This window comes from Glycine soja, chromosome 9, assembly GCF_004193775.1.
Source record: "Glycine soja cultivar W05 chromosome 9, ASM419377v2, whole genome shotgun sequence".
NCBI classification, from domain to species: domain Eukaryota; kingdom Viridiplantae; phylum Streptophyta; class Magnoliopsida; order Fabales; family Fabaceae; genus Glycine; species Glycine soja.
The window spans coordinates 28,245,444-28,317,532 of record NC_041010.1 but is presented as its reverse complement, the minus strand read 5'-3'; the positions used below and the strand labels follow the sequence as shown (position 1 = coordinate 28,317,532).

General features: G+C 35.8%; 3 protein-coding genes and 3 long non-coding RNA genes across 6 annotated transcripts; 3 read left to right on the top strand and 3 right to left on the bottom strand.

The window, feature by feature from the left end:
• Nucleotides 1-38,519: 38,519 nt before the first annotated feature.
• Nucleotides 38,520-42,029, top strand: LOC114368915 (probable peroxygenase 5). Its single transcript, XM_028326207.1, has 6 exons — nt 38,520-38,667; nt 38,931-39,050; nt 39,904-39,989; nt 41,149-41,243; nt 41,391-41,516; nt 41,629-42,029. The coding sequence occupies exons 1-6, from the start codon at nt 38,628-38,630 to the stop codon at nt 41,774-41,776; spliced, it is 615 nt and encodes a 204-aa protein (XP_028182008.1). The 5' UTR covers nt 38,520-38,627; the 3' UTR covers nt 41,777-42,029.
• A 2,244-nt stretch (nt 42,030-44,273) lies between these two features.
• Nucleotides 44,274-46,196, top strand: LOC114368311. Its single transcript, XM_028325622.1, has 4 exons — nt 44,274-44,401; nt 45,159-45,498; nt 45,616-46,083; nt 46,152-46,196. Exons 1-4 carry the CDS (start codon nt 44,274-44,276, stop codon nt 46,194-46,196), a joined length of 981 nt encoding a protein of 326 aa, XP_028181423.1.
• On the top strand, nt 46,184-47,290 carry LOC114425832 (protein MAINTENANCE OF MERISTEMS-like). The gene is made up of 3 exons (XM_028392794.1): nt 46,184-46,273; nt 46,355-46,936; nt 47,017-47,290. Exons 1-3 carry the CDS (start codon nt 46,202-46,204, stop codon nt 47,209-47,211), a joined length of 849 nt encoding a protein of 282 aa, XP_028248595.1. The 5' UTR covers nt 46,184-46,201; the 3' UTR covers nt 47,212-47,290.
• Nucleotides 47,291-47,807: 517 nt separating this feature from the next.
• Nucleotides 47,808-50,603, bottom strand: LOC114367546. Its single transcript, XR_003657235.1, has 4 exons — nt 49,431-50,603; nt 48,361-49,330; nt 48,095-48,286; nt 47,808-48,002 (listed from the first exon to the last, which is right to left on the bottom strand). It is a non-coding gene; the product is annotated as an uncharacterized LOC114367546 (long non-coding RNA).
• A 4,328-nt stretch (nt 50,604-54,931) lies between these two features.
• On the bottom strand, nt 54,932-55,753 carry LOC114367411. Its single transcript, XR_003657185.1, has 2 exons — nt 55,296-55,753; nt 54,932-55,060 (listed from the first exon to the last, which is right to left on the bottom strand). It is a non-coding gene; the product is annotated as an uncharacterized LOC114367411 (long non-coding RNA).
• A 358-nt stretch (nt 55,754-56,111) lies between these two features.
• On the bottom strand, nt 56,112-56,738 carry LOC114425528. The gene is made up of 2 exons (XR_003669238.1): nt 56,685-56,738; nt 56,112-56,539 (listed from the first exon to the last, which is right to left on the bottom strand). It is a non-coding gene; the product is annotated as an uncharacterized LOC114425528 (long non-coding RNA).
• Between the last annotated feature and the right edge of the window lie 15,351 nt (nt 56,739-72,089).

Here is a 72,089-nt window from a genome sequence, read left to right as displayed (position 1 = left end):
GCCCATCCATAACATTAAAAAATGTCCTTCATGTTCCTAAGTTGTCCACCAATCTGATTTCTATACAAAAACTCACAAAAGATCTCTCATGTAATGTTGTTTTTTATAGCAATTCTTGTATATTACAGGACAAGAACTCAGGGAGAATGATTGGATATGCTAAAGAATGGAATGGCCTGTACTACATAAAGGATCCTAACATGCCTACCAGGAGCCACTCTCTCATCTCTGAATCCACCATTACTAGCAAAGAGAAAATTCGACTATACCATTTCCAGATGGGACATCCTTTATTTCAAGTTGCAAAAGTGATATTTCCTTCCTTGTTTAAGAATTTAAATGTGGGGAGTCTGCATTGTGAGGTGTGTGAGCTTGCTAAACACAAGCTTGTATCTTTTCCCATTAGTAATAAGATGAGTTCTTTTCCTTTTTCTCTTGTTCATACTGATGTATGGGGTCCTGCTAATGTCCTTAATATCTCATGTGCTAAATGGTTTTTAACCTTCATAGATGATTGTACTCGGGCAACTTAGGTTTTCTTATTAAAATAGAAATCTGAAGTCAGCTTTGTTTTTATTCAGTTTGTGTCAATGATTAAAAACCAATTTGGAGTCAATATTAAGAGAATTAGGTCTGACAATGCCAGGGACTACTTTAATCTTGTGCTAAAATCTTTTTGTCAAAAGGAAGGAATAATCCATGAGTCTTTATGTGTTAACACACCCCAACAAAATGGGATTGCAGCAAGGAAAAATGGGCACTTATTAAACCAAACTAGAGCCTTGCTTTTTCAAAATCATATCCCTAAAAAATTTTGGGGGGAAGCCCTCCTTACTGCCACCTACCTAATCAATATATTATCCTCAAAAATCTTAGAATCAAAAAGTCTCATGCAAGTCCTATCCTCATTGTACCCACACTTGGACCCTACAAATAAACTCCAACCTAGAATATTAAGGTGTGTATCCTTTGTACATGTTCATAGTAATGAAAGGGGAAAACTAGATCCTAGGGCTGTCAAGTGTGTATTCTTGGGGTACTCAACCACACAAAAGGGATACAAATGCTTTCACCCTCCATCAAGAAGATTCTATGTGTCAACGGATGTCACCTTCAACAAACAAGAAAGCTACTTCAAGCAACCTCATCTTCAGGGGGAGAATGTAATAGAGGAAGATGAGCCTCTAATGTTTCCAAATATGACATTTGGACATGAAATTGGGACAACTAGCGCTACTGTACCTGAAATTGAAAGAAGTCTAGATTCAATAGAACAATCCCCAGATTCAACAGCAGGACCTATACCTCAACCTAAAACTAATGGTGGTAAATTTGGGAAAAATCTTGTATATTCAAGGAGAGAAAAGCCCATTCCAGATTCTATCCATGTCCAAGAATCTGATCCACCATCATTACATGAGGTAGCATCTTCTAATCCTATAAATAATTCTAATGAGTTTGTTGCTGAAATTTAAAAAGTACAGGTGAACCAAAACCTTGACCTTCCCATTGCCCTTAGAAAAGGAACTAGAACATGCACCCAACAACCACTTTACTCTCTATCAAGTTTCCTATCCTTTAAAAAATTCTCTCCTACCCATAAAACCTTTCTCACAAACCTAAACACTACACCCATACCTTCCTCTGCATTTGAAGCATTATATGACAGGAAATAGAAACAAGCCATGGATGTGGAAATGGAGGCACTAAACAAGAACAAGACCTGGGAACTTGCCACTTTTCCAACTGGAAAAAAACCAGTTGGGTGCAAATGGGTATACTTCATAAAGTATCGAGCTGATGGAACCATTGAACGTTACAAGGCAAGGTTAGTGGCCAAAGGATTCACTTAGACATATGGAGTGGATTACTTGGAAATATTTGCCCCAGTTGCTAAGATGAACACAGTCAGAGTAATATTGTCATTAGCAGCAAACTATGATTGGGACCTGCAGCAGTTTGATATGAAGAATGCATTCCTACATGGAGATCTTGAAGAAAAAATATACATGGAGTAACCCCCTGGTTATGATGGACAGGTTGCTACTGGAATTGTTTGCAAACTAAAAAAGGCTCTATATGGGCTGAAACAATCCCCAAGAGCATGGTTTGGAAGAATGACCAAAGTTATGACAAGTTTGGACTATAAACAGAGCCAAGGTGATCACACTATATTTATCAAACATTTAGTTTTAGGGGAAGTAACAATATTAATGGTGTATGTAGATGATATTATAGTAACTAGGGATAACAAAAGGGAGCAGCAAGAGTTAAGTCAATGCCTTGCCACAGAATTTGAGATTAAGACATTAGGGAGACTTAAATATTTTTTGGGAATTGAAGTGGCCCATTCTAAGAAAGGAATCTTCATATCTCAACAAAAATACATCACTGACTTGCTTAAAGAAACAGGTAAAATAGCTTGCAGACCAGCAAGTACTCCAGTTGATCCAATTGATCCAAACATAAAGTTAGGAAGTGCAAAGGAGGATATTGCCGTGGACAAGGAAATGTATCACAGACTTGTGGGCAAACTTATTTACTTATCCCATACTAGGCAAAACATTTCTTTTGTTGTAAGCTTAGTTAGCCAATTTATGCACCAACCAAAGGAAGCACATTTACAAGTTGCCCTTAGAATTGTTCAATATTTAAAAGGGACTCCAGGAAAAGGGATTTTGTTCAAGCGAAACAAGAGTGTAAGTCTTGAAGCATATACGGATGCAGATTATGCTGGGTCGTTTGTGGATAGGAGATCAATTGCTGGATACTGCACTTTCCTTGGTGGAAACTTGGTGACTTGGAAGAGCAAAAACAAAATGTAGATCAAGTGCTGAAGCAGAATTTCGAGCAATGGGCCAAGGAATATGTGAACTTCTATGGCTGAAGATTATATTGGAAGACTTAAAGATAAGGTGGGATGAACCTATGAGGTTATATGTTAGTCAATGAATACGACTAACTTTTGTGTATAAAACTTGTGTAAATTGTATCAAACTCCTCCGATTTATGGTTATTTTGTAGTGTTGTAATTACTTTTTGTTAAAGATAGGTAATAAATACATAGTACTTCCATTTTGTGTGTTTAATAATCATTTTCTCTCAATTTCAGATTAATTAGGCAAGTTTTTGAAGTGTTGATTTTTACCCTCTCACTAAGTCAATCTGCTGGCTTAACGAGCCATTCGCTGAGCGCAACATTCCTCAGCTGAGCGCGAGGAAGAATCTGGAAGAAGGATGAGTTGTGCATGTTCGCTGAGCGAAGGGTTATCCTACTAAGCGCACCACTTCATTCCATTCGCTAAGCGAGAAAAGCATGCGCTAAGCCGAAATTCACTAATGCGCGCTAAGCGGTTCAGAGTTGCGCTAAGCGCGCAAGCACGAACAAAGTCACCTATTTAAGCCTGAAATCAGATTTTGGAGTGGAGTTTGGCCTTTTCTTGAAGCTTTTGCATGTCTAGGGTTTTCTAGCGAGAGAAAGGTCTAAGTTCCAGAGAGTTTGAGAAATTTTTCTATATGAAGATCTGCAGAGACCGAAGCTTGAAGAGAAAGTCGTCCTAAGAGCTTGAGATGAGTTTGTGAGTGATTGTGAGGTCCTAGAGGTGGAGGAGACATCCCCCCGACTTGTATTTCTTCAATCCTTCATCTTTCTCTTCTCTTTGTTGTAAAGAAAGCTTCCCAGTTATGGAAAGTAAATCCTCTGTTGGTTCTTCCTTTTAGGTACTTGATATAAATAATGTATATCTATTTAATGATGTTTTGTGTGTTCACTGTGCTATCAGAACTTCACTCTACCATGCTTTTACCTTGATCACGTAGATGCATGTGCTTTTAGGGTCATTCAATAGTGGAAACTGGTCTGATTCTTAGAACTTGATAGGACAGGGCTAGTTTGTTGTATTTTCACGAGGGATCGGGGTACGGTAACCTAGTTATTGTATGGTTGTCTTAATGCGGTCCTGGCCGAGTTTAGTCCAACAAGAGGAATCTGCGGACGATGCTTGATCAGGATTAGGCTAGACTATCATGAGGAATCGGGGTGTAGCTTTTCAGGAGACACCATAAAACACATGAGCGTTGTTAAGTATAAATATCCTTTTAACATCAGGCACCTATTAGGAAAACCAATGTGTTGTCTACTTGTCTTTACGCATCACTACTCACGTGGTTTTACTTTTTTCATAGTTAGTTACACACCTGTTCATAGCAAACACATCACTTTTTATACTAGACACTTATTCACTGAAATAGCTTTATCAAGTAACACAAGTTCCCCAAGAGTTCGATACTCGGTTCTTACCGTTTTATACTACTTGCGCGATCCGTGCACTTTCCGCGACTGAACATTATATTGTGACGATAAATCTGCAATTAGTATAGCCCACAATCTAGTGCAACATGATAGAACCAAATATATTGAGGTGGATAGACATTTTATCAAAGAAAAGCTAGACAATGGCTTGATTTGCACTCCATATGTATCCACTTAAAATCAACTTGCAGATATACTCACCAAGGGGTTGAACTGTATCAACTTTGAAAGAATTATATCCAAGATGGGAATGGAGAGCATTTATTCACCAGCTTGAGGGGGAGAGTCAAAATCGTGTTACTTAGTGTGTATTTTAGGAAAGTTTATATTTTATCCCTGGTTGTATTTTTATTCTCTATCACAATTGTATATGGCTATTAATAATAAGATTATGTATTTAAAATAAATTCCATAATTATAGGGATTGGTCTCCCTAGAATTAGTTTCCATATTTCCTAAAATAGCCAGCAGACTCATGTACATATAGGTCCAATGACCTCATAATTCTGATGAGAGAATAAATTATTATTCCTTCTAAATTTAAGACCAACCCAAGAAGGAAGGCCTAAAAGGAACAGCATCAGACCTGGATATCTAAAGGATTTTGTATAGGGAATGTAGGGAGCACTAGTGTTAGTGTGATGTAGGAAAATGCCAAAGTTTGTTATAATTGTTAGTAGTGGAATTGTATAGGCTATTAGCAAATGGAATCATTTTTGTTATGATACAACCTGATAAACTCTATAAATACATCAATATATGAATAACATCACACAGAGTGAAATTTGATACAAACTATTTAGTGTAGTGAGGAGGTACCTGGGCCTCAAACACAAGGAATCGCACTTATCCCTTCCTCTATCTCTATCATTTGGTCCGACTTGCCATGGCCGACCATACCACCCGCAAAACCACTACAGACAGACTCAAGGAGGCCATTTCTCAGCTCACCGTCCATCACGACTTTTTCGTCTCTCAACACTCTAACCTTGCTTCCAAGGTTGATCTCCTACTCGATCGCCTTAACCACCTTACGACCCTCCTTCCCACCTCCCCAAACACCAGTACCCCATAAAGGCCACCTGTCAAGCTTGAGGTGCCATGTTTCGATGGTCGAGACCCCATGGGATGGATCTTAAAGATCTCTCAGTTTTTTTATTATCAGGGGACTCCAGACGAGGAACACATTATAGTGGCTTTGTTCTACATGGATGGACCAGCTTTGAGTTGGTTCCAGTGGATGTCCTACAACGGGTTCATCACCTCTTGGCCAGACCTCCTTCAAGCACTGGAGTCATGCTTTGCTCCAACCTTTTATGATGACCCAAAGGGTGCGCTCTTCAAGTTGTCTCAATGTGGCTCTGTCATTGATTACTTGAAAAAGTTTGAACGTCTCGCTAATCGTATAGTTGGCTTGCCTCCACCCTTCCTTCCCAACTGCTTCGTTTCTGGCTTATTGCAGGAAATCTGCCGGGAAGTTCAAGCCCTCCAGCCAATCTCCCTTCCCCAGGCCATAGCTTTAGCCAAACTCCAGGAAGATAAAATCCTGGACCGCCACCATCCCTCTTGCCCCACCCCCTGATTCTCCACCTTCAAACCCACTAGACCTAGCCACTGAACCCCCAAACTCTCCACTGCTCACCCACATCAGCCTCAACGCCTTGTGGGGTTATTAGCTCCAAAAACCTTTCGAGTGTACGACTTCATCAATCACACTCGAATCACTGTCTTTATCGATAATGGCAGCACACATAGCTTCGTCTAACCATGTGTTGCAAAGTTCCTCAACCTTCCCTTGACCGAGATACAACCTCTCTGCGTGATGGTCGAAAATGGATCAATGCTCCAATGTCACCATTGCTGCTCTGAGGTTGCTCTCGTACTCCAGGACAACCCCTTCTCCGTCACCCTCCATGTTTTATTGTTTTACCAATTAGTAGAGCTGATGTCGTTTTTGGCATGGACTAGCTAAAGCACCTTCGGCCTGTAATTACTGACTACACCACCATCTCCATGCAGTTTGAACATATGGTCCATTCCATTACCATTCATGCTAATGTTGCTAATGGCCCATTACCTTCATCCCCTAAACAACTTCGGTGTATGATCCAAACCAACTCCACCTCCACCTTATTCCATCTTTCAGTGCACTCTGACCCGCAACCCGAACCTCCTGAAATGCCCCACCCCATACCTGCTATCCAAGCCATCATTTCTCGATTTACCTCCATCTTCCTCAAACCAACCACCCTTCCCCCTCCACGCCAGATCACCCACCACATCAACCTCCTTCCTTCAACTAAACCCCTCAATGTCTTCCCCCATCGATACCCCTATTTCCAAAAGTCAGAAATTGAGAAGCAAGTATCGAACCTCCTTGACTCCGGCCTCATCCGCGTTAGCCAAAGCCCTTTGTCCTCACCAGTGCTACTAGTAAAAAAGAAAGATGGCTATTGGCGGATGTGCGTGGATTATCGTGCTTTAAACGCCGTGATTGTTCGTCATTGTTTTCCCATGCCAACGATCGATGAATTGTTGGATGACCTTGGTGTCATACCCTAATTTCGTCCGGGGACCTTTGCTTGATGACATGCAACTTTTGTTTGGTCCTTGTGAGGTGCTTGGCACCCATCATTAGGCAATTTGTGAAATTCCGGGACATGTCGGAAAACAAAAGAAAATATTGATGCACAATCCGTAAGGTTCCGTGACACACCGGAAATCAAATGGAAGCATCATTGCACAATTAGTGAGGTTCCGTAATATTCCGTAAGTCAAAAAGAGGATGATTATGTAATCCACAAGGTTCCGTAACATTACGGAAAGAAAACAAGTATCATTACGAAATTCGTAAGTTTCCGTAACTTTACGAAAAAAGAATCACCAAAAAAAGGCAGGGGTGTACTTAGTAAAAATGGGGGTGCAAATAGCAACCAGGCCCACTTGGGCCCTCCAGAAGATTCCTCCAGAAGGCTGTTGCTTCTGGAGGAAGCAACCCTGCTTGCCTGGGCGAGCTGGGTGGCAAGCTTCTCCCCCAATTTTCTATAAATAGGGGGAGAAGTGAAGTGAAAAAGGGTTCAGCCCCTTAGGCACTTCTCTCTCTTTCGAATTTGCTTGGAAAAATTGTTTTCGTGAAGAAAATCCAAGCCGAGGCGCTTCCGAAACATTTCCGTAACGTTTCCGTGAGGAATTTCGCGAAGGTTTCGACCGTTCTTCGTTCGTTCTTCATTCGTTCTTCATCGTTCTTCGATCTTCAACGGGTAAGTACCTCGAACCAAGCTTTTCGATTCATTCTATGTACCCGTGGTGGTCCACATTGTGTTTCGTGTATTTTTATTCTCGTTTCATTTACTTTTTATACCCCCTTTTGACGTGCTTAAGCCATTTTATTTAAGTCATTTCTCGCTTAACCTAAAAATAAAATAAATTTCCACCGATCGTTTGAATTGTATTATCCGTTAACATCGGTTAAAAGGAATTCCGACCGTTCGGTCGTGCCATAACCACATTGGAAATCAAAAAAGAGGTAAAATAATAATATAATAATCAAAAAAACGTCTTTTAGTAAAATAAAGCGGAAAATCAATCGGACGTTTTCTCTTTGGGATTTCTCATTCTTAATTGAATTGACTAATAACTAAAGTGAAACTAAGGCTAAAATCAACTCGCCTAGTCAAGCTCGTCCATAAAAATAGGTTTTTGAAGTTTATCATTTCAATTTCTTACTAAGTAAAATGGATCATTTTCAAGGTCCAACGCCTTAAAATGATCACCTTTTAAGTAAAAAAGAATCACTTGATAAAAAAAGAACTACGTAGGTCTGATTTCCTCATCGCAATTGAGGAATACGTAGGAGCAAAGGGAAACACCCTTGTCGACCACAAAAAGAGAAAAAATATAAAAAAGGGTATAAAGGATATAAGGACATAAAAGGGAACATAAAAATCAAAGTCATGTTTGCACATTCGATTAAAGGCTGCCGTCCCTTGTGATGGACGTGTGGGGTGCTAATACCTTCCCCGTGCGTAAATACAACTCCCGAACCTTTCACTTAAAAGTTCGTAGATCACGTCTTTTCCGGTTTTTCCGACGTTTTCCTCAAATAAACGTTGGTGGCGACTCCGCGCGTATTCCTTTCGTGGAACACGCATCCCGCGAGTCACGCGTCGCCCTCCCGCCGAAGGGTAGGTTGCGACACTTGGTCACACCTCCTAGTTCACCAAGCTCGACATACGGCAGGGATTCCACCAGATATTAATGGTTGATGAGGACATTGCCAAAACTGCTTTTCGAACGCACCATGGCCATTATGAATATTGTGTGATGTCGTTCAGCTTATGCAACGCGCCCTCAACATTCTAGGCCACAATGGATGAGATATTCAGCCCGTACTTGAGGAAATTCACGACCGTCTTCTTTGATGATATCCTTATCTACAGTGATTCCCTCTTGACCCATATTGTTGGATCAAGTGACCTCGGGATAATTAAGAAGGGGGGTTGAATTAATTATGAACGTGTCTTGACTAATTAAAAATTTATCCTTCATAATGTTACTAGATTCAATTAGGCTTTACTACTAAGTTATGAGAAAGTAAAGAACAGAAACAATAACTTAGACACAAGTAAAGCGGAAATAAAAAGTACACAACGAAAAAGTAAAGAGTGTAAGGAAGAAGAAAACAAACACGAGATTTATACTGGTTCAGCCACAACCCGTGCCTACGTCCAGTCCCCAAGCAACCACCGGTTCTTAAGATTTCCTTTAACCTTGTAAAATCCTTTACAAGCAAAGATCCACAAGGGATATACCCTCCCTTGTTCTCTTTGAGCAACCAAGTAGATGTACGCTCCATTTGAACTGAGCCACAAGAGATGTACCCTCTCTTGTTCTCACTATTACAACCCAAGTAGATGTACGCTCTACCTGTACCACAAAGGATGTACGCTCTAATGTGTTAAGACAAAGAATTCTTAGGCGGTTAGTCCCTTGAATCTTTGTAAGGAGAAACAAAAGATATCTCAAGCAGTTAGTCCTTTGAAATCTTTTGTTCAGAGGGAAGAGGAAGAATCAAAAGAATTCTCAGGCAGTTAGTCCTTTGAATCTTTCAGCAAGAGGAAGAAGGAAGAATCAAAAGAATTCTCAGGCGGTTAGTCCTTTGAATATTTTGGCTAGAGGGAGAAGGAAGAAAAGATAGCACACTTTTGTTTTCTGCAGAATTTCCACTTGCAGAAAAACAAAGTTTTGAAACCGAAGTTTAGAAAGCTTTTTGGCAAGAGTTTTTGCAAAGAAAGACAATGGGCAATGGTTAAAAAAGATTTGAAAGAGATATGTGTTTTGGATGCTTGTAAAATGCGTGCCAAGGTCTTGCTTTTATAGACTCTTCATGTCTGGTCAAAAAACCATTGGAAGAGTTATGACTTTTGAGAAAATTATGTGAAGAGTTATAACTCTTAACTTTTTCTTCAAAACTATTCACTGGTAATCGATTACCAAAATGGTGTAATCGATTACACAATGTATTTTATGAAAAGTTGTGACTCTTCACAATTGGATTTGAATTCCAACGTTCAGATTCACTTGTAATCGATTACTAATATAGTGTAATCATTACACTATTTGAAAATCATTTTGGAACGCTACGAATCATTTGAAAACATTTTGAAAACCAACCTGGTCACTGGTAATCGATTACTGCTTACTGGTAATCGATTACTAGAGAGTAATCACTCTGGTAACTTAGAAAATTTGAGAAAATTCTTTTGTAAAACAAAACTGTGCTATTTGGTTTTTTTGAAAAATTCTTTTAATACTTATCCTATATGAAGTCTTGACTTGTTGCTTCTTGATTTCTTCTCTTGAATCTTGGATTGGATTCTTGATGCTTAATCTTGAAGTCTTGAATCAATCTTGAATCCATCACTTGGGCTTTTGGCATCATTAAAATTGCTTGGTTCATCATCATGAAGCTTGCTTCTACACATATCACCCACCTCGAAGTGGTGCTTCAAACGTTGTTGAATGCTAAACTTTTCCTCAAATGTTCCAAGTGCTTATTCGCCCAACGCCAACTCGAGTATCTGGGCCACATCATCTCTGGCAATGGTATTGAACTAGAACCGTCTAAGATCGCTGCCATGGTACAATGGCCAACACCATCCTGTCAAAAGGATCTACGGGCATTCTTGGGACTTCCTGGATTTTTTCGTCGCTTTATTAAGGGGTATGCACAAATTGCTTCTCCTCTCACTTATCTACTATGCCGCGATAATTTCCTTTGGTCCTCACAAGCATAACTTACTTTGACAACTTAAAGCAAGCAATGACGAAGGCGCCAGTGTTCACAGCCCTTGATTTCTTTTTTCCTTTCATTATGGAAACTAATGCATCTGGGTCCGCCATGGGCGTCGTCCTCATGCAGCAAAATTGTCCAATTGCTTTTTTCAGCCAACAATTAAACCCAAAGCTATAGAGAGCTTCCACCTATGTTCGCGAACTTCACGCTATGACTTTGGCAATCTGCAAGTGGCGTCAATACTTGCTCGACCACCAGTTCACCATCCTCACTGACCACCATAGCTTAAAGGACTTGATGACACAAGTCATACAGACCCCAGAACAACAATACTACTTGGCAAAGCTCATTGGTTATGATTATCATATCTAGTATAAGAGTGGCAAATCAAACGTGGTAGCAGATGCCCTCTCAAGAATTGATATCACCCCTGAGGCCCAATTGTTCATCCTCTCCCTTCCTCAGCTCGACTTCCTCGACCAACTTCGAGCAACACTGCAACAAAGCCCAACTTTTAAGAATAAGGTCCAAGCGGTCACTTCTACTACTTTTCCAGATTTCAAATTTCATAATGGATTGTTATTCTATAAAGGGAGCATATGGCTTAACAGTGACAACCCTTTCATTCAATCCATTACGCATGAGTTTCATAGTACACCTCTCGGCGGCCATTTCGGGGTCACAAAAATAGCTCATCATATTAAAGCCAATTTCACTTGGGATACTTTGCTTTCCGATGTCAAGCTGTTTGTTAAACACTGCCACACATGCCAATAAATCAAGCATGTGACTCGACGACCTGCAGGGCTCTTACAGCCATTGCTCATCCCTTCTGCCATTTGGAAAGATTTATCACTGGATTTCGTTACCCATCTACCACAATCCCACAATTATAGAGCAATTATGGTGGTGGTCAACCATTTTTTCTAAGGGTGCACACTTTGGTGCTTTGACCTAGCAATTCACAGCTTATAAGGTGGCTAACCTATTCTTGGATATTGTTTGCAAGCTTCATGGGTTTTCTTGAAGCTTAGTCTCTGACAGAGACCCCGTATTCATTAGCAATTTTTGGAGAGAATTATTTCGGATTAGCGACACCTCATTGAGGATGAGTACCGCTTACCAGCTCCAATTCGACTGCCAGACAAAGGTCATGAACCGCATCCTCGAATAGTACCTATGATCGTTCGTCCATGCCCGTCCTTCTGATTGGTACAAATTCCTAGCATTGGCAGAATGGTCGTACAATACCTTCATCCATTCAAGCATAGGAGTCACTCCTAATGAAGTTATCTACAGTAAGAAACCCCCTTCTATCTTTCAGTATGTTTCGAGGTTATCACCGAACGTGGCTGTAGATTCCCTTTTGGTCACCAGGCAGGCCATCTCCGAGGCTCTCCAACGGCGACTTGCGAAAGCTCAAGTCACTATGAAAAATTGTGCATGAGGATTTCCAGGAGGGACAGTGGGTTTATGTCAAGCTCCACCCCTTTTCCAAACGACAATCTCGGGAACAGCCCACCATAAACTCACCAAGCGCTATTTCGAACCTTTTGAAATACTAGAACGCATTGGCAACGTGGCATATCGCCTTCGCCTGCCAGCTAATTCCTGCATCCATCCAGTATTTTATTGTTCTTTGTTACGCCCCCACTATGGTCCCCTTGTTCTCGACACCAATCCATTACCTCCACATGCGGTTCACAACTACCCCATTCTCAAACCACTCGTAGTGCTTAATTCTAAGTTCGACTCTTCCACTTCCCCACCCACACGAATGGTACTTATCCAATGGCAAGGTTTTCCCCCTGAGGAAGCCACTTGGGAAAAGTGGTTCACGGTGTCTAATGTGTTGCACCTTGAGGACAAGGTGCATTTGTCAGGAGAAGGTATTGATAGCAATCAGGGTCGCAACCCTTCACCTCCTGGGGAACTAGAAGCTGAATTCCACCAAGAGGAGATACCAGCCCAAGAAGGTAGGCCCAAAAGGAACAACATCAGACCTGGATATCTGAAGGATTTCGTGTAGGGAATGCAGGGAGCACTAGTGTTAGTGTGATGTAGGAAAACGCCAAAGTTTGTTATAATTGTTAGTAGTGGGATTGTATAGGCTGTTAGCAAATGGAATCATTTTTGTTATGATATGGCCTGATAAACTCTATAAATACATCAATATATGAATAACAGCACACAGTGAAAATTGATACAAACTATTTAGTGTAGTGAGGAGGTACCTTGACCTCAAACACAAGGAATCGTGTTTATCCCTTCCTCTATCTCTATCATATTTGTACTAAATTATAATTATAATTGGATTCATACTCTCTAATTATTATTGGGTTTAACATTGTTATGAATCTGTTATCAAAGGTTCCGCTTCTTTCCATGAATTTTCTTCTTCTTTTTTTCTCTTCAATAGAGAAGCTATATATTGGGCTCAATGTTGACATAGTTCAAGATAGGATCCACTTCTTGCCTATAAGAATCAGTTCAACTTAGCCTTTCAGACTTAGGAAATGTTTCTGCTTGATAAAATTTAAGTGTGCTCTGCAAGCTACATTTTCCAGTAATTGAATTTAGTATCGTTTGTGTTTGTTGAAATATGTGCATTTAACTGTTCACGAGTGAAAGATTTGTGTGTATACTTATCTTTTTAACAGTATCTCATCTTTTTGACAATCACTACCTATGGTATAAGAAATATCTCATCTTTTAAATTAGAAGTTGTAAACATATATTGGCTATGTGTAAATATTTATGTTTTGTGTATGTTAAAATTTATTTGTTGTCTCCCTAGATTGAAAATTGAGGAGTGATTGCAATATTTTAAGTTTAGTCAGTTTCACTTGTACAACGAAAAAACTATTTTTCCCAATTCGGGTTCTTCTTCAATTTTTCCATTTGATGTGGGAATTTGAGCTCGTTTCCAACTGAAATTAGTAGCTATTAGTTCTCTAGTTTTAGATAATGTTAGTTCTCTAGTAGCTCTTAATTATTGTTGCATGTTTGTATGCAAAATTTAACTCTGCATTTTTACATATAGGTTATATGAGAACAACTGTCTTCCTCTGTTTGCATTGGGATAGTTTTATGAGAAAAATAAACAATAGAATCAGCTAACCCGACCCCAAGAAAAATAATTAAATATATTAAACCAAGTGTTGGCATAGCCGACACAAAGTAAAAGAATATTAAATTTTTCAAGGTAGCGCCGGATTTTGACTGTGATGGTTACAGTGTCAGCCAAGCCCACTCTAGTAGCGTCCACCATAAACAAACCGACGCTAGATAAATTAGCTTGGGGGGTTTTAGTGGCCACGTCACATCTGACATAGAATCGACTCTAAGGCATGAGTTAGAGCATTGGCTTTTGCCTTATGCTAAATGACTATTTTCTTGTAGTGTTTTCCTTCTCTTTTATGCATGAACCAACCATCAAGGACCCTAAATGATTTAAGAGGATTTAGGTCTTCAATCAACAATATTATTTTTTACAAGAATAAGAAAATGGTATGAAATATTCCGATCAAGAGTATATTGAGTACAACCCAACAAATGTCTTCAACTCAAAACTCCTTCCCCCACCATCTCTTTTCCAACCCACCGTTTTTCTGTCTTTTCTTGCCATTTCATTCTATTGCCATGCGTACGATGTTGGATTACCTGTGCAAAGGTATCTTCGCGTACCTTCCCTTTTCCTTTATCGTTGCCAACCACTGTTATTATCCCCCATTCAATCTGTTATGTCGTGGAGCTACTCTTGAACTTTTGGATCCTTTACTAGTACCTTCAAACCCCCTTGGTGTTCTGTTAAACTTGTGAAGATTAACATTCATTTTGGTGTTCCCAATCATGATTTGGTTAAGTTGTTTCTCCCAGGTATTTTCATTCTAAAAATCAATGAAGTACATAAAGCCATACCATTGCCCATCTTGTCTCTTTTTTTTTTTTTTTTTGCGATATAAACACTCTACACCCTATAGTATCTCTGAAATATAAACCACAAATCCTCTGCCCCAAAATTTTCCAAAAATTTGAGAAAATAGGTGGTCGATTCTTGTTTCTCCTTCTAACTAGGCTCCCCTCCCATCCCTTTTGGTCACTCACAGTTTCTCTCTCTACTTTCTCACTCATCTCTCTTCCTATATGAGAGTACTTAATCGTGTTGGGTTTACTATGATCATTCCATCAATTTTAAACTACCACTGTTAGTGTTTTTCATTTTAAAATAAGTAATTTAACATTATAACAGTTAAAGCCATCAAGATGCTTAAATTAATTAGTATGACAAAAAAGTTACAAAAATCACTAATTTAAACCATAATAACAGTTAAAAACAACTATGATATTTATTTTATTTTAAAGGCTTAAATATATTTTTATACCTGATATATATTTGAATTTTACGTTTGATCACTAATAAAAATTTTCTTCATATTTACTTTCTCATATTTGAAAAATTTTATTTTAGATATCTGTCATCAGTTAAGTGATAATGTGTGACATCTTCTTTCTTTAGGCTTTTTTAATTTAAATCTTCCTTTTTCTTGTCTACCCACCATCATTTTTTCTTCTTCACCCCTTCTACTTTTAGACCTTGTATCATAACCTCAACTTTATCTTTTCTCTATTCTGTTGCAAGCAACTTTGTTTTTGACCCTCTTCAACCCACCACACCCTCCTACACCATCCAACACCATACTCTCTTCCTCGACCACCATCTCCTCATTATCACCAACTCCCAACAACAAAAGCTCCACGAACTAGAGTGTGTCTACTCACGCTCCACCCCAACCCTTCCTCTTTCGGTTCACTTGAATCGGTTTTCCAAGTTTAGGTTCAATCGGTCCTATCCACAGACCGTTATGACGAATCTTGATCCATTGTTAGGTGCCCACTTACCCAAACGAACTCCTTTGCCAATGGCGCCTCCCAAGTCATCGACTTGCAGGGGCGCAACGAGGTGGGTCATCGGAATTTTAGTGTTTTGATGAACCAAACGACTAAATCTTGGGACAGGGTGGCATATGAGGCTACCCTTGACGGAGACACCATGGTTGTGTTTGTGAAAGGGTCGAATCTTCAGCCACACAAGATCTCGAATCCAACCCGGATCCGGTGCCATTTCGAGCTGCAAAGACTCCACAAAGACAATGCCTTTTTACTTACCACGAGAATTGTTTCTATGGCTCAAGAAGTTGTGAGGTGTATGTTGCCACAGAGCATAAGGAATAATCCTAATAAGGCTCAAGGAATTTTGGTTACTGTAAGTTATTTGGGTGGTAATGTGAGGCACCCGTTTCGTGTTCTTGTGCCTTCTATGGCTAGGGTTAGTAGCCCTAGTGGTGGTGGTAGAGTTCAGAAGAGGAATAGAAAGGATCTTTTGAATGTTTGATTCATTTATTTTTATTTTTTTTACTTTAATTGATTCTGGCGATTTTTAACCACCAGAAAATTTAAATTAATTTGATTTTGAAACAAATATTAACGATTTTTAAGCCATTACAAATCGTGTTATCAAATATTTAATGAACATGTCATCACTTAACTAACGGTAAGAATCTAAAACAAAACTTGTCAAACATCAGAGAACAGGTACAAAGGAAAAATTTATCATGAATCAAATATAAAATTCAAGTATATATCAATGATAAAAACTATATTTAAGTATATTTTTTAAAAAAATTACAATCTTTATTTTATATTGAAAACCACAAATGACCTTCATTTTCACAATCCCCTAACTCGAATCTTAATCTTAAAAATCAAAAAACTCCAAAATCACCATCAAAGAACATGCAAGAAATTGTTCACAAATTGGACAAGTGTTGGAAAGAGGGTGTTTGAAGAACTCGGAGTAGGAAGCACACAAAATCAATCTTCAATCAAAAAGGTGTCAAGCTCACCAACGTTTTCATTAAGAGCTTTTTGGGGGGAAGTCCAAAAACCCCACAAAGGAAGGCCATTATTCACGTGATAATTTTGCAAGGCAGAGCACTTGAGTTTGAAATGATTTCAACACTAAGAGACCATAATTACATGAATAAAATACTTAAAAGATTAAAATATATCTAAGCCTTAACTTTTACATAAAATTAATTAAAACACAAAAATAGCATCAAGCATGTGATTTAAATAATGCGAGTTTGTTCAAATTTAACTAGTGATCTTGAGATTGTATTTTCAATAAGATTGAGTGGTGTTGAACTTGATCTTTTTAAACAATATCTCGATTTTGAGTCATCTGGATGCAAAAAAGTGGTTGGGAGGAAATAATTTCACTAAAGGTAACCAATTAGATTCTTCAACGAAAATTAGTCATCAACAAAATCAATTAGTATTTCGTATCAATAACATGATAAAAAAAGGTTTAAATATGCTTTTGATCCCTAATAAATATTCAATTTTACATTTGATCCTTAATAAATTTTTGTTTTATGATGAGTCTCTAATAAAACAACAATTTTGTTTTTGGTCCTTAACACTTATTTTTAGCCCCTATCAAATTAGCAAATTTTGTGTTTGCTTCATGATAAATATTTCCCCTTTGTTATTAATATAGACTAAAATAAAATTTATTAATTTATTAGGAAACAAACACAAAATTTTCTAATTTATTAGGGACTAAAACAAAATATCAATGATCAAATATAAAAGTATTATTTTATTAGAGACTCGACACAAAAAAAATTAATAAAAAATAAACATAAAAATTGAAAATTTATTAAGAATAAAAAACACATTTAAATTTTTTAAAAAATATGTCTTCAATATAAAAGTACAACAAATATTACTTTATGACCCATAATTATATATTATTTCATTCAAATAAGATTGTTTCTAATAAAAAATATATTGTAAATTATAAATTTAAAAAAACCCAAATGTTGAATCAAGTGGCCTCGGAATAATTAAGAAGGGGGAGTTGAATTAATTATGAACGTGTCATGACTAATTAAAAATATATTCTTCTTAATGTTACTAGATTCAATTAAGCTTTACTACTAAGTTATGAGAAAGTAAAGAACAGAAACAATAACTTAGACAAAAGTAAAACGGAAATAAAAAGTACACAGCGGAAAAGTAAAGAGTGTAGGGAAGAAGAAAGCAAACACAAGATTTATACTGGTTCGGTCACAACCCGTGCCTACGTCCAGTCCCCAAGCAACCTCCGGTTCTTGAGATTTCCAATAACCTTGTAAAATCTTTTACAAGCAAAGATCCACAAGGGATGTACCATCCCTTGTTCTCTTTGAACAACCAAGTAGATGTACGCTCCACTTGAACTAATCCACAAGAGATATACCCTCTCTTGTTCTCACTATTACAGCCCAAGTAGATGTACGCTCTACTTATACCACAAAGGATGTACGCTCCATGTAACACCCTGATATATATATATATATATATATATATATATATATATATATATATATATATATATATATATATATATTATTGGTAATTATGTTTGATGTTTGATTATTTGTTGTGTTATTTTTATCCGTAATTATTTTTAAGGAGGTTAATTTAGTTAATAGAGGGGTGTGGATAGATAATGATCTAGCTTCTCAAAGAAGCCACTTGAGAAAGCTTCTCAAAGAAGCCACGACAAAGCTTCTGGAGGAAGCCTCTTAATGAAGCTTCTGGAGGAAGCCTCTTAGTGAAGCTTCTTGAGGAAGCTACATGAAGCTGCCTCGGTAAAAACGCTGCCCAGCCTTTGTTAACCGTTGGATCTTCTCGAAATTTGGTTTGCAACTTCACAAGACACTTGTCCATCATCTGACTGTTGGGATCTTTGAGAAGATATCTGGAGTGTGCTCGAAGCTTCCATTCCCGAGAGCATTTCTTATTTAAGCACTTTAGCCTTTGCTTTCGTGTAGCTTAGGAAAAACGTCATTTCTTCTTCTTTCTTTCTTCCAAAGCCATTTCTAAAGTTCCAAGCACTTTCTCCATCACCCACAGCCACCATTAGCCACCATTAGCCACCACAAACCATCATTGTTCTCCATTGAAAACCCACACCGAGAGGAACCCTTCAACCGAAGCGGAATTTTCCAACTTGGCTTGCGGTTTTGGTAGAGAACGAAAACCCTAATCTGACCTTTCGTTTTCTTTCAAGGTAACCATGGTCCTGTAGAAGCAAATGACTTTGATGTTTTGATGATGATCATTATGATTTGATGCAAATGATGCAAATGCGCTTTTCAAGTTTAAATTCAAGACAATGATTCAAAAATACAAGACACAAACATTAAGGTGATCACTAGTACATTAGGAAGGAAATTCCTAATTGATATAGCAAAAGGTTTGGCCAAGTAATGCATGTTAAAAAGTGTTTTTCAAGAGATTTACTCTCTGGTAATCGATTACCAGAGGATGTAATCGATTACCAGTGGCCGAAAATGATTTACAACAGCTACTAAAAATTTGAATTCAAATTTTAGACTGTGTAATCGATTACACAATATTGGTAATCGATTACCAGCAGTTAATAAACATTTTAATTCAAATTTTTAAACCTGTAATCGATTACACAAATCCTATAATCGATTACCAGAGGAGATTTTCAGAAAATAACTTCCAAGAGTCACATCTATTCAAATGGTTTATGAATGGCCATCAAAGGTCTATTTATATGTGACTTGGAAACACGAATGGCAAGAGAGTTTTGATTGCTCAAAAAGTTTTATCCTCTCAAAAGATTAAGAGAGTTTTTCTGAATTGAAATTTCTTATCCTCTCAAAGATTCCTTGGTCAAACACTTGCATATTCAATAAGGAATTGTGATTGATCTTCATTGTACAATCTATCTCTTTCAAGAGAGATTTCTTCTTCTCATCTTCTTACTTCTGAAAAGGGATTAAGAGACCGAGGGTCTCTTGTTGTAAAGGATTCCTGAACACAAGGGAAGGGTTGTCCCTGTATGGTTCAGACTTTGTAAAAGGAGTTTTACAAAGAGAGTGGAAAATCTCAAGTGGGTTGCTTGAGGACTGGACGTAGGCACGGGAAGTGGCCGAACCAGTATAAATCAGTTTGCATTTCTCTCTTCCCTTAAACTTCTTTTATTTATTGCCATTTATCTTTTGCTTTAAAAAAGTTTATTCTGAATTGTCTTTTGAGTAATTCATGTTAAGGGTGCAATGTTAATCTAAAAAGAGAGAGCAAAATTTTAATTGAGGAATAGTCTTTGTATCTTAATTCAACCCCCCCTTCTTAAGATAACTGAGGCCATTTGTCTAACAGGTCCTAAGCTTGTTTCTTGTTAGTTTCATCTTGTCTTTGCATCTTTTCTGACTTTGGAACCGCCATTGCATGTCTTATGCTTCCTTTGAAAAACCTTAGAGAAAGAGACTTTGTAAACGTTATCCTTTCATGAAATGCATGTTATTTTTGTAACCTACACTGAACCCCGGTCACATTGGCGTGGTCGGAATTTCCAAATGACGTTCCTTTGTAAAACCCGAAATGCTCTCAGCTCTTTCATGTAGTGATATGGGTGTTTGACCCAGAGCACTGTTACTAGCTTTGTTTACTGAAATCCATACTAAGACTCCTTCGTTTTGGCATGGTAGAGGCTTGTGTGGAATCGACGAGCAAGGACAAAAAGGAATCTTCAAGTGACACGACGAGGAATCCACGGGGTAGCTCACGATAGGTAAGGGGAGTTTATTATAAAATTTACCATTTTAACACCATAGTTAGGGTCAGGGAAACTAGCTATGAGGATATCTGCCAGTCCCTGTTGCATGCTGATTTTTCTTCAAAGAAAATTACGTTTTAACTAATGGGATGTGATATATATATATATATATATATATATATATATATATATATGTATGTATGTATGTATGTATGTATTGTGATGAATGATATTGTTTTGGTTGTTTGGAATGTGTTGTTTGAAGACCGTGCATGTGGAAATGATATTGTTGTGTTTGTTTGAATTGTTGTTGATGTTGCTATTGAGGATTATAATTGATATGTGATGATAATGATAATTATGATGCTATTGATTTGAGATGACGTTGTTAATAAAGACCATGTCAACATGAATTGTTATTATTGATGAATATGTGAATATGAAATGAGGTTGTTTTTGTTGTTGATAACGTCATTGAGATGAGATGATATTTATGTTGTGAATGACATGGAAATGGAATGTTCATTGATGTTGGAAATGCATTGGCATGTGCATGTTGTGTATGTTCGTGGGGGGCACTGTGCACTGACCTTCCAGGGTCTTTGGCACTAGCTTTTGGCCACGATCATACGTCGTATGGAGTGTATGTCATGGGGGGTAGAGTGAACTGACTTTGTCGGATGACCCAGACGTGGGTAACTAGCGTGGTTAGAGAATCTAAGAATTTCTGAGGGGATGCTTAGGCGCTTTAATTGGTCCATGGTCTTTGGCACTTACTTTTGGCCGTGATCATAGCTCATACGACACAGGAAATAGAGTAATTGTGGCCAAGTGTACTTTGTACTAGGAGGCTTGTCACCTGGTAGGGAACACCTTTGGGCTCCCAGGCTGATCACCTATGGGAGGGGGGCTGTTACGTGCACAACCGGGTGGTCTCGACAAACTCAGAACAGTTCCCTAAGTGAGAGTGTCGTGTGGACACACTTAGGCTATTTCCTGAGGTTTGGTTGTTGTTGGTACGTACCACATTGCATCTGAGTGTTGGGTCAGGTGCATGCATCATTCTGTGCAGTCTTGATTGGGTCAATGGATGGATGATGAGTAATTGTTGGATGTGAATGATGAGTAATTGTTGGATGTGAATGATGAATATTTGTTGGATATGAGTGTTGAATAATGATTTTTGCGTATGCTTATCATGTTTGCCTATGTTCCTTGCTAATTGTGGTTATTTGGAATTGGTATTGGTTCTTTTATAATAAACTCACCCTTTCAATTTTGTATCGTGTGGTTGATACATGTGATGATCACGAACCTTGTTCGTGGGAGCAGAATGACAGTGGCAGGGTGTAGGGAGTAAGATTCTGGTGAGGAGCCGCCGAGCTGATGGGATGACGTTGGCGTTATTTTGGGAGAGAGTTGTGTTTTGTAATCAACTCCTCCGTAGTTGGTTTTTAAGTTTTATTTTGTTGAGTTAAAGATGTAAAACTGGAATTTTAATTATATATATGAACATATTTAATTTTCGTTATGTGTATGACATTACCGAATTATTGTTTCTATGTAATTATGCATATTCACTTAAGTGATGGCGTGTTGTTGGCTGAATTTATGTTGTGACAAAATCACTTATATTTTCATAAGCAAAAATTAAGGGAGTTTTTTTTTATAAAAATTGAAATCATCGAATATTAGAGTGTGGATACCGTAGCGACGAGGCGGGTCGTTACATTTAGTGGTATCAGAGCAGGTCGAACCTTTCGGCCAGTGAGTTGTGAGTCTGCTATGTTTTTCTGTGCATTCTCTGGTTGTTTTGTTGAATGCTTAGTGTTGGTTGTTTGCTTATGTTAGATGTTCATTGTTTGCTATTAGCACTTACTCACTAGTTGTGTTTTAATGAGCTATAGAGATTAGATTGTTGTAGTCATATTGAATTTGTTTTTCTGATGTCTGCTATACCATGAATTTCAATGCCGGGTCATGAATTATCAGACTGGCCACCTGTATAATTTGTGAAGGGCAATGGAATGATATGGCAAGCGATCAGAAAATGCAAATGATGGAAAGTGGGTGTTAATGTCTTGAGGCATCAACTCTCAAGAGTAACTAAGTAGGAATTTATGATGGTTGTGATTGTTGTGTGGTTCTTTGTTTATGTGCAGAAAAAATTAAGCTTTATGTGTCTTCTTTAAATAAAGATCTAGTAGTAGAGACCCCTACTAGTGGTTCTGTGTTAACTTCTGATGTGTGTTTGAATTGTTCTGTGGAGATTTCTGGTAGGATATTCTTGATTGATTTGATTTGTTTGCCTTTGAGCCAGATTGATGTTATTCTTGGTATGGACTGGTTATCTTCCAACCATGTCTTGTTGAACTGTTTTGATAAAAGTGTGGTGTTTGATGATTCTGGAGTGAGTAAGGATATGATGTTTATCTCTGCCAACCAAGTTGTGACATCTTTAAAGGAAAATGCTCAAGTATACATGATCTTGTCTAGCCTAGAAGTAGAGACAAAGGTTTCTATGTGTGACCTCCCTGTTGTTAGAGAATTTCCGGAAGTGTTTCCTGAGGATATATCCGGTCTGCCACCTGAGAGAGAGATAGAGTTTTCCATAGACTTAGTACCTGGTGCTGGACCCATATCCATAGCTCCTTATAGGATGTCACCTATAGAGTTAGCTGAGCTTAAGAAACAGTTAGAGGAGTTGTTGGATAAGCAGTTTATTAGGCCTAGTGTATCTTCATGGGGAGCCCCAGTGTTGCTAGTGAAGAAGAAAGATGGAACCATGAGGTTGTGTGTGGATTACCGCCAGTTGAATAAGGTAACGATTAAGAATAAGTACCCTTTGCCTAGAATAGATGACCTTATGGACCAGCTGGTAGGAGCTTGTGTATTTAGTAAGATAGACCTTAGGTCGGGTTATCATCAGATCCGAGTGAAGTCTGAGGATATACCAAAGACTGCTTTTAGGACCCGTTACGGTCACTATGAGTATCTAGTCATGCCCTTTGGTGTGACTAATGCTCCAGGAGTGTTTATGGACTACATGAATAGAGTTTTTCACCCTTACCTTGATAATTTTGTGGTAGTATTTATAGATGATATTTTGGTATACTCCAAGACTAGAGAGGAGCATGAAGAACATTTGAGGATTGTGTTGCATACCCTTAAGGATCGACAACTCTATGCTAAGTTGTCCAAGTGTGAGTTCTAGTTAGAGAAAGTTAGTTTCCTAGGGCATGTGATATCTCAAAGGGGTATAGCTGTGGATCCCTCTAAGATAGAAGTTGTTCTTAAGTGGGAGAGTCCTAAGTCTGTTTTTGAGATTAAGAGTTTTCTGGGCTTAGCAGGATACTACCAGAGATTCATAGAAGGTTTTTCCAAGTTGGCTCTACCTTTAACTAAACTGACTCGTAAGGGTCAAGCTTTTGTGTGGGATACCCAATGTGAGCATAGTTTCCAAACCCTTAAGGAAAGATTGACAACCGCTCCAGTGCTAGTTTTGTCTAACCCGAGAGAACCATTTGAGGTGTATTGTGATGCATCAAAGATGGGTTTAGGCGGAGTGTTGATGCAAAATGGCCAAGTGGTGGCCTATGCTTCTAGACAACTTAAGACTCATGAGAGGAATTATCCCACCCATGATCTAGAGTTGGCTGCTGTAGTTTTTGCCCTTAAGATTTGGAGACATTATCTGTTTGGCTCTAAGTTCGATGTGTTTAGTGATCATAAAAGCCTTAAATACTTGTTTAGTCAAAAGGAGTTGAACATGAGACAAAGGAGATGGTTAGAGTTTCTTAAGGATTATGATTTTGAGCTTAGCTACCATCCCGGTAAAGCCAATGTAGTGGTTGATGCCATGAGTAGAAAATCTCTACATATGCCTTCCTTGATGGTTAGAGAGATGGATCTCCTGGAACAGTTTAGAGACCTTAGTCTTGCATGTGAGGTTACTCCTAATAGTGTAACATTAGGAACTTTGAGGATCACTAGTGAGTTACTAGGTGATATCAGGGAAGGTCAGAAGATTGATCCTTTTCTAAGGACTCAATTAGAGGCTATAGAGTCAGGAAGGGACAGTAGTTTCAATGTTGGATCAGATAGAGTTTTGAGACTTCAAGATAGGATTTGTGTTCCCAATGTACCTGAACTTAGGAAGATGATCTTAGAGGAAGGACATAGGAGTAATTTGAGCATCCATCCTGGTGCTACCAAGATGTATCAGGATTTAAAGACGATGTTTTGGTGGCCCAACATGAAGAGAGAGGTTAGTGAGTTTGTGTATGCATGCCTAGTCTGTCAGAAGGCTAAGATAGAACATCAAAGACCTTCAAGGAAGTTACAACCCTTAGAGATACCCCAGTGGAAGTGGGACAGTATTTCCATGGATTTTGTGGTAGGACTACCTAGGACCCCTAGAGGTTTAGATTCTATCTGGGTTATTGTTGACAGATTGACTAAGTCTGCTCACTTCATTCCCATTAATATCATATTTTCCTTGGAGAAGTTGACCACCTTGTATATAAGTGAGGTTGTCAGGTTACATGGTGTGCCATCTAGCATAGTATCTGATAGAGATCCTAGATTTACCTCTAGATTTTGGGAGAGCTTGAACAGAGTGTTGGGGACCAAGCTTAGACTAAGTTCAACCTACCATCCTTAGACTGATGGCCAAACTGAACGGACCATTCAGTCATTGGAGGACCTTTTGAGGGCGTGTGTCTTAGAACAGAAGGGAAGTTGGGAGAGTTTTCTTCCATTGATAGAGTTCACTTATAATAACAGTTTTCACTCTACCATTGGCATGGCTCCCTATGAAGCTTTGTATGGTAGAAGGTGTAGGACACCCCTATGTTGGTCCTTTCCAAATTCTTAAGAAAGTTGGCCCTGTGGCATACCAAATTGAACTACCCCCGTCTCTTTCTAATCTTCACAATGTCTTTCATGTGTCTCAACTCCGTAAGTATATCCGTGATCCATCCCATGTGATTGAATTGGATGATGTACAAGTGAAGGAGAATTTGACATATGAAACATTGCCTTTGAGGATCGAGGATAGGCGAACAAAACACCTAAGAGGGAAAGAGATTTCGTTGGTCAAGGTGATTTGGGGAGGTGCATCAGGAGAAGATGCCACGTGGGAATTAGAAAGTCAGATGCGAAAAGCTCACCCATCCTTGTTTGATTAAGGTAAATTTCAAGGACGAAATTTCTAAAAGGGTGGGAGAGTTGTAACACCCTGATATATATATATATATATATTAGTAATTATGTTTGATGTTTGATTATTTGTTGTGTTATTTTTATCCGTAATTATTTTTAAGGAGGTTAATTTAGTTAATAGAGGGGTGTGGATAGATAAAGATCTAGCTTCTCAAAGAAGCCTCTTGAGAAAGCTTCTCAAAGAAGCCACGAGAAAGCTTCTGGAGAAAACCTCTTAATGAAGCTTCTGGAGGAAGCCTCTTAATGAAGCTTCTGGAGGAATCCTCTTAATGAAGCTTCTTGAGGAAGCTACATGAAGCTGCCTCTGTAAAAATGCTGCCAGCCTTCGTTAACCGTTGGATCTACTCAGAATTTGGTCTGCAACTTCACAAGACAATTGTCCATGATCTGACCGTTGGGATCTTTGAGAAGATATCTGGAGTGTGCTCGAAGCTTCCATTCCCGAGAGCATTTCTTATTTAAGCACTTTAGCCTTTGCTTTCGTGTAGCTTAAGAAAAACGTCATTTCTTCTTCTTTCTTTCTTCCAAAGCCATTTCTAAAGTTCCAAGCACTTTCTCCATCACCCACAGCCACCATTATCAACCACAAACCATCATTGTTCTCCATTGAAAACCCACACCGAGAGGAACCCTTCAACCGAAGCGGAATTTTTCAACTTGGCTTGCGGTTTCGGTAGAGAACGAAAACCCTAATCTGACCTTTCATTTTCTTTCAAGGTAACCATGGTCCTATGCTTGTTTCTTGTTAGTTTCATCTTGTCTTTGCATCTTTTCTGACTTTGGAACCGCCATTGCATGTCTTATGCTTCCTTTGAAAAACCTTAGAGAAAGAGACTTTGTAAACGTTATCCTTTCATGAAATGCATGTTATTTTCGTAACCTACACTGAACCCCGGTCACATTGGTGTGGTCGGAATTTCCAAACGACGTTCCTTTGTAAAACCCGAAATGCTCTCAGCTCTTTCATGTAGTGATATGGGTGTTTGACCCAGAGCACTGTTACTAGCTTTGTTTTCTGAAATCCATACTAAGTCTCCTTCGTTTTGGCATAGTAGAGGCTTGTGTGGAATCGACGAGCAAGGACAAAAAGAAATCTTCAAGTGACGTGACGAGGAATCCACGGGGTAGCTCACGATAGGTAAGGGGAGTTTATTATAAAATTTACCATTTTAACACCATAGTTAGGGTTAGGGAACCTAGCTATGAGGATATCTGCCTATCCCTGTTGCATGCTGATTTTTCTTCAAAAAAAAATATGTTTTAACTAATGGGATGCGATATATATATATATATGTATGTATTGTGATGAATGATATTGTTTTGATTGTTTGAAATGTGTTGTTTGAAGACTGTGCGTGTGGAAATGATATTGTTGTGTTTGTTTGAATTGTTGTTGATGTTTCTATTGAGTATTTTAATTGATATGTGATGATAATGATAATTATGATGATATTGATTTGAGATGACGTTGTTAATAAAGACCATGTCAACACGAATTGTTATTATTGATGAATATGTGAATATGAAATGAGGTTGTTGTTGTTGTTGATAACGTAATTGAGATGAGATGATATTTATGTTGTGAATGACATGGAAATGGAATGTTGATTGATGTTGGAAATGCATTGGCATGTGCATGTTGTGTATGTTCGTGGGGGGCACTGTGCACTGACCTTCCAGGGTCTTTGGCACTAGCTTTTGGCCACGATCATACGTCGTATGGAGTGTATGTCATGGGGGGTAGAGTGCACTGACCTTGTCGGATGGCCCAGACGTGGGTAACTAGCGTGGTTAGAGAATCTAAACATTTCTGAGGGGATGCTTAGGCGCTTTAATTGGTCCATGGTCTTTGGCACTTACTTTTGACCGTGATCATAGCTCATACAACACAGGAAATAGAGTAACTGTTGCCAAGTGTACTTTGTACTAAGGGGCTTGTCACCTGGTAGGGAACACCTTTGGGCTCCCAGGCTGATCACCTATGGGAGGGGGGCTGTTACGTGCACAACCGGATGGTCTCGACAAACTCAGCACAGTTCCCTAAGTGAGAGTGTTGTGTGGACACGCTTAGGCTATTTCCTGAGGTTTGGTTGTTGTTGGTACGTACCACATTGCATTTGAGTGTTGGGTCAGGTGCATGCATCATTCTGTGCAGTCTTGATTGGGTCAATGGATGGATGATGAGTAATTGTTAGATGTGAATGATGAATATTTGTTGGATATGAGTGTTGAATAATGATTGTTGCGTATGCTTATCATGTTTGCCTATGTTCCTTGCTAATTGTGGTTATTTGGAATTGGTATTGGTTCTTTTATAATAAACTCACCCTTGCAATTTTGTATCGTGTGGTTGATACCTGTGATGATCACGAACCTTGTTCGTGGGAGCAGAATGACAGTGGCAGGGTGTAGGGAGTAAGATTCTGGTGAGGAGCCGCCGAGCTGACGTGATGACGTTGGCGTTATTTTGGGAGAGAGTTGTGTTTTGTAATCAACTCCTCCGTAGTTGGTTTTTAAGTTTTATTTTGTTGAGTTAAAGATGGAAAACTGGAATTTTAATTATATATATGAACATATTTAATTTTCGTTATGTGTATGACATGTACCGAATTATTGTTTCTATGTAATTATGCATATTCACTTAAGTGATGGTGTGTTATTGGATGAATTTATGTTGTGACAAAATCACTTCTATTATCATAAGCAAAAATTAAGGGAGTTCTTTTTATAAAAATTGAAATCATCGAATATTAGAGTTTGGATACCGTAGCGACGAGGCGGGTCGTTACACTCCAATGTGTTAAGACAAAGAATTCTTAGATGGTTAGTCCCTTGAATCTTTGTAAGGGGAAACAAAAGATATCTCAGGCAGTTAGTCCTTTGTAATCTTTTGTTCAGAGGGAAGAGGAAGAATCAAAAGAATTCTCAGGCGATTAGTCCTTTGAATCTTTTGGCAAGAGAGAGAAGGAAGAATCAAAAGAATTCTCAGACAATTAGTCCTTTGAATCTTTTGGCAAGAGAGAGAATGAAGAAAAGATAGCACACTTTTATTTTCTGCAGAATTTCAACTTGCAGAAAAACAAAGTTTTGAAATCGAAGTTTAGAAAGCTTTTTGGCAAGAGTTTTTGCAAAGAAAGACAATGGACAATGGTTAGAAAAGATTTGAAAGAAATATGTGTTTTGGATGCTTTGGATACTTGTAAAATGTGTGTCAAGGTTTTGCTTTTATAGACTCTTCATGTCTGGTCAAAAAAATCATTGGAAGAGTTATGTCTTTTGAAAGAATCATATTAAGAGTTATAACTCTTAACTTTTTTTTCAAAACCATTCACTGGTAATCGATTATCAAAATGGTGTAATCGATTATATAATGTATTTTATGAAAAGTTGTGACTCTTCACAATTGAATTTGAATTCCAGCATTCAAATTCACTTGTAATCGATTACATTATTTGAAAATCATTTTGGAACGTTATAAATCATTTGAAAATATTTTGAAAACCAATCTGGTCACTGGTAATCGATTACTGCTAACTGATAATCGATTACCAGAGAGTAATCACTTTAGTAACTTAGAAAATTTGAAAAAAATTCTTTTGTAAAACAAAATTGTGCTATTTGATTTTTGAAAAAATTCTTTTAATACTTATCCTATATGAAGTCTTGACTTGTTACTTCTTAATTTCTTTTCTTGAATCTTGAATCTTGGATTGAATTTTTGATGCTTGATTTTGAAATCTTGAATCAATCACTTAAACTTTTGACATCATCAAAATTATTTGATTCATCATGATGAAATTTGCTTCTATACCAAATTATTACTATGAATGTAATTCAGGAACGTGAGGAATAGTTGTTAGGTGTCAACGAAGCAACCGAACTCAAATCCGGTTTAATGATTTGCTTTCCGTGTTATCACGATGGCATTCCATAGGTCAACGGAACAGGATTTGATAAACACGTCTCCGTTAACATGATAGAAGTTGCCATATATGTCACTATTCCGGTTTTGCAGGGCCAGCTTTTGGAGGATTAATACAGCACGTCATTACTTTTGCCTTTCAAAGAAAAAAAAAACAGCACGTCATTACTTTTGCCTTTCAAAGAAAAAAAAACAGCACGTCATTCCTAATATGTTAAATATTTTTATCAGATCCTAGTATGTTAAATTAAACATTACTACTATTATATACAATTAGTTAATGAATTTAAAAAGATGCTTTTTAATTTCGAATCAACGACAATTTAGATATTTTGTAATATGTTAAACATTCTTAATAATCTCTGAAATTTTCTTTTGGGTACTAGTATATATATATATATATATATATAAACTCCTTTTCCTGACTTCATTTTTATGTTTTGTATATCATTTCAATAGATTGAAAATTTAGAAATAAAAAAATAATATTAATACTTCATGATGCAAAATATCAAAAAGAAAAAAAGAAAACATCGAAAAGGAATGCAATAAAGAAAGACCATACGTGTGGAAAAAGAAAAATAAAAGAATGGAACACATAAGAAATAATAACTTGTGTATGTTTTCTATTTGAAATACTTCATATCTAGAAATTACTTTAAATTCTCACTAGTTTAAATAAGTTAAACTCATTTGAAAATGGATCAGAAAGCTCTCTAAATTCTGTTAGTTTTTGTTCGTAAGATTCAAATTCAACGTCTTAACGTGTGTTTACTTCAGATTGTTTTTTTAAAATATAATCACTTATGTTTACTAAGTAATTATTTCTTTAGTTTTAAACTGCAACAAACATCTACTAAAGACAATTGGATTTCATACCATTAGGCCGACATGCATCAGTACATAAAGTATATATACTTTTTAGAATTAACAAAATAATGTAAACCATATATTATTATATTAAATGAATCATGCATAAAAATATTATTATATTAACAAATCACTTATTTATATTTTTTTGGTTGACAGAATCATTATTTATATATGCCCAACTATATATACGTGTATTGCAAGAAAGTGATAAAACATATCGATACAAGTTGTTAGGTTGTGGGGACGAAAAAGAGAAACTGGCTAAAGATTTTTTTGTTGTTGCTGAAAGAAACTGGCTAAGATTTGATCAAGCGTGTTTAAATCCTATCCCACGAACACGTGTCCACCCAACATGTAGGTTAATTTGATGTTGCCATTCCACTTTTGCCAGAAATTATGCTAGGATCTGCAGCATCACCCCGTATTTGTTGAGAAATTATGAAGTAATAAAGGACGAACAATGATTTCCATCAATATTTATATTCATATGATACATTTAAAATTTTCAATTTGAGTAAGGATAAAAATAAAATAGATATTAAATAAAGTTTTGTTAAAATAGATTTGAGCTGTTTAAAAAATTCAACACTTGAATAGTTGAATTTGACATGTTACTTATTATAGACTCAATTTGACATGTTACTTATTTTTGTTGTTGCTGAAAGAAACTGGCTAAGATTTGATCAAGCGTGTTTAAATCCTATCCCACGAACACGTGTCCACCCAACATGTAGGTTAATTTGATGTTGCCATTCCACTTTTGCCAGAAATTATGCTAGGATCTGCAGCATCACCCCGTATTTGTTGAGAAATTATGAAGTAATAAAGGACGAACAATGATTTCCATCAATATTTATATTCATATGATACATTTAAAATTTTCAATTTGAGTAAGGATAAAAATAAAATAGATATTAAATAAAGTTTTGTTAAAATAGATTTGAGCTGTTTAAAAAATTCAACACTTGAATAGTTGAATTTGACATGTTACTTATTATAGACTCAATTTTGAAGTCAGATTTTTCTATTTAAAAGTCTCACTTAACTTATTAATTTACTTAAAGATTAATTTTATGTTTATATATATATATCTTACCTCTTTTCATGAGTTAATAGTTTTTTTTTTAATAAGAGTTAATAGGTTCATAGGCTAATTTTCGTAAATCCTTTTGCATGAGTTTTAGGTACTTGTATACCCAGGGTGAACCCAGATTAGTTATATACCATTAATTAATTATAAAATATTTATAATTTGATTAATAATATATTAAAATACCTAACGCCTTATCATCCAAAAACATATTTTTATGTCTAAAAAAATCAACAATTACTATTTTCCAACAATTTATATAATAAAAAATTATTTTTCATCTTATTACATAGTGTAATCTTGTCACTAAAATATTAAATATAAAATATGAAAAATATTTTTTTCCGTGTGATACGATGTCTTTCAAGTTTTGTCCATTTTGCCAATGTTGCAGTCAATAATGACTACAATTACTACTATTATGTGTTTTCATAATTTAGAAATAACAATAATATTCAGAGAATCCAATAACTCTTGTTTATATAGGATTTGAATAATAAGAACTCCTTTAATTATAAGAATATATAATTTAACAATTAGATATTAATAATTACAAGAATATATAGTTTAATTAATGGATGTGTGAATGTTATAAATCTCATGATAATATGTTCAATTCCTATTGATAAAAATATATTAACCAAATAAAAAATAAAATTGATTATATGATAGCTAAAATTTAATAAAATATAACATTTCTTAAAAAGGAATAAAATTACTATTAATTTTATAGTTAAAAAAATAAAGTTAAGAGATAAAAACTACTTGCATAATAATTTAAATTTTAAAAAAACATATATAATTTTTAGTTTTAAATCAGATTTGTTTACTTAATTAAAAAATCATTATTTCTTTAAAATAAATAATATTAGTCTATTAACTTTCTAAATTAAAAATAATAATCATGGGTTAAAGTCTCATCCTACCAACACTACTAGAAAAAACATTTTTCATGATGGTTCTTTAAGACATTCAACGATGGTTTTGAATCATCTTTAAAGTCAACATCATGAAAAGTTAACACTTTTCACAATAATTCCTTAACCGTCTTAGAATAGGAGATTCGACATCGGTATCGTAAGAAACCATCTTTAAAAAATCATTATTCTAAGACATGATTCGAGCATGGCTGAAGGGAGAGGGAAGGGAGAGAACGTGGTGATGTTGTGGTTATGGTTTTTGAGTGTATGAGTGTGGGCACTACTGGGTTTTGCGAAAGCGAAAGAAAAAAGGGTTTTAAAGACTGAAATGACAACCATTCACTTTTAAGATAATTTTGTAAAAACTATCTTAGAATGACAGTTTTCTAAGATGACTATCAAGAAATCGTTTTTGAATGACACCATTTTTAGATGGTTTTCATGAACCGTCATGAAATAGTAGTTTCCAAGATGATTTTACAAAAATATCACTGCGTTATATACTAAGACGGTCTTTGGGAACCATCATTGAAAGCGTGCCATGAAAAACTATTTTTTTAGTAGTGCAATGTCAGTCCAATGAATTTTTCACCCTGATAATATAAAAAAATTAAAAAATTATCTAAATAATACAACCCAAAAGTTATTTACACAAATGATACAAATCACTATTCAAGGTAAGAAATCGGTTTGGGGGAACCGATTTCTCACCTTCATTTTTTTTTTCATCTTTAGGTTGTGAAATCGGTTCCCCAAGAAGCAATGTCGTAAGGCATATTTTTAAAAACATAGTTCAATTTTTTTTTTCATTTTTTATTTATTTGAGTTTTTTTGTTTTTTAAAATTGTTTTCTATTTTGTTTGTTACAGTTTTTTTTATAAAAAAAATAATTGATTTTATGTTTTAATTTTTTTAGTTTACTAATTTATATCTATTAATTTATAAAAAATATAATTTATCTAGACTTATATAAAAACTTGAATATAAAATATATTTTAAAATTGATTAATAGACCAGGTTAAACTTTTAAATAGATTAAATCGAAGCTAAAAATAAAATCTATAACCGATAATAGATCAAACTCAATCCTTACATTTTTTACATACTTATTAACAATTTTTTTTTACATGTTTCTTTTCTTATTATATCATAAATCCTATAAAACTTATATTTTTTATAATAATTATTTTTTCTCTCTCTCCCTAGACGTCTAATAATAACATTGTGAATGCTCATTAAATATTTTTTCCTATCAAATAATAATCACTTATCATATTTATACATATCAAATGTTTTGAATTCCTGAGAAGAGAATAACATTGAATAAACTTTTAAAAATCACTTTTTAAATTAGAAAAATATTTAAGTTAATGATAAAATAAATTTTATTTTATTTTCAAATTTTAATTTAATAAAACATTTAGGTTATTAAAAATAAGTGGAAAAAATATAAATGATAATAAAAAGAGAAAGAGAATGTAGCAAAGAAGTAAAAGAGGATTAAAAATATAGCAATAAGTTGAACTGAACTAAAATATTTAAATTTGAATTAATACAACAAAAATTTATAACTACAAACAATATGACATACATTCAATGTTGTTGGCTTGAGCCTACATAGTGAAGGCAATTTTTCTTTGAATGACCTGGAATGCACATGGAACACAACTTTGGTTGACCCAATTCTTGGATATCCATTTCGGTGTGGATACAAGAGGAGACAGGACGAACCTTAGTACTTCTTTTCTTTTCTGGGTCGGGGCATATCATTGGCGCATGACACGGTGGCAAATAGGCTTTATTGTGCAATTCTCTAAACAATCTTGTGTAATTCTCTAAACAATCTTGTGTATACGTTGAAGACACTTTCCAACATATACACAAGACTTATGTAGTTTGTGTACTCATAATGAGCATGCTTACAAGCAGCAACAACATAAGAACAAGACATGTGTAATTTTTGGAATTTGCCACTGTGATACCACCTTTCATCCAGTTTGATCGTGAAATCTTCAGCTGGGCAAACCTCTCTCTCGAGTTTATTGTCTCTTGGACCAAGAATCATGTGTCACGTCGATGAACTCAAGAACAATGTGCATGTTTTCATTTTTCTATGTGTTTTCTTTGATGGCCTTGTTTAGTACTTCTGTATAAACTTGGCTGATGCGAGCATTGTTGCGGCTTCTCTTCCTCTCTTGTTGAACAATGCATAATACACCTTACATGTGTTGATTTTACTAGTGCATTTATTGGTAAATTTCTTGATTTTTTGAGTACCAAATTAATCCACTAAACATGATTAGTGGTCATGTGCCCCCATCTTCGGCCAGCATCCAATGCGAGACTCCATTTTTTTGTGGAATCTTGTTGAGCCAATTAATTGGTTGGTCAACATTTGCTTCTTCCCTCAGAATGTTGTAGAAGTGATTGAACGTAGGTTCCATCCTTTCATATGCTAAGTAGTTATAAACATACAATTTCAATATTGTGAATAATACAAAATGAAGTGAGATTTAATATGAAGCGGAAGAAGTTTGGCACTCACCCATATTGGGGTTGTTCTTGTACCTCCTCATGTAATTTTGTGCAATGTGTCGAATACAAAACACATGAACAAAATTTTGTGTCGTCCATCCACTATCACATCTTAAGTATGTAATTTTGATTGACTCGTGTCTGTCTGAAATCAAACATAGACCATTTTGTAGGGTAACATGCCTTTTTAGATTTTGGAGGAAGAACAACCATGCTCCTACTGATTCACTCTCGACAACAACAAAGACTATTGGAAAGATTTTATTGTTTTCATCAATCCCACCGACCAAATAAACGACCTAGATATCACTAAATAAATTGTGTTACTATTAGATTTTTTTCTATAAATACAATGCATGTATTATCATGATATACACTAAATCACAAACTCACTTTCTCTTGTTCTCATATATCCCTCTCTAACTTCTTGTTGACGTTAGCACCAAAGCCTAAACCATGACATCTACAACTATTCCTCTTCTTTGGAAACAATACCTTCATAGATCTGGAGAAGTATGTAATACATTTTGTTTAATTGAATGTTAATTATGCTATGATTCAGAAATGCTGATGTTGTTATTATTTTGGATTCTTTAGGTAACAAACGATGTAATCTAGCCATATGCTCAGGCAATGCCCTCTCCGAATCCCATAATTGAACCTTTGTTGGTTCAAGCAAGGTTTTCAGATGTTACAAAGCTCGGGAAAGTTAAAATTGGCAATGTTTTAATGACTACTTTGGTTGAAAGGTGGAGACCTGAGTCACACATGTTTCATCTTCATGTTGGTGAATGCACAATCACCTTAGAAGATGTTGCTCTTCAACTTTGTTTACACGTTGATGATGGACCAATTATTGGTCCAACATATTATGATTGGGAACAAATGTGCGTAGAATATATAGGTGTTGTTCCTTCAGAGAATGCACTGGTGGGATCAACACTTAAACTAAAATGGTTAAAAGAACACATGTTAACTCTCCCAGTAGAGCACACACCACAACAACTAACAGCCCATTGTAGGGCATGCATTTTAGGTTTGATTGGTGTGGTGTTGATGCCAGACAAGTCAAGAATAGAGTTCACCTGATGTATCTACTCCTGTTAGCAGATCTTGATCGGGTTGGTCAATACAACTAGAATTCAACATCTTTAGCACATTTGTAGAGAAAAATGTGTAAGGCTATTTATCCCACATCCAAAAAAATGGGAGGATGTACATTGTTGTTATAGTCTTGGGCATGGTATTGCATGTCATTCATTCAACCAAGGGTCGAGTGTCGGCTGTCATACCCACTTGTAAATAGGTAAACAAAAAATTCTCACTCAAACAAAGTTAATTATTTGGTAATGTATTGGACACTAACATATCACATTTCACTAGATGGAGCAGCAGAGGCCTATGATTTTCTGGAATCCCACGAGATGATGTCATGGGCTACAGGTCAAGATTCAAAAACATATGTAATGAAGAGGTTGAACCCTTTTTTTATTTATTTATTAAAACTTCAATTTCATTGTTTTTAAAATTACCAACGTAGATTAATTTTTCAATTCCCTTGGATGCCTTACAGAGGTTTTGAGTCATTTCTAATAGAAAATGCATACAAGGATTCCCAAATATAGAGTGTTTTGTGTTATGTTTTCCAGGTGTAGTATGACATCAAACTAACAGGTTCATGCTCCAATTTGAATTTTGTCAAGAAATACTAGATCCACCTTATAATTTTGACAAAGTCCATCATACTGACATGAGAAACATAGTGACACAAATTAGATAGAGGAACATCAACAATGGATTGCAATTTGGAAGGAAAGATGCATACATGTTTAATCAGACAACCAATTCTAGGAAAGATTGAACATATGAGCTTTGTACCGAAATTTTTTTAAATTTTCCTAACATGGTTTGTAGCTTATTCAAGCATTGTTGTCAAACCTCATTCAGCTCCAGACATGGAAACGGAACAACATTCTCCACACCAAAGTCCACTAGTGGTTGCCAACATGCATGATGAAGGACTAACATCACATGCTCAATCATATGAATTCATGCCACAACATCATCATCATCAAGAAGATTATAGGTACAATTTGCAGTTCTTCAGTGCAAGCAAAGAAGACTTTATGAGAAATCTCATGGGTGCAAATCTTCGAACACCAGAGTCTCCTTATGCGTACTTGCAAAATATGCTTGTATCTTTGTTTGCATCCTTTCACTAAAGTATTGCTGACAGTTCTTCTATTAATAACTTTGTCTAGGAAGAACAATCTGTTGTTCCTGATGAACAAGTTGAACTACAACAACACGAATGAGAACATCGACAACTGACAACAAACAGGTAACCACCCAGATGTGAAACTGGTGGACATAGATGACATTAATTGCATGCCCTTTTTAATTATGTCCTATTATTTTCATTGTCAGTTTTCCCTTGTTGATCGAATGAATAGTAAATAATGCATTAATTGACCGGACATTCATTTTTTTGAGACAATTTGACCCCATGTTGCTTTTCCCCATACGATTTGACCTCACATTGTTTGTTTCGAGACGATGTGATTGCACAATGCTTTCTACAAGATGATTTGTTTAAATATTATTTTTTTAATAACACAAATCAAACACAATTAATTAAGATTCAATTTAAACCATTTATATTATTGCAAACCATTTATATTAAATAAAAAAATTACGGTCTAGGTCATTATTATAGGCTTATAACAAAAAATTATCAGCAATAATCCTATAATTATTTATCATACAATTAAATGATAAATAATTCTATTTTCCTATTATTTATTAAATAATCCTATTTTTATTATAGCCTATAATTACCAAGCATGCTTTATAATATGTAATTAAATGATAAATAAATTTATTATCCTATTATTTATCAAATAATCCTATTTTTATTATAGCCTATAATTATTAAGCATGATTTACCATATATAATTATTACAAAATTTTGTTAAAAAAAAGATGTGATATAGGCTAAGTCATCTCATTTAATGGCCTAACTTATTTCTATATTTATTTACTGAAAATAATAATAATAACATTCAATTATGGATTATATTGATCCATAATCATCAAATGTTTTTAACATAGTTAGAATTTTAATCAACTTTCATAAGATTCATAATCAAATTTTTAATTTAAAAAAGAGTTAAATATGTTTTTAGTTTTTATAATTTAATTTTTATTTTTAATACTTGTAAGTTTTATTAGTGTTATTTTTTTCATCCTTATAATATCTTGTATAACGTTTTTTCATTATTTAAAATGTTATTTAAAGTATCTTAAGGACTAAAAGTAAAACAAGCATAATTTATAAGAATTGAAAATAAAAAAATTATAAAAGTAAAAAATAAAAAAAGTAAGAACTAAAAATATATTTAAACATTTAACAAATTTAATATAATTTGATTACATATCTCATAAAAATAAAAATAAAAAATCACTGTTCCCGGATCTACAATAATCTTCCTCCCTACTTTTGCGGTACAAGGGGGGAACTCTAGCCGCACAAAATGATTCAAATCTTGATCGTGCTACCTACGTAATGTGGAGTAATGTGGATAAAGCCGCAAATAAAAGATGGGCAACAACATTATGAAAGATGGGTGAGATTGTACACGTGTCAAATTAACAGGACGGTGGTGTTTTGTTCTATGTCACGCAACCCTACACTATATATGTTCCCATCTCACAACTCGTAATTAACCCTTATCTATATCTTCTTATAGCTTCATCCCAAAAAGCTCTTTTCCTTCTAAATTTGATTCCTTAGTTCAGCATTCTATTATTATATATGGCTTCTTCACCTTCCTCAGAAAACAAAAACCTAGAGGGTAAGGGTATATATGTATGCCCCAAATTATCCTTCTATTAATTTTAAAGTAGTTTGGTCTCTACCATTTCCACTTACTGACTTACATGTTTCAACCAATGGATATATGTTTTCTTTTTTTCTTTTTTAATGATAAATTTTAGTTGTTAATTAATTGTTAATTTTTTTATTAGCGAGGAAACTAAATTCATTATCTTTTCCTTCTTTTTTCCTCTTTTAACTACTCAACCAACTTTATAACTGTTAATGAACATATATTTGCAGGAGTAGCTGGTGGTGCCGGAGAGAAACCCATTCCACTTGGTGAGAACGTTCTGCAGAAGCATGCTGCATTCTTTGACTTGAATAAAGATGGTGTCATCTACCCATGGGAGACTTTTAAAGGTTTGTAGTGTCTTTCCTTAATTTCCCTTTAATGTAATCAATTTTCCTTCTTATGTTACGCGAATCTGGTTAAGTTACTCTGTAAAATGAATAAATAAGATGTACCTTAAACTTAAAGTCTCGTTGCACATCTGGTTGAGTCTTAATTTAGTTATAACTTTGATTCAATTATCAGATTGGATTATCAGATTTCTTTTTATATTAAAAAAATCAGATTATTTTTTTTATGATAATAATATTGATATCAAATAATTCTGTTGAAATTGGTGATCAATTTTTGTTTGAAGACGGTAAAAGTACAAGATAGATATTTTATTCTCAATACCATTTATTCTATACCCAAGCAGGGCCTGTCCAAAAGATTGGTAAGCTAAAGTGAGCTTTGAAATGAGGTTTTTTGGTTGAATTTTTTTTTTCTAAACTAATAAAATATTTAATAAAATTATTTATATTTTATTTAAAATTAATAACAATTAATATGTAGGAGAGAGAGTAAAACGAAGAAAAAAAAATATTTGAGACGTTTTGTGTACATGCAGGATAATCACAAGATCTCATGTATAATAGCGGAATGTTACCACTGAACTGCGTGACCCTTGATAGTATGCTTAATATATATATATTAGCAGTAAAGATTTTTTTTGGACCTAAAGTAAGGGCTTGGCCGCTTTATTTTTGGGTTGGCCCTGTACCCAAAAGTCATCAAGATTTAATTTTTGAATCACAACATTACTAACTATCTACCTTATTATTATAAGCAAGAAAGGGAGCAATTAAAAAAATCAGAAAACAATCAAGTTGGTTTTTATGGAAGCTCTTGTCGTTTTTATGGTTACCTTTTGACTAAGTGCAGGGTTGCGTGAAATCGGGACTGGGGTTTTGCTGTCCGTTGGAGGTGCTATTTTCATCAATGTGTTTCTCAGTCAGAGTACTCGTCCCGTAACTCTCTTTATCCCCATAAAAACTCTTTTTTTTTTTTTTTACATTATTAATTTGTCTGTTTTAGTATGAGTGATTTCTCCTCTTATTTTTCAATTAATCTAATTTTTGTTGGTTTCTGGCGTACATGGTAGCATATAATATATTTTTAAAAAATGGAAATAGTATGTTCTTTAGATTTTCCTTTTAAAATATAATTAACTCACACCGAAGTGATATTTCACTCAATCGAAAAAGGAAAAAAATGTCAAATGATGTATTATTTAAATTTAAATATCTTTTTCGTTGTTATAATTTAGTATTTTTTTATTTTTTTCATAAAACAAATCATTTTAGTTCTGGTAAAATTAATTTATTTTGTATTTCATCCTTAAAAATACTATCATTTTTTCATTATTTAAAATATTTTTTTACAATTTAAAACACTATCTAAAGTTCTTTAAATATGAAAAATAAAACAAATACATTTCACTAGTACTAAAATGAAAAATATAAATTTGTAAAACAAAAATTTAAAAACACTAAATTGTATGGAAAAAAATATATTTAAACATGTTATTTAAATTAAATTTCCTCTACTTTCCAGTTTCCCGTCACGATTGATTTTATCGTGAAATACAAGGAAAAAGAAAAGACATTTGATCATGAACGGTAGAGTGACAAATTTGATTCCATCACATTTTACAAACGGATGCCCATAAAATATCTTATCCTTCTTTTAGGTTACACAAAATATCTTATCCTTCTGCCAAAAGTTATTATCCCCAAAAAAGAAATTGTGGCAATTAAATACATTGTCTGATAATTATATTTTTCACTTATTTGACGCATTTGTTTCCACAGATTGGCCTGTACCCCGAGAAAAAACGAGAAACACCAAAAGGCATATACAGTTATACACCATACACAATTGTATTTTGTATAAAAAAATGTATAATAAAGAGAGTAGCAGAAAGAAAAAAAAGATAGAAAACTATGTGATAAAATAATAAATGTAATACAGAGAAATAATAAGTGTAATAAACTAATTATTAATGCAATAACTTGTTTGTTTTTAAAATACTACTAATTAAAATAAATTGCTCAAAAAATTTGTATTCTTTGATAAGTCGTTTGTTTTTGAAATAAAGTGCACTTATCAAGTTCTCGTGGTGTGTAGGGAAAGTTTCCATCTATACTTTTTCCAATTGAAATTAAAAATATCCAACGCGGCAAACACGGCAGTGACACTGGAGTCTACGATACTGAAGGAAGGTAGTTGTTCAAATATTTCTTTTTTCATATCTTTATTGCTTTCATTTTAGTCATCTAATTAATTATAAAACATTTGTGTTACATATTTATTTTCAATGTCATTGATAAATCTTTCTTACATAGTGTACTTTATGATAAATCTTTTAGGTTTGTACCTTCAAAATTTGAAGAAATTTTTAACAAGCATGCACATACACATCCAAATGCTTTGACATATGATGAGTTAACGGAGATGATAAAGGCAAATAGAGAGCCTAAAGATTTCTCAGGAAGGTAGGTTTTGTCAAATCTTTGACATGAAATCACATTTTTTTCATTGTATGTTAACTAAAATTTAATATATATTTTTTACTAATTGATAATATTTTGTAACGATGATGCACAGGATTGGTAGTGTGGTTGAATGGAAAATTCTTTACAAACTTGCTAAAGATAAGAGTGGATTACTGCAGAAAGAAACAATCCGAGGTGTTTACGATGGAAGTTTATTTGAACAACTGAAAAAACAACACTCTTCAGGCAAAGAGAAGTAGTAATATTTTTCAGACACGTATGTGAAAAGAAGAAGTTACTTGTCGATCTCAGCAAAATTGGTTATTTTTATGAATTTATATGCTAGTAAGTTAGTCACAATATTCAAAGTGTCTGTTTATTTTTATGTTCGTCAATAATGTATATGTCAAGTCAAACTTATGTGTCATCTATCATGTTTGAATTCATCCGAAAATCACGTATACAGTAAAATAAAGAATACAATTTTATAATAAGTTCACTGATGTTTCTATACGGATTCCCTTTTTGAGATTAAACATTGATATATAGAACTCATTCCTTCCATAGTCAAGAACAGAAAGCTGTCCTGTGAAGAAAGTTTGTCCAAACTTATATATGCTACTTTCGTTTAACATATATTTATGAGCTACTAAATTAATTAACACAACAACAACCAATAAATGGTTGGTGAGTAGGATGAACAAGAGATACTTCTTGCAATCATATATAAAAACAAGCATTAAATACATTTTTCATTTAATTTAATGTTTTTTATATTTTTGTTCTTGTAATTTTTTTAGTACTTGTTTGTTTTATTTTTTTATTCTTAAAGTGTTTTATATAACATTTTTTTTACTATTTAAATTTTTTTTATCGTTTAAAATGTTATCTAGAGTATTTTAATGAAGAAAAACAAAATAAACAAATTTTAGAAGGATTAAAACGAGAAAAAGATAAAAATTACAAGGACAAAAAGAAAAAAAACATTAAAATATAAAAATAAAATATATTTAAACCTTAAAATAATTCATAATTACGCACTCAGTTCTTTTAATAATACCTAATTAGCTAATTCATCAATATACTAATACGTCAATACCTCAAGTGACCGGATGACTCGAAATGAGCACTTCAGACTCAATGTCCTTCATTTCAAACCCACATAGTCTTCAAAAACTAATTCATCAATATTAAATCTCCAAAAAAAAAAACATCAATATTCATGAGTAGACATTTTAAATCAGTTAATTCGTGTAAAAAAACAAATCAAACTTCTAATTTAGTTTCTATGAACAGGAGGAAGTAACTATATATTATCAACTAATTAAAATTAATAGTTTTTACTTTTTATTACAAATTGTGGAGGAGATGTTAGCTGAGTTAAATGGTTAAGAGAGTTAAATAGTCAAGAGAGATTGGTTTAAGCAAGGTTCGGTAAAAAAGGTGGGGGAGGGGAGGGACACTTTATTGGAGGTGGCTGCGGTTTCGCAAAGAAAGGAATTACTTATCCGCTATCATCTTGGATAAGTAATCCGATTCAATGCATAGTCAGCACACTAAGAAGATAGTGAACATTGGTCCCATGAGAACCTTTCGCCGGAAATTTAAATTTTGGGTGTTTAAAACTATCATAAACTATATTTCTAAAATTGTCAAAAAAAACACATTGTTAATCATGTTATTAGCAAATTTTTTAACCACATCAACTTTTTGATGACTAAAATAACTTTTTTTCAAGAAGGATTAAGACAATTAACTTTTAAATTTAAGAACTTAAAAGATCACATTTAAATTTATGAGATTAAAAATCACTTTTAAATTTAGTGAATTAAAATATTACTTTTAAATGTAAGGGAACAAAAAAAAAAAAACTAGACCCATATTTGATGGGAAAAAATATTTAAGTTTTATTTAAATTTGCTTGTTATGAAGAATATGCATATGATGTATACCAAACATTGCCCTCATCCATAGGAGCGTTTTACGGTGGACCTCTAAATAGGTGGTTCACCTGTGCGCCTGTTTTTTTCAATTTGAAATGTCAATTTTAACCTCTTTCCTTAATGACCGTTGGATCTTATTTTATAGAATTGGATGATTGAGATATGGGAAGCCCAGTCAAAAAAAAAAAATATACTGTAAAAAAAAAACAACATGACAATTTTGGCCCCATACTGATGCAATCCTACCCCCAAGGGCATTGGATAAAAGACTCCAAAAAGATTAGGCCAGAGATACAAGAGAAGGTTCTAAGTTCTAACATTCTCGTGAGCCTTAGGGTAGATTTTGGGCTTATGGGCAAAGTATGAGCCCACTTATCAGCTGTTGCTAGGGGCACCCAGCAAAATTGCTGGTGCACCCAGCAATTCAATGAAGTACCGAAAATACCCTCCGTTTAAAAAATAAAAGTAACGTAATAAAAAAAAGCTTGTTCTTCCGTGATAGCTTTCTTCTTCACCTTGCTTCCGCACTTGTTTCTTCCCCGTGCACCCAGCAATCTCCATTCGTGCTTGTTCTTCCTCCTCGCCCTCATTGAGCTTCTTCCTCCTCGCCCTCATTTCGTTCTGAATTTGAAATTTGGAGAAGCTGTTGTTCATGTCCTCCATTGAAGTTCACATCCTCCATTGAAGTTGTTGTTCATGTTCTCCGCCATCAAGGTTAGTCTTCTAACCTCCTCGTAACTGTTTCAATGGCGTTAATGGTGTAAATGGCTGTAGGAACCTTAGGATAGACGACATTAATGGCTGGAGGTTGAAGATGAATGTTCTTTCGCAAGAAGAACCTTCTTCCGCGCGTAGGAAAGGGGCTTCTGGAACTCCCGCGGAAGAAGTGTGGAAGGTTCTTCCGCGGATTCCTACGGAAGAAGCTTCTGAAGGATCTTCCGCGTGATCCAACGGAAGAAGGTTCTGCAAGATCTTCTGCGTGATCCAGCGGAAGAACCTTGTCTTCCGCGGACCCGCGGAAGATCCTGCAGAACCTTCTTCCGCAGGCTACATTTTGTTGTCGCGGAAGAACCTGCTGAAGCTTCTTCCGCAGGCTACATTTTATTCTCGCGGAAGATCCTGCGGACGTTCTTCCGCGGATCATGTTTTGCTGTGTATTTTGATTTTTTTGCTTTTTTTTTTAGATTATACCTGAATTTGTTCATATTATTAGGTAGTTTGTGCTATTTAGTTGCTATTAAAAATCATGTTTGTATGTAAAATGAAATTATATTTGGTGTGATTTATATATGCATTAGGATGTCTAAATTGAAGTGTTAGGATGTCTAAATTAAAATTATATTTGGTGTGATTTATATATGCATTAGGAAGTAACTATGTGATTTTAGCATAGTAATAGCCATCATTTTAAATAAAATATAGTTGAATTATTATTATTTTTTATCATAAATATTTCACATGATAATAGTCTGAAAAATTTCTTAATTTTTAATTTTAATTAATTCATAAATAAAGATAATTATAACTTAATAAATAAGTTATCGATAAAATGTAACAATCTAAGCATTTTGATGAGACTCATTTAAGCACCTAAGCAGAGTTACTTCATTTGTAATGACAAAGCTTTGTTACCAATTATTTGAATATTTAATTTGACCGAAAAAAATAAATGTTCTTCATGATTTCAGATCATGGTTAGAACACGAGGTTTAGGTCGTGCGTTAGAAGCTGGTAGAGGTAGAGGCATTAGTGAGGATACGCATGAGGCTGATGTTCCTCTGCGTTGCAGACCTACTGCTTCAGCACGTAGGCAACTAGTTCGTCTGTGTGAGGACGTGACAGAGAGACCTGAGGATGTGCCTCAGTTTCATGAGGATGTTCCTCATGTGTATGATGCCACCCCAGAGATGACAGGCGCCGCCGATGCTGTTCAGACAGAGGGAGTGACTACTGATGGGAGCTTAGGGTCACCTGCTACAGATGAGGGTTTCCCCAGTGGACCACGCGACCCATCGATTTTGACCGATTTTGGTGAGCATGTCGCACACATGGAGTGGACAGGTACGTTGTTTTTAATGTTGACTAATTACATAAAAATTATTTGTAGTTGGATTATTTTTTATATACACATTATTGTAAATTTTTATTCAATTTAGGAACGACCCGATTTGAAGTTGATCTCCCACGGTAGAAAAGTAGATAAAATTGGGAGACCAGCACCTGAGATCGAAGGGTTGATTGCTGGCACCAGATTGAGTCCACTGATTAGGTGTTCTGTTATCCCCACTGATCCTGGACTCATATCCGCCTTCGTCGAGAGGTGGCATCGCGAGACTAGCACGTTCCACCTGCCAGTAGGCGAGTTGACGATCACGTTGGATGACATGACGTCACTCCTACACCTTCCCATCACTGGCGCGCTGCATACGTTCGAGCCGCTTGTTACTTCAGACGCCATTGGTCTACTGACTGAGCTTCTTGAGGTCAGTCATGAGGAGGCTACATTTGAGACCCGACAGGCTGGTGGGCCTCATGTCCGGTTGGGGTGGCTTCGAGACTTGTATCAGAGCCAGTGCAAGACCAGACGATGGGTTGTAGCAGCCCGCATGTATCTGCTCCACTTGGTGGGTTGTACTCTTTTCGCCAACAAGAGTTCAACCCATGTACATGTCGTGCACCTAGAGGCTTTCAGGGACCTGGCCCAGGCAGGGGATTCGCCTGGGGGCGGCTGCATTAGTCCACATGTACGACCATCTGAATGATGCGTCGCAGGCCTCTACACGGCAGCTGGACAGTTATATTACACTTCTCCAGGTACGTATTATCACTGATAATTTAAATTGAAGTAGCATTGAATCTCTTTTTTTTGTATTGATGTTGACTATGTCTTTGTAGTGCTGGATATATGAGCACTTTCCTACAGTGCATACATCCGTCGTTTATGATGAGGGGAGCCCACGGGCCTGCAGGTGGCTTACGGGTAAGGCTCATATGACGGGGATCAAGGGAGCCCCGTATCGGAGACGTTTGGATGCCCTGAGTGTGACTGACGTGTGCTGGATGCCCTATGGTGAGCACCGGCGAGTCAGGGCCTTTGACTTGATATCGTCGTACACCAACCAGCTCAGATGGGGTCAGATTGTGGTGTACGTTCGACCTGAGCGGGTTCTTCGACAGTTTGGCTACCTTCAGACGGTCCCTCCACCGCCGATTTGTGATTCTTTGACGGGTGACGATATAGATGACCGGTGGCTGAATTTTCCAAACCATTTGGTGCCTTCAGGGGAGCTCTGTGTAGTTCCTGGACAAGTGGCGGCAGACTACATGGAGTGGTTTTTTCGGATATCGCACCCATTCGTCACGCGGACCGAGGAGACTGGTGCGCCGAGACATCCGCCTCCCCCTCATCATGAGGAGTTCATCGAGCCATCCATCCCCGAGGTTTCAGTCGCGACCGATCTCTCTACGCATTCAGTGGTAAGCATAACTTCTGTAGTTTTTCATAATTTAAATTTTTTTAAAATGTGATACTGACTTTGTTATTTTGACTGTGACAGGTTCATTGCGAAGGATGTCAGGGGATGACTCAGGATTTAGGAGCGATTGCTGAGGATTTGGAGCGGGCCATCAACCTCAGGATGGTCATTGAGGGCACTGACTTACATGACATCATGACTCGTTGTCTGAGGAGAGCTAGAGGTGACACTGCAAATGGAAGTCTTAGGCCGTGCCAGAGACGCCGCATAGATTAGGATTTATATTTTTATTGTACTTAAATTATTAATTTTTGTATTTGTTTATGTATGTCATAAAACACATTTACTGACATCATTTATGATTTTTGTTTGTCTCTCTATAAATATATGGTTTGAAATTTAAATATAAACCACACACATGAGTCACATTTATAATGACATTTGAATATATAAAATAAAGAAGATAAAATAATTTGTAATTTAAATGTTAACATTTATAACTATTATGAAATTATATATTTTAACCATATATATACGTACACTAAAGAATAAAAAAAATTGGTTTTGTGCCTTAAGAAACATGCCTAAGTATCCCTGTTCGGGCTTTTTTTAAAATTATGTAGGAGCCGCTTGAGATTGTCCAGGGCTGCTATTTGGCATGTTTGCACGTCAAGGAACCAAAAAAAAAATAAAAGCAGTGCCCCGTTCCATCGAATCGCACCTCAAACGGAGGCACCAAAAATAAAAAAAAAAGTTGGTTTTCGGCTTATTAGAAACATATAACTACCATTCAGTTCAACACAAATATAACAATTTGACACAGTAACACTTGTTCACAGAACAATTGATTAATTACATTAACATAAATCCAATGTACATATACATACATAAATATTACAAGTTTAGTGTCCGCTTAGGTCTACATGCGTTGTATTAATTGTCATTAGACTTAAGTATTGCTGCATTCTACCTACATATGCAGTTGGCCATTGTTTTGCCTCCGGATACGCATTGCTTGACCACAACAACGTCATAGGCGGTAAGGGACAACGATCTTTCAGAAAAACCTGTTGTAAGTGAAATTACAATAATAAGTTAAACAAACAAACCAACACATTCAATAATTGAAATTATTTGAGTAAACGAATTTTCAATGGACCTGAACAAAATGACTGCCATACACATGATCGGCGCATATTATGCGGTGCGCAGCAGAATTGGCCGGTGGTCGACTTCTGAGAGGAAAAAATGTGAAGCTCTGTTGTCATGACAATGATACAAGGATTACATTATATCTTGACGCAATTACATATCCCATATCCGTTATATCCATCCATTTGTCCATACTAACCTAAATCACATAACAAATACACGTGTCAGTCATGTAAACATTACTTATATTTTTAAAAAGCATAAAACACATACCTTGGATAACCCATCCACATGTAGGGACAACCTCAACTGTTCATATCTCTCCGTGCCACCAAAGATCTTTATGTAGTCTTGCGACCATTTGCCAAGTTCTTTAATCAATTCATTACGCATCATGGCCCAACACTCTTCTCCCATACCTAACAAAGAGGAAACTGACCGATATCGACAATTACCATCCGCTTTCACATCAACAACATCCTCAATGAAACCATGCATAAATGGCGGAAATTGATCCAACATGGGGATCATCCTTGCTGGCTTCGGTGGTGCAAAAGATGATGCACTGGGTCTGACAGAGGTGTTGCTGTTTTGAACCAAATGATAAGCATCAAAATACTCCCAATAAGATGGATCACGCTTTGTCGATCTTTCGCTTCTTTTCATTACCTTTTTCGAGGCACCTTTCGTCTTAACCTTTGTTGGAGGAGGACACATAGAGGTCTCATTGGGAAACGAGAATTCTCGGAGTTTACTCTTGAAAGTAACTTTTCCACAAACATCAAGTTAATCGAATCTTTTATATATTCTATCCATCTTGTCCTTGATTCTCACTTCGGCCTCACATAGCCCCTGGTCTGAAAAATTAAGTCTCCTCCAGTACATATGGACTGCATCCAGTGGGATGCTGCCACCCTCATACCTTTGTAGCTCGCATGCACAAGGAAGACCTAGCGTGGTTCTCAAGACACACCCACAAGAAGACACATTGTCTTTCAAATAACGTACGCGCTCAAACTCAACTGAAATTTCATTTAAAATGTACCTTGACACCATTCCCAGAAGCCTCTTGTATAAGGTTTTCTTGAAAACATGACCAACAACATGCGTACTTGTTTCGAATGATGCTCTAATTTCAGTGTGCTGCAGCGTCATCATGTTGTTCATTGCATCCCAAACACTACAGAGGTCTCCAATGCTATTCTGTAATATCCTCTTCAGAGACCAATGAGCAGATTCAACCCTACATTTTAAACACACAACAGAGAAGACAAATTAATAACAATAATGTTCCAAACAATCATTAAAAGAAACTTGACTAATATAATAAAACATTTAAATACCTATTTGTTGTTGTGTTGCCTAGGTGCATCGCCTTATTCGTCCAGGCCAAGATAAATTTCTCCTTGTGTGGGACAATCCATGTCTCACATACGTAGTCAGTGAACATTGGCCACGGGGAACACGCTACTTGAAACCTTTGAAGGTGCTCAGGGAACTCCTGTTTCGAAGGACAATCTACTAGGTTACCCCAGCTATCCATTACGTAGTCCCAAGCATTCTTCTGACCAACAAGTGATTTACACTTTGCCTTCACATTCTTGTCTATGTGAAACCTGCAGAACAAATTCTTACACTCCGGAAACACAACTTTCACAACATTCATCAGGGCTAGGTCTCTGTTTGTGACAATAACAACAGGAAGGCGATCGTTTCATAAAAAAAGGCCTCGAAACCTTTCCAATGCCCATACAAGATTGTTCACGTGCTCACCCTCCAGATATGCAAACCCAGCAGAGAAAGTCATCCCGGTTGGTGTCACCCCCACAATGTCAAGCAATGGGAGCCTGTACCTATTTGTTTTGTAGGTACTGTCTATCAAAAAAACAAGATGACATGCTTTACATAACTTAATTGCATCTGGGTGACACCAAAACAAATCACGGACCACATCTTCATCCTTCAATCTATGCCAATGAATGTATTGGTCACGTTCAAGCAGCCTCATTAGGTGTTGCATTTCACTGTCATCTCCTCTGATTGAAGAACGGTATGCACTTCTTGCATTGTAGATTTGTTTGATTGTGGTGCAACTGCTGCTGTTGTGCTCCTTCAACGTTAGCAGGATGTTTCTTGGTTTCACATTCGACTTCGTCATATCAGCAATGATATTCTTCTCATCATCTGTCAATCTCCCAACATATGATGTCCAACTAAGGTCTTCGTCAATTCATGGTTGTGAATCCCACATATCAGCTTCACCGCCCAACCTTCACCTCCATGCACTGGTTTTCCACGAATCTTAAATGGACAACCACATTTTCTAGTACCTGTGTCTTTTCTAACAAATTCTTTCTTCCTACCATTGTACTTACCGCTCCTTTCACACCCAATTAAGACAAATGAAGTTCTTCCTCTATTGCCAGTATATGTATCAGACCTCATAATTACTGCAACAAAACCATTTTCATGGGCAACCGTTTGAGCCCACTTCAAAACATCTTCTCGGGTTTCAAAGACCTAGGACACAACCATGACATATTAATTTTTACACAAATCATACATTAGACCAAACAATTAAAACTGATTGACATGATTACCTGAGAAGTATTAAAAGCATCTGAACAATCAACATGTGCTTCATTCACACCACAATCTTCTTCATTTTGAAAATCCATATCAACTTCTTCGGACATCGCACTGTAATATGCCCATTGATCTTCGTCCATCTTAATTCAAAGTATAACTATCACCTGATTCAACATTCAACTAAATAATTTGAACAATACAGCAACCCAAATTTTTTTACAAACTATCAATATCAAACTAATTCAACATTTGACAACCTCACACAAATATTTAATCTACATATACATAACCAAATTCAACTTTTAATTACATAATTCCAAAATTATAACCTACAAAGCTCATTTAACCAAAAAATACCTCAACCTAGGCAAAAAAAATCAACAATTCAACCAAAAAATATATTTTTATGTTTCACATAAATTACAAATAGAATTAACCAAAATAACATTCAAATAATCTTAAAACAAAAAAATCATAAAACAAATTACTCCACGGAAGAAGCAGCCTTCCGCAGTTGATATTACAACTGCGGAAGACAGCTTCTTCCATGGAGTCTCGCGGAAGACGTCTTCCGTGAGTGTCCACGGAAGAAGCTCTCTTCCGCAGTTGATATTACAACTGCGGAAGACAACTTCTTCCGTGGAGTCTCACGGAAGACGTCTTCCACGAGACTCCTCGGAACATGTTTTTTTCTTCCGCAGTTATAATGTCTTCCCCGGAAGAAAATTTTTTGCGTCGAATCTTACATCATTCTACTACCAAAAATAAACAATCAACCACACAAACCAGCTACGTACCTTACTTGATAAATATCACACTAAAGCAGAGCACAAGCACAACCAGCACCGACAAAAATCGCACAGCACAAGCACCAAAACGGAGAAAACGCGTACCGGAGTGGAGGAAACCAGGAGAGAGAAGGCAAAAAGGAAGAATGAAAAAAAAAACTGATTTTTATATAAGGAAAACGTACAGGGGCATTTTTGGGTTTTTAAAAAATTGCTGGGTGCACCAGCAATGTTGCTGGGTGCCCCTAGCAATTCCCCCACTTATCTTTGTACATATTAGATTAGGATTTCATTATTTTTGGGTCTTGTATTTAGGGCTCAATAATGTAGGTAGGGTACCCTAGAAATATAAGATTTTTCAGCCCTATTTTAGGGCACCTAGACTAATTTTTGTATTAGGGGTAGTTTTGTAATTTCACATGCATTAAGTGAATATTTGATGTGTGTTGAGAAATAAATTTAATTGAATTGGGAGAATCCCAATCCAATTAAATTTTAGAGGGGGAGGTGAGTATTTGCTTGCTACACCCCATTGCCACATCATATAGTCATACTTTGTGCATGTCCTCCATGCTTTACATGCCTCATGACAACTAAGCACACTTAGTGGAGAATCTTGGACTTGATCTTGGATTAGTGGACTGAACCATAGCTAAAATTCACTAATGATAATTAGTGAAATTTTGGCTCCACAAATTCAATTTCAAATTCAAGTGAAATCTGAATAGAAATTCAAATTTCTCTCTAATTTTGTGTGACACTTAGGCTATAAATAGAGGCCATGTGTGTGCATTTTTTCAACTTTGATCATTTGAGAATTACACTTCAAAGTTTAGACCTCTTTAGAGGCACTAAATTTTGTGCTCTTCTCTTCCTATCCCTTCATTCATCTTCTTATACCTTCAAGCTCTTATCTATGGCTTCCTATGGTGGTGAACTTCTTCTAGACTCATCTTCTACTTGAAGTGGCGTCTCCATTCATCTTTCTCCTTCTCCATTCTGCAATCAGACCTCAAGAAGCAAAGTAATCTATTGATGAAGAAGATCCAAGGCTTACAAGCTTCACATGAAGCTACATCATGTGGTATCAAAAGCATCTTCATCTAGGTGATGTTCTTTTGCTTCCTCTATCTTTTTGTTCGGTCAATTCACTTTAATTCCTTGTTATTAATCTTATTCTCCATGTATATCCTCCATTGTCTTGTGGTTTGGTGCTGTTTAGAGTTTATTCAAAAAAATAAACCGACTAAATCTTAAATCTACACTTGTTCTTGCATTTCTATGGTCCAAATTTTATAAACCTACTCTTGAATCATGTTTTTGTGTTGATTTTTGGTTCTATCATTTTTTAGTCATAATCTTCTTGTGCTGAACCTTTAGATCTAAATTTTCTTCCTAAATATTGATTAGAAAAAAAACACAAAAATCTAAGTGTAAATCACTTAATCCATATTGTCTTAGAGTCATGTTTAGTCATAATAATTGTCACATTAAGTTCTAAGTTTGTGTTGAATTTTTATTTTCTTGATTGAATTCTAGATACATTTGTTCATGTATTCTTGTCATTCTTAGCCTATCTTTTGAATTTTGAGTCTAATTCACGCATGTTATTTAGTTCATATCATGTTCTAAATCAATCCTTAGAAGTAGTCTTGTTGTTGAAATTTTTTTTGTTTTCTAAGTTTCCTACATGATGCCTATGATGAAGTTGAGTTGTGGTGCTGAGTTGTGGCTGGATTTGTGAATAAAAATAAGTCTTAAGCTTTCTTAAATTGTGTTATTCAAGATAATTGAGCATAAGCAAACACAAATTGTAACTATCTAAGCCTAAAGCAACATAAAGTCTTTATGATTTGTGTACATAGGGACTCATTAGGTAGGTTTGTTCTTATTTTTTGTTTCAATACAAACTTAGGTGCTCATATGGGACACCTTAGGTTTGTCATAATTTTTTGTAAGAATAATCAACATGAAAATAAAGAAAAAGGTATGTTTTATTCCATTATTTTCCTTAACTTTTAAAATAGTGATCAGGGGCTTCCCATGGACCCTAAGAGAATAAAGGTCATTCCTAAGTGGCCTACTCCACCATGTATAAGGGAAATTTGGGACTTCAATAACTTAATAAACTTTTACAAAAGGTTTGTCCCATATTTTTCTATACTTGTAGCACCACTGATTGAGTTGGTGAGGAACTATGTTCTCTCATGGGAAGATGGTCAGGAAAGGGGTTTTCAGTCCTTACCCTACTCTAAGATATCCAACATCACTAATACATATGTTTTTATTCTTTTTATAGGTGTTGAGGAAAGAATCTCTAAGTTTCAAGAACCTATGGTTTCAAGGGGGAGGAAATGTTGCAATCTTACCCCCAAGGGCATTGGATAGAAGACTCCAAGAAGATTGGACCAGAGATGCAAGAGAAGACCCTAAGGTTCTCATGAGTCTTAGGGTAGATTTTGGGCCCATGGACTAAGTATGAGTCCACTTATCTTTGTACATATTAAATTAAGATTTCATTATTTTTGGGTCTTGTATTTAGGACTCCATAATGTAGGTAGGATACCCTAGAAATGTAGGATTTTTTAGCTCTTGTATTTTAAGGCACTTAGACTAGTTTTTGTATTAGGGGTAGTTTTGTAATTTCACCAACATTAAATAAATATTTAATGTGTGTGTTGAGAAATAAATTTAATTGAATTGGGAGATGCCCAATCCAATTAAGTTTTAGAGTGAGAGGTGAGTATTTGCTTGTTACACCCTATTGCATCATCATATAGTCACACTTTGCGCATGTCCTCCATGTTTTATATGCCTCATGACACCTAAGCACACTAAGTGGAGAATCTTAGATTTGATCTTGGATTAGTGGGCTGAACCATGACTAAAATTCACGAATCATAATTAGTGAAATTTTGGCTCCAAAATTTGGCTCCACAAATTCAATTTCAAATTCAAGTAAAATTTGAATAAAAATTCAAATTTCCCTCCAATTTTGTGTGACACTTAGGCTATAAATAAAGGTCATGTGTGTGCATTTTTTCAACTTTGATCATTTGAGAATTACACTTCAAAGTTTAAACCTCTTTAGAGGCACTAAATTTCGTGCTCTTCTCTTCCTCTCCCTTCATTCATCTTCTTCTACCTTTAAGCTCTTCTACCTTTAAGCTCTTATCCATGACTTCCTATGATGGTGAGCTTCTTCTATACTCACCTTTAAGCTCTTCTCTTTCTCTCCCTCCATTCATCTTTCTCCTTCTCCATTCCGCTGCAATCAGACCTCAAGAAGCAAATAAATTCATTGATGAAGAAGATCCAAGGTCTATAAGCTCCACATGGAGCTACATCATACCACCTACCTTCTTTCATTGGAAACGGAAAATTCATCCTATGAGAACCTTTCGCCGAAAACTGCAAATTAAGGGTTTTGAGGAAGAAAATAAAATGTTCATACATGAGAAATTGAATAAAAAAAGATTTCATCTTGTCCCTGAACCATATGCTACCATGTGTGTGTCCTCAAGAACATTGGTAACCTTTCGTCAATGATCTTACTTTCATATGCTACAACCCACCATCTAGAGATTCAACCGAAACTGTTCTAAGAAAGAAAAAAAAACTGCTCATACAAAGATTTCATAACCAAACTTCAATATCTCAATTGAACAAAAATATGAAATCACTTCAACCGATTTCAATCGCACAAAAATACAAACAATAGAAACTTCCTTATTATGCAAAATCAAGTCATAGAAAAATCACAACATATCAGTTATCAATTTAAAAAAAAAACAAAAGTCCAATCTTGAGAGGTTCAAAATCATAGCATACCATTTCAAAAAATAAAAATCCAATCTTTATTGTGCAAGTGCATCCAATCAGGGATCCTCTCCCTCTCTGCGTGCTTGATCTGCGACGACTCAATCATCTCCTTCTACTTCTCATCCTTCCCAGGTGCTTCTCCAATATGTCCGGCGTCTCCCGGATGCCACAATCGTCCTCGACGACGTTGTTGTCGCCGCGAATCTTTGGATGTAGTGAGCGGCGTTGAGACGGTCGTTGGTGGCAGCCTTCTGGTGGTGGAGCGTCTCCCTTGTCACTACAAATTCACAAATCTGATCACAAAGAGCCCAATTACCATTGAATGTCTTGTTTTGAGACTGGTAAGGAAGACCGGAGGTGGGCGACGAGGAGCAGAGGAGTGGGGTTGTGGGACTGAATGAATAGGCAGGTTTTTTTTAAGGGTTAATAAAGTTTTTCAGTTCTATAAGAAAGTTTTGAATTTTTATTCCTAAATTATTTACTTTTAAATTTAATTTATAAAAAAATATTATTAAAAATAGTCTTTTGATAATTTTTTAAATTTTTTTAAAAATTAAATTTAAAAAGTAATTTAAGTACCAAAAATTTAAAATCCGGATTAAAAATTTATTTAATCCGTTTTTATTAAGGTAAAATGGACTTTTAACATGTTAACAAAATAGTCCAGCTTAGAATTTGTCCTCATTCATAACTCCTTAAAACTTACCGTTTTTCAAAACGTAACCAGCGTGTTTTTAAAAGCAACAAGTGTGTTATTTTTGGGTTGGTGTCCTTAGTGTGTTCGTATAACTATTTCACCATCTATTGTTACATTTGGAAAAATAATAACCAAACACCCTGTAAATCATGAAAATTAAGAAAATATAAAGCGTCGTCATTTACAATAATCGCCCCCAAAGGTTACAAAACATTCAAATATCACTTTCATGATTCTGTTCTTTCCTCAATGCTCTTCCTTCCAAAAACAATTCTCTCTCTCTTTTGTTGAATTTAATAAACCCAAAAACTGGAGATTGAAAATGATTAAAAAATTGACCCATATACGTTCACCACCAACAACACATTAATGTAATGAGAAGATTGAAGATATAGTTTTCTTGATCGAGCAACTCTGGCCGAACCATTCTCATCAGAATGATATTGTGAGGCAAAAGACCGCTGTAGTATAGCAAGGTTGAGATTGAAGTGGCTGGCTCACCAACTAAAGACGTCACAAGCCTCGCCATTGACCTAAACAATAAAGTTCTAAGAGACTGCAGCAATTAAGCCAGCAACCACACCAGATTGAAATAAAAAAAAAAAACTGTTATTTTAGGCTCCGAAATAAATATTTAAGCCATTTTTACTTTGTGGAAATTAAATGGAGAAAAAAAAAATCACAAAAGATAAGATTCTAACCATGAATGTAGTAACCTTAATGTAAACGAAGAATCACTGTACTAATGTAATTGTAATTAAGCTGGAGTTAGCTGGCTTTATATAGAGGGTAAAAAATGGATACCTTTTGGTTTGTCTTTCAAAGTCGATCTAGCGGTTATTCAAACCAACCCGTCAGCATAAGTGCGAATATTTATTAAATAATAAGTAAGTGATTGATTAAACATAAGTGGATAGTATATTAAAATTAAGATTTAATAATTTGTGTATTACTAGAATTTAATATTTAATGAAAATAATTTTTTATCATACTTTATTTATATTTAAATTGAATTTCAAATTAGTTAATGTCTTTTTTTTATGAAAAGAGGGTCAAGAAAAAAATGTTTATTTCATAATAAATACTACACATAATTAGTTTTGGAAGTTATATGAAAACTCAAAACGTGACCCTCTATTTATGAATTTCATACAAATAAAGTAAAATAAATAACAAGTAAATTAAAAATAATAAATAATTTGTGAAAAAATCAAAATTTTCTTAATTTCAAATAAATTTAAATCAACTTAAAAAATAAAAATAACATTAAATTTAAATTAGTTCTATAAAAAAATTGAATTAGTTCATTCAAACATATAACTTGATAATGTATTATAATAGGTTTAATTATTATTTTAATTCCTGAATTTGGGAGCTGTATTCTTTTTTTTCCTAAAATTTAAAAATATCTTTTTTTTAGTCTCTGAATTTTTATAAATTATTCTTTCTTAGTCATTGACATGATAAATTGATATTTTATGATAATTTTAAACACTTAGTGGTAATTTTTTTAGTACTTTGTGTCAGTTTTAAAATACAAATACAAGCGGTTAAAAAATAAAAATTAATTTATGATAACTAAACTACCATAAAGTTTTAATTTATTATGTCAGAGACTACACAAAGTGATTTGTCAAAATTCAGGAACAAAAACCATTTAAATTTCAGGGACTAAAAAAACACACACCCTAATTTAGAGACTAAAATGATAATTAAATCTTATTTAAAACTAGTTTTGATATCAAAATCCAATTTTTATACTTTTTTAAAAGTTTTTGAAACCAGCTTTGTGAGAAAATTAATTGATTTTTCAAATTAGATCATAATATTGGCTCATTTTGAATTTATTTTTTAAAATTATCACAAAAGTTGACATAAAATCTCAATTTATTATGCCGGTAACTAAAAATAATAATTTATCAAAATTCAGGAACTAAAAAAATATTTTTAAATTTCAAGAAGTAAAAAAAAATATACCTTCCAAATTCAAGGACTAAAACAATAATTAAATCATTATAATATATAAGATTTCTCTTTATAATTTAAGATATAAATAATTTTTTACAAAATATCATTTACAAAAAATTATAGATGATATATACTCGCGAATATCATACTTAATACATGCAAGATTATTGAAAAACAATAATTAGACAAATCCATCCTATTACAAAGAAACTCCACTGAACAACAATCAGGAACTCTATCCCACCAAACATATATATGAGTGATTGCAAAGATCAACAATGGCTAAAGTATCCGTATAACTATTTCCTTCTCTAAAAATATGAAATACTCGAAAATTTGTGACACAATCTTCATACAGTTGAGCCAAAGGGTTTTGAAAGTCCCAATGAACAACATTCACATCAGAAAAGGCTTTGAGAACTAAAACAGCAGCACAACCTCCAACCAAAAATCATGCCAACCTCTTTGCAAAGCAATGGTAATTGCCAACACAGCTACTTCAAACTCAGCTCTAAGCACTGATTTAACGCCCTGATAAAGAGTGAATTTTCCTCCGGTATTGGCCAAAGTTAAAGTAACTAAAGTTTACACTTTAGACATATGAGAAAAAATATTTACTAATAGTATTTATAAAGTAAAAATGATTTCATATATTGAAAAAATGCTACATATGTTAGTAAAAGTGTCCAACATATTTGTCTTAGGTCTCGTCTATCGTTGAATCAATCTTGTTTCCCTCCAAGAAAGCACCCGAGTGATCTCTAAAAAGGCCCCCACAAGAAGCATGACCTCATTACCCCCACAAGCAACTTGTAACTAATTCTGTTAGAGTAAATAGGCATTTTAGTCCCTGACTTTGTAAGCCTTTTGCATATTAGTCCCTATCCTATCGAAATGTAAAAAAAATCTCTATCTTTGCATAAGTGTTGTAAAATAGTCTTTGCCGTTACATTCGAAGGTAACGTCGTTAGAGAGAAACATTGTTGGCAATTATAGTGTCACGTAGACTATCCAACGTGGCAGTATTGTTGGCAGTGTTGCAAAATAGTCATTCTTCCCTTTCATTCACTCAACCACTGTGCTTCTTCTTCATCATCCTTCACTTTTTCTTCTCCCTCTCCCTCTCCCTTTCTCCCCTTCCCAATGTCATATCTCCACCTTCTTCCCGGTGCCACCACCACCCCCAACTCCGCATTCCTCCTCCACCCCCATTCTCCCCTCTTCCCCTCCAAAACCCTAACCCCCAAAAAACCCAAACCCCCTCTGCCCTCCTCTAGTGGAATCGCAAGCCCGAGCTCTCCAACTCCACTCCCCGCGTCGCCGTCATCTCCTCCGACTCTAACAAGTTTATTACAAGAAATAAGGTTACTCGGAACGTTCACATTATTATACAATCAAAGAAAAAGTTTAAAGTTCTATACACTGTACATTATCATTTCTTCAAAAGCTTCTGCGAGAAAATCTTCTTGGAATACGGGCTGTTTCGAGAAATGGCTTTGTGGAACTCAATTGAGATGTTAAAACTGGTATAACAACAACTAAGATTCTTGCTTCTGGAACAGAAAGGAGAAAAGAAAATTGTGGGTGGAAAAATAGATATTCAAAACTGAAAAAAAAAGAACCATTGAAAGGAATTTTGTGCTTTATAAACAATTATGTTTCGTTACCCGAATTGATCTTGAGCTAGGAGAAGTGCATTAGCACATATTTCTACAATCAACTTTTCTTGATACTCCCCATTTGAATGGCTAATGCATCTTTGCAGAACACAACATCCGTGTTGCTAAGTTGCGATGTCAACACAATACTTTGCAACAACAACAAATATAAACTACGGAATGCAAATAATAGGGTAAATATAAATTCTGCAAGGAGATGTCAATTTGCATATTTATTCTACATTTAATAATGAGCGACACCAATTCAATCATAGTTCACAAGCTTTTTATCCCAGAATCCAGATCATTACAAGCTTATTTCTTTTTGTTCATTGATCCTTATTCTATAATATTGGTCTATTTAACTAACCCAGTAGATATTAATTTCACAATGGAAGTAAAGGCCATTAGAAATCTAGTTGCCTAATTTTTTATAATTAGCTAATGGACAATTGTACTAGGATACTCTAGTTGATAAATTCATAACCTTTGCCGACAGCAACGTGGGGGGTGGAGCCGGAGAGCTCGGGCTTGTGATTCCACTAGAGGAGGGCAGAGGGGGGTTTGGGTTTTTTGGGGGTTAGGGTTTTGGAGGGGAAGAGGGGAGAATGGGGGCGGAGGATGAATGCAGAGTTAGGGGCGGTGGTGGCGCCGAGAAGAAGGTGGAGAGATGACATTGGGAAGGGGAGAGAGAGAGAGGGAGAAGAAGAAGATGAAGGATGATGAAGAAGAAGCACATTGGTTGAGTGGATGGAAGGGAAGAAAGACTATTTTGCAACACCGCCAACAATAGTGCCACGTTGGATAGTCTACGTGGCACTGAATTGCCAGCAATGCACCTCACTAACGACGTTTGAAATTTAACGACAAGGACTATTTTGCAACACTTATGCAAAGATAGAGACTATTTTTATCATTTCAATAAGCTAGGGACTAATATGCAAAAGGGCTACAAAGTTAGGGACTAAAATGCCTATTTACTCAATTCTGTTACATAAAATCTCTGAGGTGCTTTGGAGGGTTGATTTTCCTCTTTTGTCTCCCTATCGAGCCTTGTTGCTGCTTCCTATCATCCCCTATACCATCCAAAAACACCTTGTCAACAAGGTGAAGTGGGGTTTTGAGGCTATCCCAGTCTTCCCATGTAGTGTCATCAGGAGGTAATCCTTTCCACTAAACCAACACCTTCAGCTTAGGTGGAGTAGATTCATAGTCCCAACGTGTACTAATGATGGCCAAAGGAGAAATGACAAGATAATTATCAATTGTTTCAGGAGGCAAAGGTAAAGGTGAACAGGTTGCTTCTGACAATTGATGAAATGGCTTGAGGATTGAACATTGGGAAACATGGTGAATACGGGCCCCTTCAGGTATTTTGAGTTTGTACGAGACCTTGTCAATCTGCTCCAAAACTTGGAATGGTCCGTAAAACCTCTTTTCAAGCTTGGAATATGAGGTGTTGATTCCAGAAACCGAAGACTACCTGTGGTGACGCAATTTAACCATTACCCAATCACCACTCTTAAAATTGATTTCTCTTCGTTTGGAGTCAGCAAATTGCTTCATAACTTCTCGTGCTTTTAAAAGCTTCTTTTTCAGCTCTGCAAAAACAGCTTCCCGATTGCTTAAGATATTGTCAACTGCATCATTTGTCGAGGTTCCTGTAATATGTTGGGGAATGTTGAAGGGATTTTTCCCGTAAGTGATTTCATAAGGAGAAGCACCTGAAGCTAAGTGTCTAGATGTATTGTAGGACCTTTCAGCCCAGATAAGAAATTTACTCCAAGAAGATGGTTTGTTGTGAACAAAAGCACAAAGATATTGCTCAATGACTCGATTAAGCACTTCAGTCTAACCGTTGGATTACGGGTGGTGATGCAATCCTCCCAATGAGGGGACTATCACCAAAGCCATGGCTAGGAGACTCCAAGAAGATTGGACCAGAGATGCAGGAGAAGGCCCTTGGGTTCTCATGAGCCTTAGGGTAGATTTTGGACCCATAGGTTAAGTATGAGCCCACTTATTTTTGTACATATTAGATTAGAGTTTCATTATTTTTGGGCCTTGTATTTAGGGCTCCATAGTGTAGGGAGGGTACCCTAGTAATGTAAGATTTTTCAGTCCTTGTATTTTAGGGCACCTAGATTAGTTTTTGTATTAGGGCAGTTTTGTAATTTCACATGCATTAAGTGCACTATTTGATGTGTGTGTGTTGGGAGAGAAATTTAATTGAACTGTGAGAAGTCCAATCCAATTAAATTTTGTACCATCCTAAGGGGGACGTGAGCATTTGCTTGCTACACCCAATTGCCACATCATATAGTCACACTTTGTGCATGTCTTTCATGCTTTACATGCCTCATGACACCTAAGCACACTTAGTGGAGAATCTTGGACTTGATCTTGGATTAGTGGGCTGAACCATAGCTAAAATTCACTAATCATAATTAGTGAAATTTTGACTCCGAATTTGGCTCCACAAATTCAAATTCAAATTCAAGTGAAATTTGAATAGAAATTGAAATTTCTCTCCAATTTTGTGTGACACTTAGGCTATAAATAGAGGTCTTGTGTGTGCCTTTTTTTAATTTTGATTATTTGAGAAATTATACTTCAAAGTTTAGACCTCATTTGAGGCATACATTTCGTGCCCATTCTCTCCCTCTCCCTCTACTCATCTTCTCCTACCTTCAAGCTCTTATCCATGACTTCCTATGGTGGTGAGCTTGTTCTTGACTCATCTTCTCCTTGAAGTGGTGTTTCCAATCACCTTTCCTCCTTCTCCATTCCGTTGCCATGATCTTCAAGAAGCAAAATACTCCATTGATGAAGAAGATCCAAGGCCTATAAGCTCCTCATGGAGCTACATCATGTGGTATCAAGAGCATTTTCATCTAGTTGATGTTTTTTTGCTTCCTCTATCTTTTTGTTCGGTCAATTCACTTTAATTCCTTGTTCTTCATCTTCTTCTTCATGTACTTCCTCCATTGTCTTGTGGTTTGGTTCTGTTTAGAGTATATTAAAAAACATAAACCAATTAAATCTTAGATCTACACTTGTTCTTGCATTTATATGGTTCAAATGTTATAGATCTACTCTTGAATCATGTTTTTGTGTTGATTTTAGGTTCTATCATTTTTTAGTCATAATATTTTTGTGATGAACCTTTAGATCTCAATTTTCTTGCAAAATATTTATTAGAAAAGGAAACACAAAAATCTAAGTGTAAATCACTTCATTCATGTTGTCTTAGAGTCATGTTTAGTCATAATAATTGTCACATTATGTTCTAAGTTTGTGTTCAATTTTGATTTTGTTGATTGAATTCTAGATACATTTTTTCATATATTCTTGCAATTCTTAGCCTATCATTTGAATTTTGAGTCTAATTCATGCATGTTATTTAGTTCATAATATATTCTAAATCAATTCCTAGAAGTAATCTTGTTGATTTTTTTTTTCTAAGTTTCCTATATGATGCCTGTGAAGAAATTGAGTTGTGGTGCCGAGTTGTGGCTGGATTTGTGAATCAAAATAAGTCTTAATCTCTCTTGAATTTTGTTAATCAAGGCAATTGAGCATAAGTAAACACAAATTGTAATTATCCAAACCTTAAGCAATATAAACACTACTCTTGATTTCTAGGTTAGAATTATGGTTGCTGTTAGTTTTGGCACACTGTCTTCTTAACTCCACCATGGCTTGAATACTTTGATTTTTTAGCTGAAATTTTAACTGTATAAAATAGACATCTGGACGAAAACAATGGAAGAAATAATGAACAAAAACGAAAAATAAATGAGCAAGAAAATTTGAGAAAGATTAACGTCAAAATACACGTCCAGAACAACAACAAAAATGTGTATGCTTAATTTGCTTGAAAATTGTTCATTATTTTGAGTTGTATTACAAGCCTATTTTACTTCTTGGAGTTGTTCTTATTTTAGATGTCTTGCTAAATTGACATAACTAGAATTTTTCTTTGAGTCTTGTTTTTAATTTGTCAATCTAATCTAGTGTCATTCTAGAACTTCCTTTGTGTTCCACCTTGGTTTGTGGTGCTGTCCTTTTGCTTTATTTTTCCTTGAATCTCATTGAATTAATATCACGTTAAATTTCCTTTTGGTTTAGCTTTCATTTATTCTTTTGGTTTCTTGCTTGTCTTTTTTTTTTTGTATTTAAATTTTGCTTACAATAAGGATTGGAAAAGGAAATTGGTGCGTTGCTTGAATTAAGATTTTTCAGTCTTGGAGGTTAACCATCCTAGGAGAACCATTGTGTTGGATCAAGTGGCCTCAGAATAATTAAGAAGGGGGGGTTGAATTAATTATTCCTAAACCTTTACTAATAAAAAATTACTCTTCTAAGGCTTTTACTAATTTGTTAAGAGAATGAGGAGTAGAAGAGAAACTTAACAAAAAGTAAAAGCGAAAATTAAATGCACAACGGAAAGTAAAAGAGTAGGGAAGAAGGAAACAAACACACAAGAGTTTATATACTGGTTCGGCAACAACCCGTGCCTACATCTAGTCCCCAAGCGACCTGCGGTCCTTGAGATTTCTTTCAACCTTGTAAAAATCCTTTTACAAGCAAAGATCCACAAGGGATGTATCCTCCCTTGTTCTCTTTGAACCTAGTGGATGTACCCTCCACTAGAACTGATCCACAAGAGATGTACCCTCTCTTGTTCTCAGTCAAACCCAAGTAGATGTACCCTCTACTTGTACCACAAAGGATGTACCCTCCAATGTGTTAAGACAAAGATCTCAGGCTGTTAAACCTTTGATACTTTATGAATGGGGATACAAAAGAATTCTCAGGCGGTTAGACCTTTGAACACTTTTGTATTATGGAAAGGGAAGAATCAAAAGAATTCTCAGACTGTGTCGTTTTGAATTCTTTGACAAGGGAGAAGGGAGACACAAAAGAATTCAGGCGGTTAGTCCTTTGTTCTTTTGGAAAAGGGAAAAGAGAGACAGAAAAAGAATTCAGGCGGTTAGTCCTTGGCGAATTCTTTTTGGCAAAGGGAGAAGAGAATGAAAAGGATGAATAGCAAAAGTTTTCAAGGTTTGGAAAAATCAGAAAACTTCAGAAAGCTTTTGGTACAAAGAAGAAGAAGAAGTTCAAAGAGATTCAAGGCTTGTAAAGTATTGTATGAAATAAGTGTTCAAGATTATTGAAATGTAAAACAAAGCCTTGCTTTTATAGAATCTTCACGTCTGGTCAAGAAGACCATTTAGAAGAGTTATAACTTTTAGAAAAACTTAAAACCCATTTGAAAAAGTCAAAACCTTTTTGAAGTGTTACATCTTTTGATTTTTCAGAAACAATCACTGATAATCGATTACCAAATAAGTGTAATCGATTACACAAAGCTTTTGAGTGAAAGGATGTGACTCTTCACATTTAAATTTGAATTTCAATGTTCAAGGGCACTGGTAATTGATGTGCCATCATTTTCTTCTATTTTCTAAACCCTTTTTGCACCATTTTAATTACTGATTGGTCTTAATTATCAATTAATTAGGCAGTTTTATTATTTGGGCTCATTTAGCTAATTTGATGTTTTTAATCTAATTTCAGGAATTAATGAAACATTGGGCTTAATCCGAATTTTGGTTGTGGACTTGAAGAGGGCAAATAAAGCAGCGCTTACCTTAGTTAATTTCTAATTAGGAAATTTCGCAATTTTATTTTATGTGGTTCAGTGCTTATTTTGTTTTGGGCCAGAGTATTGTAATAGGGCCCAGTGACTTTGAGTGACTCTTTTTAAATAGCAGCCTTGGGATTCATGCAGGGCATTCTGTTAGACTATTATTCAGAGCTTAGGGTTTATGGTTTTGAAGTTTTTCTGTTCTAATGCTACTGTTTCGTTCTTAATGCAATTTTCGATTTCCTGCTTCTAATTACAATTTCGTTCTTGTTTCTTCTTCTACTTTCATTTACGTTTCTGTTTTCATTTTCATTTCTGTCTCATTTACGTTTCTGTTTATTTACGTTTCTGCTTCATGTCTCATTTACGTTTTCTGTTTGAATCTATGGAAGGCTAATTATTCTGGTGTTGTTTCTTTCTGAGGAAGAAGCCCAACTCTCTTTGAGGTTTCGTTTATAATGTGGTTCCCTGGCAGTTTTCCCTTCACCAGTTAACCCAAATTCATGAACATTAATCAGTGCATGCTTCGTGTTCGATTAATTGCCTTTGAGCCTAACTTGCGCTCATGCTTAATGGACGAAGGGCTAACTGGTGTATGTGGTGCCTAATCACGTATTGACAACCCTAGGTTGATTTTCGCTTAGTAAATTGAAATAGGGTTGGATTAAGTGGTTAACTGTTAGGGACGAATTCTCCATAACCCATGATAAGAGAATGGCTTCTGAATCAGAGGAAACAACCCATTTTTAATATTATTAGTTTCGTATTCCAGTTTACTTGTTTTGCTCCTTAAATCACAAAACAAACAAACCCCCCCAATCGTTACTGTTACTGTAAGTATATTATGAACAATTGGTTTATCATTGCTCGTTGGGAAACGACCTAGGATCACTTCCTAGTTACTGCATTTTCATGTTTATTTGATTCGGGTACGGCCTCGATCAGTAATCGATTATCAAAACATTGTAATCGATTACAACCTTTTGAAAATAATTGGAACGTTGTAAATTCAGTTTGAAAAATTTTTCAAACTCTTTTTGCTACTGGTAATCGATTACAACAATATGATAATCGATTACCAGAGAGTAAAAACTCTTTGGTAAAGGTTTTGTCAAAAAACCATGTTCTATTCAAAGTTTTGAAAAAACTTTTTAATACTTATCTTGATTGAGTCTTTTCTTCATTCTTGAATCTTGAGTCTTGAATCTTGATCTTGATTCTTGAGATCTTGAATCTTGAATCTTGATTCTTGATTCTAGGCTTTCTTCTTGAGTCTTGAATTCTTCTTGATTCTTGAACTTTTGACTTGTTCTTGATTCTCTTGAGATGTTCTTTGATTCACTTGAGTTGTTCTTTGATCTTTGAGCTTTTTGTTCATCACCTTTGTCATCATCTTTTGTTGTCATCATTGTTATCATCAAAACACATTTGAATCACATTCACCATGAAGCCTTGCTTCTACACATTAGATTTTAAGCAACCAAAGCCTCACCAAATTTTGAGTGAAACACTTGAGAAAACAAACAAGCATTGAAGACAAATTTGAAGACCTTAATTGTTTTGTTAAATTTGTTGTAATAGAATAATTGAGTGCTGAATTTTGTTTTCTATTGCAATTCCTTGTATTTGGACATTCTTTAGGGGTGTATTGGGAGTCTCCAAGAGACCACCCATACCTCTATTTCTGTGTAATAACTTAGTGTAAACCATGTAGACTAAGTGAAGAGCTAGTTGCGACCTCCAAAGGGTCATCCAAGCCTTCACATAGGAAACTGTCTAGCTTTCTTAAATTTCCTTTACCTTCCATTGTCAAACTGCCTAGATAGCTTGCTTTTTACCAATTAGTTTTTACCTTATCTTTCACACCTCTTTTAGTGTTTATATTGGCTAGTTTCAACCATAGTTTCTTTTACCTTTTGTTTTCAAACCCCCAACAAGAAAGAACCACAACTTAGGAACCAACATGAGTCTTCATTCTTCATCTAGAGTTAATGGTGAGGGTTTTACTTCTAAGGATCCCTTGTATAAGATATTAGATGAGTTGAGATCCCTTAAATTGTGGAAATAAAAACAAGAGAGAAAAGAAAAAAAGAAAAAAGGAGTGGAATAAATAAGTCAAGATGAAAGAGAGAAAATAAGAGAGGAAGAAAGAAGAAAAATAATGAAAGAAATGAAAAGAGAAAAACATGTCTCCTATAGTAGTCATGACTCTTGCAAGAGTTTAAGTGAAGAACTTAGCGACTATTATAGAGGACACCATAGGTCACATACTTAACATCACTCCCAAAGAAGAAAAAAGGATAGAAGGCCTCAAGAGATTAACATTAGCCTCCCATATTTCCATGGAAAAGATAATGTTGAGGCCTACCTAGATTTTGAAATGAAGGTTGAACAACTCTTTGCTTGCCATCATATTAGTGAAGAGAGAAAAGTTCCATTGGCTACCCTTAGCTTTCAAGGGTATGCCCTCTATTAGTGGACTTCCTTTGTTAGGGAATGAAGGATTTATGAGGATCCTCCAGTAGAGTATTGGAATGATCTTAAGAGTGCCCTTAGGAAGAGGCACATTCCCTCTTACTATGAAAGAGAGCTTCTGGACAAGCTCCAAAGGCTTAGACAAGGGAGTATGAGTGTTGAAGAATATAAACAACAAATGGAACAACTCCTTTTAAGAGGTCGACTTAGGGAGAAGGAAAGAACAAGCATAGCTAGGTTCCTTAGTGGGCTTAATATGGAAGTGAGGGACAATGTTGAAATCCTTCCATATAGGGACCTAGATGAGCTAGTCCAACTTTGTATTAGAGCGAAGCAACAACTTAAAAGAAAGCCTTCTTCAAAATCTTATGGCTTCCACTCTTATCCAAGGAAAGACCAAGCCTAAGGAATTTTGGGGGTTGCACCTTCAAAACCCAAGGAAGGTAAGGGTAAGACCGTAGAGAAATCCACCCCTAAGACTAGTTCCCAAGCAATTACTAGCAACATTAAATGCTTCAAATGTCTTGAGAGAGAGGTCACATTGCCTCTCAATGCCCCACAAAGAAAACAATGATTATGAGGAGTCAAGACATTTATAGTAGTCAAGAGAAGATTACTTTTTCCCTTTCCTCTAGTGGAAGTGAAGATGAAGTAAGGGGTGGAGAGTCTAGTGAGGAAGTCTACCCCCATGAAGAAGGTGACCTCCTAATAGTAAGAAGGCTCCTTGAAGGTCAATCTTGTGATCTATCTCAATCCCAAAGAGAGTCTTTCATACAAGATGAAACTTTTAGATAAAACTTGTTCTCTCATTATGGATAATGAATCTTGTTGCAGTTGTTGTAGCACAAGATTAGTTTCCAAGTTGAACCTCATTATCATTCCCCACCCAAAATCTTATAAACTTCAATGGCTCAATGAGCAAGGGGAAATGATAGTTAACCAACAAGTGAAGGTACATTTCTCCATTGGGACATATAAGGATGAAGTTAATTATGATATAGTTCCCATAGAGGCAGAGCATATTCTTTTAGGAAGACCATGATCATTTGATAGGAAGATCATTTATAATGGTCTAACTAATGAGATTACCCTCACCCATCTTGGCACTAAATTTGTGTTGCATCCTCAAATGCCTTCACGAGTAGCTAAGGATAAACTTATAATGAAGGATAAGAGGGATGGGGAAAAGTTAGAAAAACAAAAGAAAAAAAAGGATAGTAAGGCCTTAGCTCCAAAAGTCAAGGAGAAAGAAAAAAAGGGAAGGTGTTCCTCTAAGAAAGTTATAAAAAAGGAGAGACATTTTGCAACAAAAAGAGATATTAAGAGAGTTCTTCTACTCAAGCAATCTTTCTACCTTCTCCATTCAAGGGAGACTTCCCTTAGCACTGCCACAATTTCCCCTACTTTAGACCATTCCTCTAAAGGTCCAAGAACTCTTACATGAATTTGGTGATGTATTTGCCAAAGAGATACCCCCTGGGTTACCTCCTCTTAGGAGAATAGAACACCAAATAGACTTAGTCCCAGGAATAAGCCTTCCTAATAGCCCAGCTTATAGGACTAATCCTCAAGAGACCAAGGAGATTGAATCCCAAGTTAAGGAATTGTTGGAGAAGGGATGGGTCCAAGAGAGGCGAAGTCCTTGTGTTGTGACTGTGTTGTTGGTGCTAAAGAAGGATGATAAGTGGAGAATATGTATAGATTGTAGGGCTGTCAACAACATAACTGTGAAGTATAGGCAACTCATTCTTAGGCTTGATGATATGCTTGATGAGTTGCATGATGAAAATGTATTTTTCAAAATTGATCTTAAAAGTGGTTATCACCAAATAAGGATGAGAGAAGGTGATGAGTGGAAAACCGCTTTCAAGACCAAGTTTAGGTTGTATGAGTGGCTAGTGATGCCTTTTGGGATCACTAATGCACCAAGCACCTTCATGAGTCTAATGAATAATGTCCTAAGGGAGTTCATAGGTAGGTTTATAGTTGTTTATTTTGATGATATCTTAGTCTATAGTAGGGACCTAGATGATCACTTAGGACATCTAAGGCAAGTTCTTTTAGTTCTTAGGAAACACACTCTCTTTGCTAATATAGATAAATGCCCCTTTTGTGTCGATAATGTAGTCTTCTTAGGTTTTGTGGTTAGCAAAAATGGGGTCCATGTGGACCCTGAGAAAATCAAGACCATCTAAAAGTGGCCTACCTCAAAAAGTGTAGGAGATATTAGGAGCTTCCTTGGGTTGGCAAGTTTCTATAAAAGGTTTGTTGCTAATTTCTCTACACTTGCTTTGCCACTCAATGAGTTGGTGAAGAAGAATGTGGCATTCACATGGGGTGAGAGACAAGAGAAAGCCTTTGCTTTGCTCAAAGAAAAGCTGACAAGGCACCCATTCTAGCCCTCCCTGACTTTTCTAAAACTTTTGTGCTAGAGTGTGATGCCTCCGGTGTAGGTGTGGTAGTTGTGTTGTTGCAAGGAGGGAACCCTATTACTTACTTTAGTGAGAAACTTCATGGTGCCGCTCTCAACTACCCCACATATGATAAGGAGCTTTATGTCTTAGTTAGAGCCCTCTAAACTTGGGAACATTGCCTTGTTTCCAAGAGTTTGTTATTCATAGTGATCATGAATCACTTAAGTACATTAGAGGGCAATGCAAGTTAAACAAGAGGCATGCAAAATGGGTAGAGTTCCTAGAGTAATTTCCATATGTTATCAAATACAAGAAGGGAAAGACCAATGTGGTTGTAGATGCTCGTTTTAGGAGACACACATTGCTTTCTTCCCTTGGAGCTCAAATTTTAGGATTTGATAACATAAGGGAATTATATGTTTTTGATGAGTACTTCTCTCCCATTTATGCTAGCTGTGGGCACAAGGCCCAAGATGAATTCTACATTTCTTAAGGGGTATTTGTTCAAGGAGATATGGCTTTGTATACCCCAAGGATCCATTAGAAAGTTATTGGTCAAAGAGAGCCATGAGGGTGGGCTAATGTGGCATTTTGGAATTGATAAGACTCTTGTCTTCCTCAAGGAAAAATTATTTTGGCCTCATATGAAAAAAGATGTCCATAGGTATTGCACTAGGTGTGTGGCTTGTTTACAAGCCAAGTCTAGGGTGATGCCTCATGGGCTATACACACCCTTACCCATTCCATTAGCACCCTAGGTAGATATAAGTATGGACTTTGTCCTTGGGCTTCCTAGGACCCATAGGGGTGTAGACTCTATCTTTGTAGTGGTAGATAGGTTTAGCAAGATGGCACATTTCATATCATGCCACAAGGTAGATGATGCTAGTCACATCTCAAGACGTTTTTTTTAGAGAAGTTATGAGGCTTCATGGTTTGTCTAAGACTATCGTGTCTGATAAAGATGCTAAATTCCTTAGCCATTTTTGAAAAAAAATTATGGGCTAAGCTAGGAACTAAGCTCCTTTTTTCTACCACTTGTCACCCACAGACTAATGGGTAGATAGAGGTAGTGAACAGATCCCTACCCACATTGTTAAGGGCTCTCTTAAAAGGCAATCACAAGTCTTGGGATGAGTACCTTCCTTATGTGGAGTTTGCCTATAATAGGGGGGGTTCATAGAACTACTAGGCAGTCACCTTTTGAGGTGTCCATGAGATCAATCCTCTTACACCTTTGGACCTAATTCCCCTTCCATTTGACACTTCTTTTATACATAAATAAGAGGTATCTAGGTTAGAGTTTGTAAAGAAATTACATGAGAGGGTTAGGAATCAAATAAAGGTGCATGCAGCTAAAGACAATAGAGGAAGGAAGGAGTCAGTGCTTAATAAAGGGGATTGGGTTTGGCTCCATCTTAGGAAGGATAGATTTCCTACTAAGAGAACGTCCAAACTTAACCCCAGAGGTGATGACCCTTTTCAGGTCTTGGAGAGAATCAACAACAATGCTTATAGGCTAGACCTCCAAGAGGAGTATGGAGTTAGCAACACCTTTAACATTACTGATTTGGTTACTTTTGTAGGTGTAGCTAATTCAGATGATGAGGGGTCTACAAATTTGAGGACAAATCTTCTTCAAGAAGGAGGAGATGATGCAATCCTCCCAAGGAGGGGACCCATCACCAAAGCCATGGCTAGGAGACTCCAAGATGATTAGGCCCAAGATGCAGGGGAAGACCCTAGGGTTCTCATGAGGTAAGACTTAGTTTATTTTTGTTAAAAGAATCTCTTATTGGTTAAAAAGGTTTGGCCTCAAAAACATGATTTTCAAATGATTACAAAAAGTTTTAAAAATATATTATCATTGCTAAAATAAGTATTTTTCCACTGGTAATCGATTACCAAACATTGTAATCGATTACCATAGACATATTG

Bases quoted from the DNA above. Each gene is read 5' to 3' on its own strand.
- LOC114425832 (XM_028392794.1), top strand. From the start codon at position 46,202: ATGTACGACCATCTGAATGATGCGTCGCAGGCCTCTACACGGCAGCTG. The intron at 46,274-46,354 runs GTACGTATTATC...ATGTCTTTGTAG, and splicing joins GTTATATTACACTTCTCCAG to TGCTGGATATATGAGCACTT. The intron at 46,937-47,016 runs GTAAGCATAACT...TGACTGTGACAG, and splicing joins ATCTCTCTACGCATTCAGTG to GTTCATTGCGAAGGATGTCA.
- LOC114368915 (XM_028326207.1), top strand. From the start codon at position 38,628: ATGGCTTCTTCACCTTCCTCAGAAAACAAAAACCTAGAGG. The intron at 38,668-38,930 runs GTAAGGGTATAT...ATATATTTGCAG, and splicing joins AGAAAACAAAAACCTAGAGG to GAGTAGCTGGTGGTGCCGGA. The intron at 39,051-39,903 runs GTTTGTAGTGTC...GACTAAGTGCAG, and splicing joins CCCATGGGAGACTTTTAAAG to GGTTGCGTGAAATCGGGACT.
- LOC114368311 (XM_028325622.1), top strand. From the start codon at position 44,274: ATGAATGTTCTTTCGCAAGAAGAACCTTCTTCCGCGCGTAGGAAAGGG. The intron at 44,402-45,158 runs GTGATCCAACGG...GATCATGGTTAG, and splicing joins GCTTCTGAAGGATCTTCCGC to AACACGAGGTTTAGGTCGTG. The intron at 45,499-45,615 runs GTCGCACACATG...TATTCAATTTAG, and splicing joins TGACCGATTTTGGTGAGCAT to GAACGACCCGATTTGAAGTT.